A 62,958-nucleotide genomic window follows, 5' to 3' on the forward strand; every position below is an offset into this window, starting at 1 on the left:
AATGCCCTATACAGCCGCAGCAAGACCTCCCTACTTTTATATTCAATCCCCCTCGCTATGAAGGCCAACAACCCATTAGCCTTCCTGACCACCTGCTGCACCTGCAAGCTGGGTTTTTGTGACTCATGCACAAGGACCCCGAGGTCCCTCTGCACCGTCGCCTGCTGCAGTTTTTCGCCCCGTAAGTAATAGTCCTTCCTACCATTCTTCCTACCAAAGTGGACCACCTCACACTTGCCAACATTAAATTCCATTTGCCATTTCCTGGCCCATTCGCCCAGCCTATCTAGATCCTTCTGCAGACTCTCCACACCCTCCGCACAACTTGCCGTTCCCCCAATCTTGGTGTCATCAGCAAATTTTGACACCCTACACTCGGTTCCCTCCTCCAGATCATCTATATAAATGGTAAAAAGCTGAGGCCCCAGCACCGACCCCTGGGGCACTCCACTAGTCACCATCCGCCAATCCGAATAGCACCCGTTGACCCCCACTCTCTGCCTCCTATTTGACAACCAATCCTCTATCCACGCTAACACCCTACCCCCAACTCCATGTCCTTCGACCTTCTGCAATAACCTCTTGTGAGGTACTTTGTCAAACGCCCTCTGAAAATCTAGAAAGACCACATCCACCGGCTGTCCTCTATCCACCGCCCTAGACACATCCTCATAGAACTCCAGTAAATTTGTCAGACACGACTTCCCTTTAACGAAACCGTGCTGCGTCTGCTCTATCAAGCAATTCCCTTCAAGATGCCTCGCAATTTCCTCCTTAATGACAGATTCTAACATTTTACCTACCACAGACATTAAACTAACCGGCCTATAATTCCCTGCCTTTTGGCTGGCACCCTTCTTAAACCACGGCGTAACATTAGCCGTTTTCCAATCATCCGGCACTTCTCAAACCTTTAAATAAAGCTCCCTTGTGTCATTCTCCAACATACAACATATTATGGTGACACAGTGGTTAGTATTGTTGTCTCATAGCGCCAGGGACCCGGGTTTGATTCCCAGCTTGGGTCACTATTTTGCGAAGTCTGCATGTGCTCCCTGTGTCTGCGTGGGTTTCATCCCACAGTCTGAAAGATGTTCTGGTTAGGTGTATTGGCCATGCTAAATTCTCCCTCAGTGCTGGAGTGTGGCAACTAGGGGATTTTCACAGTAACTTAATTGTAGTGTTAATATAAGCCTACTTGTGACTAATAAATAAACTTTAACACTCACAAATTTCTATATTGTCAAGAAGTCTTTTAATCAGGGATGACCTACAAACAATTACAATTGTTTCACTGCTCAGTGGCTCTTTTGAATACTGGGTGGTATGTCTATTCAGAAAGTACTTCAGTCAAAAGTTCATTAGATACAATTTCTCTTTCTGAACCTTTGTCCTTAGGGACTAATAATGACAGTTGAACATCACTGTTGTCATAAAAAATAATAGAGAAAGCTTTTTAAATAATCAGAATGGACTCTATTTGCTTACCAAGTTATCAGCATTCTTCAATCAAGTGAAATAGTCCTCCTTAAGAATTACCAAATATCAAACAAAGGGGGATTTTCCTTCTTCAAAACCTTTGCTGCTGAACTAGTCATCAGCCACGCCCCTGACGTTTTGTGTAGTTTCCTCCATCTTCAGGAAGGGTATAGGGATGCTGAGGGCTGTCCTCTCCCTGCTGATCCTCACTACCTGGTTTTAATTTTACAATATTCCCTGGATTTGGGGAAGGTTCCATTGGATTGGAAGATGGAAAATGTAACTCCTTTATTCAAAAAAGGGAGGGAGACAGAAAAGAGGAAACTACAGGCCAGTTAGTCAAAGTTCTGTCATAGAGAAAATGTTCGAAACTAAATGTTAGGTCTAAAAGAATCAAGTGATATGGGGGAAAGGGTGATCAGGATGTTAAATTCGATGATCGGCCATGATCAAAATGAATGGCGGAGGTGGCTCGAAGGGCTGAATGGCCTACTCCTGCTTCTAGTTTCTATGTTTCTATTACACTTAGTGGTCCCTCAGCAATCGTCAGCCTGTAGGTACATTACCACTAGCTATCACCACTCCCTGGTGGAACTCTCTGCAATGCACAGCGGCTAGCCCCTGAGTGGTCTCTCTCAGGTGTGGGGACAGGATTTCCATCCCCAAGGTTCCTGATCTCAGGGAAAGCCAATTGCTGGCCATTTAAGTGGCCCTTAATACTTTCAGGCCATCCTAAAGGATATTGGTCAGACTTTCACCATCTGTCTGGCCATTGCTTACAGTAAGCACCATCTGCTGAGTAGTTGGATTCATTATTTTCTTCATAATTCAACAAAGTTGTCTTACTGTGCACCTTAAATTTAAATGACCACTCTTAACATGTGAAGAACCATTAAATAAAGGTTGACAGATTTGCCAAAACCAATAGACAGGGCTGGTCCAAATTACATGGTGATGTAAACTTTAATGGTTGCAGAACAACAGGAGCCATCTGATACAATTTACACTTGTTATGGACAAGAAAATAGACAAGTTGGAAAAAAAATTGGATTGGGGGAGAATGGATTTTAGTAAAATAAGACAAGATCTGACCAAGGTAGACTGGAAAGTTACTAATGGGAAAATCTACAGAAGAGCAGTGGGGGCATTCAAGAGGGAAATGGGAAGGGTGCAAGCCCAGCATGTTCCCTCAAGGATGATAGGTAGGAATAACAAGCCCAGGGAATCATGGATGACCAGAGATATTCAGGATGCAATGAGAAGGAAAAGAAAGGCTTTTAAAAAGTACAAGGGGAACAAATCAGTGGAGACATTAATGAGGCTCAGAAAGTGTAAAGTGGAGCTTAAGAAAACAATTAGGAATGCAAACTGAGGATGTGAGAAAGCTCTGGTTAGTAAAAGTAGGGAAATCCAAAATATTCTATATCAATGGGAAGAGGATAACCAGGGAAAGAGTAGGGCCCATAAAGGACCCAAGGGGGCAATCTGTGGGTGGAGCCACAGGACATTGGTAGAGTGTTGAATGAATACTTCACATCTGTCTTCACCCAAGAGGATAAGGGCAATGGAATGGAATTCAGGGAGAAAGATTGTGCAGTTTTTGAGCAAATTGATATAGGGGAGGACAAGGTATCGAAGATGTTGGCTGCCTTAAAAGTGGATAAATCTCCAGGTGCAGATGAGTTGTGCCCCAGGCTGCTGTGGGAGGCAAGGGAAGAGATTGCAAGGGCTCTGACCCAATTTTCAATTCCTCTCTGGCCACAGGGGAGGTGCCAGATGACTGGAGAACAGCTAATGTGGTTCCACTATTTAAGAATGGTTGGAGATAAACCAGGGAACTACAGACCAATAAGTCTCACTCTGTGGTAGGGAAATTATTAGAGAGACTCCTGAAGGACAGCATCTATCTCCACTTAGAGAGGCAAAGCTTAAGCAGGGATAGTCAGCATGGCTTCACCAGAGGGAAGTCACGCCTGATAAATTTGAATTTTTTGAAGTGACCAGGTGTGCAGATGAGGGTAGTCCAGTCGATGTAGTTTAAATGGATTTCAGTAAAGCCTTTGACAAGATCCCACATGGGAGATTTGTGAAGAAGATAAATTCACATGCAATACATTGATAAAGAGGACTCATAATTGGCTCAGTTGTAGGAGACAGAGGGTGATGACAGCAGGCTGCTTTAGTGTCTGGAAGCCAGTGTCCAGTGTTGTACCATAGGGATCTATGTTGGGCCCCTATTATTCGTCATTTATATAAATGACATTGATGATTATTTGGGGAATAGGATTAGTAAGTTTGCAGATGACACAAAGATTGGCTGGGTGGTTAGTATAGGTGGAATGTCTTAGGCTACAAGAAGATATTGATGGAATGGTCAAATGAGCAGATAGATCCAAGCAAAACTGAAATCAATGGGTATCAGGGACAAACACTCCGCTGGTTGGAGTTATACCTGATCCATAGGAAGGTGGTTGTTGGTGTGGAGGGTCAATCATCTTAACTCCAGGAATTCTATGCAGGGGTCCCTCAGGGTAGTGTCCTAAGACCAACAATCTCCAGCTGCTTCATTAATGACCTTCCCTCCACCATAAGCTCAGACATGGGAATGTTGGCTGATGATTACACAATGCTCAGCACTATTTGCAGCTCCTCAGATACTGAAACAGTCCATGTTCAAATGCAATAAGATCTGGTCAATATCCTGGCTTGAGCTGACAAGTGGCAAGTAACATTCACATCACACAAATGCCAGGCAATGACCATCACCAATAAGAGACACTCTAACCACCGCCTCTTAACATTCAATGGTGTTACTATCATTGAATCCCCCGCTGTCAACATCTTTGGGGTTACCATTGACCAGAAAATTGGACTCACCACATTAACACAGGGACTACAAGAGCAGGTCAGAGGCTAGGAATACTGTGGCAAGTAACTGACCTCCTGATTCCCCAAAGCCTATCCATCATTTACAAGGCACAAGTCAGGAATGTGATGGAATACTAGCCACTTGCCTGGAAGGGTGCAGCTTCAACAACACTCAAGAAGCTTGACACCATCCAGGACAAAGCAGCCCGCTTGATTGGCACCACTTCTACAAACATCCATTCTCTCCACCACCGATGCTCAGTAACAGCAGTGTGTACTATCTACGAGCAGCAATTCACCAAAGATCCTTAGGCGGCACCTTCCAAACCCACTACCACTTCTGTCTTGAAGGGCAAGGACAGTAGATACATGGGAACACCACCACCTGCAAGTTCCCCTCCAAGCCACTCACCATCCTGACTTGGAAATATATTGCTGTTCCTTTTCAGTCACTGGGTCACGATCCTGGAATTCCCTCCTTTCCAGCATTTTGGGTCAACCCACAGCACTTGGTCTGCAGTGATTCAAGAAGGCAGCTCACCACCAATTTCTCAAGAGCAACTAGGATGGGCAATAAAATGCTGGCCAGCCAGCGATGTCCATGTCCCACAAATGAATAAAGCGGCAGATGAAATTTAACTCTGAAAAGTGTGAGGTGATACACTTTGGAAGGGGTTATTTGACAAGAAAGTACTCAATGAATGATGAGACACTAGGAAGTTTTGTGAAACAAAGGAACCTTGGCGTGTTTGTCCACAGATCTCTGGAAGTGGAAGGGCATGTTAGTAAGGTGGTGAAAAAGGCCTATGGGACACTTGCCTTTATCAATCGAGGCACAGATTACAAAAGCTGAGAAATCATGTTGAAGTTGTGTAGAACTTTGGTAAGGCCACAGCTAGAGTACTATGTGTAGTTCTGGTCACATCGGAAGGCTGTGATTGCACTGGAAGGGGTACACAGAAGATTCATCATGATGCTTCCATGATGGAAGTTACGAAGCAAGATTGTGTAGGCTTGGGTTGTTTTTGTTGGCGTAGAGAAGACTGAGGGGCGACCTGATGGAGGCATATAAGATTGAGAGACATGGACGCAGTGAATAAGGAACAAGCTGTTCCCCTTAGTTGAAGGGTCAGTCATGAGGGGACATAGGTTCAAGGTGAGGGGCAGAAGGTTTAGGGGGTATGTGAGGAAAAACTTTTTTACCCAGAGGGTGGTTACAGCCTGGAATGCACTGGCTGGGAGGGTGGTAAAGTGGGTAGCCTCACACTTTTCAAAAAGTATCTGGATGAGCACTTGGCACATCATAACGTTCAGGGCTATGGGCCAACTGCTGGCAAATGGGATTAGATGGGAGTTCAGGTGTTTATAAGATGTCAATGCAGATTTGATGGGCCAATGGATCTCTTCTTGCTGCACGATTCTATCATTTTGCCAAAAATTTGATGGTGGATTCTGTAAGCTCTGTTAGTTGGATCAGATATGATGAGACAAGCATTTAATTTATTGTGTAAGCTAAGTTGATGGAGGTTTTCTGAACCGGAAACAATTTTAGAGCCTGAGGAGTTGCAAATCACTTCTCTCTGAAATGGAGGTATTTTACATGTGACTTCAGCAGCATTCCGCAGGTATTTCTCTCCAACTGATTAGACTGAATGTGAATCACTAGCCTGTCACTCTCCTCCTTCCCATTCCAGCATAATTCAATCTCTGGTATTTCTTTGAGGATGCTGATGACCAGGCTGCTTATTAGGAAAGCAAATGCAACGTCCACCCACAAGTCTGCATTTTTCTAAAGACTGAGAATACCTTAGCTCAGTAACAAAGCACATTTACTTAATAGTATTGTAGAACTATAATGTATTAAGAATCTATCATTGCATTAGCTACATGTGTATTTTTTAACAACCAAAAGGTTTCAAGATGGATTTTCTAGGTAGGACTACTTTGTTAGACTGTGGTTAGAAGAAAGAGATTCTGTCTGCATAGACAACAGTGTTGACATGGCAGCAACACAATTGGGGGTTAAAGTTACACATGAGAGAAACTGAACAATTGATCTTTTGCTTGATGCTGGTTTGGCTACTTTTAAATACATGTACAGGTTTGGCTTTAAAATGTGTACCTTCAAAATTCAATTAATAGCCACTCCTAACAAAGATACAGTAACTAGAAATATTAAAAACTAGGATTATGAGGAAAACTAAAGCAGCTAACTATAACACGAAGATTTAGCAAGTGCTAATGTTTTCAAAAAAAAAGTAAATGGATTGTCACAGTTGCTCCAAGGACTCAAATGAAAAATGTTTAAATTACTTCAATCTTTAACTTGAGCTGCAGTCAGTGACGCCAAGTATGTGTCAGTCATGATTACTGTGCCACCTGTTCCTTCTGTGTTGAACAGAGAAATTTCATATCAAAGTATATTTCAACGATTCTCCAGATCTATCCTTAGGTTATTTATTTATCCTGTTTATCCCCCTTTTGCCTTGCAAATGTAACTGAATCTCTCCTACCTTCCATCCTGTCAAACCTTCCACTCTGCTCCCCCTTGCTTTTTATTTGCTTTTATACATCATCAACCTGAAATGGTGGACAGAACTTCTGCCCGAGGCAATATGCATACCTAATTTTCCACTACCAGCTGGTGTGTCAGTCTTCTGCCATGGTCCTGTCTGTGCCTTTCAGACACAATCAGGGAGATGGCGGCTACCTACCTGAAAGTGACAGGTGAAGGCCTTAGCGAAAGTTCAGATAAAGTTCACGAAAATGGCTGCTGGGAGGAGGAACATGAAGGTTGCAAAGAGAACAAGGGGTCTGGACAGATTAGTTTGGACAGAAACCATTCCAATTGGCAGAAGGGTTGACAACCTGAGGACTGATTTAAGATGATTCATGTCAATGTGGGGAAGAACATAGTCTCACAGCAAGTGGAATGCACCATGTGTGGGGTGCAGACAGATTCAATAGTGGTCTTCAAAAGGAAACTGGCTAAAGGAAAAATGCAGAACTACAGGGAAACGGCAGTGGAGTGGGAGCAACCGAGATGCTCTTGTAGAGAGCTACCAGAGACGTGACGGGACAAACGGTCTCTGCTGTAACCATTGTATGCTTGAGAACTATAAGAACATAAGAACATAAGAAATAGGAGCAGGAGTAGGCCATCTAGCCCTTCAAGCCTGCCCCACCATTCAATACCCAACTCCAGCCCCACAAAATTCAAAGAAAATAAACCACTCAACAAGAAATAAAACTAGAAACAAATTTTACCTCATTGAATTGTGCAGATCAAATTGCTAATGCTTGTAAGTCAGATGTAGAATTATTGAATTATACAGCATAAATAAATAATTTGTCACAAGAATGCAATACTGCTTTTCACTTCATCAGCCACATTAGTTTAATCCTATTATAACCAATTATTTGATTCCTTTAAAATAACTTACAAACAGTGCTTTAAACAGCAGTCTGTGGATGATGGGTCTAAATTTTAAACCAACCCTTGTATGATTCCCTCCCAATTTTCTGTTTAATTATTATCTTAAGTTTATGCCCACCAAATGTTCACATTTTTACAAAGTTAGTTATAACTGTCAAAAAAAAGCATATTTATCTAGGTCAATGTACAGCTACAGCAGTTGATTATTCTTTAAAACCTCTGCTCCCTTTGGGCAGCGCAACTAAGAGGGATTTCAGGTTGATTTGATATATTGTCACATAACACTTATATCGGATACAGTGACGTTTCTTGCACATTATACAGTCAAGACATACCATTCATGTAGTAGAGAGGGGGGAAGGAAAGGAGGTGCAGAATATAGTGCTGCAGTCATAGTTGGGGTATAAAGATCAGCTTAAGGGAGGTCCATTCAAAAGTCCAATCACTGCACCAAAGACTTTGGACATGTTCCTTTCTTCTGTACAAATATTAATTCTAAACCTGAGAATTTCACCTGTACTGCCCATACAACGTGTACATTCTTGTGCACATCAAGCCACACAAGGCAATTGGGTCAAACAGTCCAAAACTTGGTCAAAGGGATGGATCTGAAGAGTGCTTTGGGGGAAACAATTTAAAAACTCAGCTAGTGCATTGAGCTTAAAAATGGACAAGTCATGTTGCAGATTTTATAGAACCTTAGTCAGGCCACACCTGGAATAGAGTGTTCTATTTTGGTCACACTACCAGAAAGTTGTGAAGGCTTTGGAGAGGGTACAGAAAAGATTTACCAGGATGTTGGCTGGAATGGAGGGTTTGTTCTCACTGGAGCAATGAAGATTGAGGGGGCGACCCAATAGAAGTCTACAAGATTGGAGGGGCATGGACACAGTGGAGGCAGAAGCTTTTTCCCCCAGGGTGGAAGAGTCAATTTCTTAGAAGCATAGGTTTAAGATGCGAGGGACAAGGTTTAAAGGAGATGTGTGCAAGTTTTTTTTTAGAAACAGAGGGTGCTGGGTGCCAGAACTAGCTGCTAAGAGGTTATGGACGCTGATACAATAGTGTCTTTTAAGGGGTGGTTTGACAAATACGTGAATAGAATAGGCATAGAGGGATATGGTCCCGGGAAGAGCAGGGGGTTTTAGTTCAGCCGAGCAGTATGGTTGGTGCAGACTTGGAGGATTGCAGCGCCTGTTCCTGTACAATAATTTTCTTGGCTCTTTAAAAGTGAGATAGAGATGGGAAGCACAGAAGGAAGAGCATTTAGAGCCTCAGGCCTAGGCAACTGAAGGCACAGACACTGACACCAGTTATGGAGTGATGAAAATTGGGATGCTCAGAGACCAAAATTAGATGAGAGGTTATCTTGGGAGGTTCTGAAGCTGGAGGAGATTGGAGATAGAGGAGAGGAACCATGGTAAATGATTTTAACAGAAGCAGACAAACCTGTATCAACAGAGAGTCACAGGCTCAGCATAAGCCTGAGTGTCTTTCACAGCAGTGAAGGGGAACAGCATCTCAAAGTTACTTCAAATATTGTGAAGCAGATTAGAGATAAAACTTGCATCTGCCAGTACACAGTTAGGCCAGAGCAGAAGAATCTTCCTGATGTCAACACGTTCAAGAACATGAAGACAAGTTTGAGACCAGATCTAGATTTTTCCATCTTTTCCACTGCTCACAGATCTAACAGGATCAGTTAGATCTGGTCTTGGCACCCAGAGAATTAGAAGCCAAATTTAAGAGAAAATCCACATATAGGCCATTTCCAAATCTTTGCCTGATCTCTCAAAGTCAGGGGATGGAGCTTAAATAAGCAAAGGCCATTTAAATTAGCAATTAATTTGAAGTTTGTGCAAAAATGCACCTTCTGTTAGATCAGGAGAATGGAGGAGCAGATAGAGGAGTGGAAGGCAGTGAATGGCCACAAATAGATGTGCACAGTGAACAGCTCCCCCAGAAGCTGACTGCCTAGAAGGCATTTTGGGTTAAGTTCACGTCAAGGGTGCGAAAAGGGGTTTTAGATGAAATTATGACCAGTGGACCAATTTTTAGAAGTTTTATGTACTCTTAGTTTATTCTTTCCTAGAGTTGCAAAGGTGCAGCAACTCAGTACATGGAAATTAATATAAATTTAACATTTAAAAAATTAAGCTGATGACACTTTGTTATATCACTTCCAAGTTAATTTTTAAAAAATTTCCTTTGGTATGAAAAAAGTGACAGCAGAAAGAAAATACCAATTACATATTGGATACTTAATCACCCAGTTATACAGCACCAGTAAATTATGTAGTCTTTTGAAACTAGCCAGTCACATTGTGTATTTGCACTGCAATTATGTGCAGATAGGCAGAATTAGGTGTCAGTGTGGAAACAGATCATTCAGCCCATCAAATTATGTCTGTGCTTTCCCACCCCCAACATGATCCCCACACTGGATCTCCAAAGTAGTAAAAACAGTCAGTACAGGCCTCCAATTGTCAGCAAAATTTCTGAGAAAAATCAGATGTTAATATTTTGGAAGCACTGTCCACTCTGAAAATTAATTTGCAAGAGGGGGCAGTGGGAAGGGCAGATGAAGAAAGGAAGGGATATACTTTAGGTCAGTCAGAGGGAGAAAGAAAACACCACATTCTTCTGGAATGCTTTAATAGCCAATGTTTAATTGTGAGCATTCTAGTGATAGAAAGGGAAATGTACAATTATATCCTGGCATACATGGAACAGAACAACCCCCACTTTTTGTTTGAAAACAGAAGTGGTCAGACAATTATCCATAATGCATCAAAACATTCTAAACTAAAACCCACATTGTGTTTCATTCCATTAAAATCCAACAAAAATTTCACACTTGTATCCCTTATAGCCCACTGGATATAAACCACAGCTTGTAAACCGCTAGTATTTTGGCTTTATTTTTAAAAAGAAAATTCAGCTTGCTTCAGTCACTAACAGGTGTACTAACCATACATATTTAAAGCTGCTGAACATACAACAGAAGCAGAAGTAATCCCTGTCCAAATAAGCACTCTTGAAATGATGTGTGTTGTGGCACATAATCATCCTATACAAGCTTAAATAGTACTGGAAATTCAATCCACTTATATCCCAGAGTTGGCCCATACATATAAAAGTGACATTAAAGCACAAAGTAAGGCGAGTATGATATGAATTGGAGTTAATAGTAGTGTGCCGAGTACTTGCTACTCTTTTGAAACCGAGGTTTTAAGGTCATCAAAGCTAGGTTTTTCAAATAGTGACAACAGCTTTATAAAGATAATTTGACGATCTTTCAAATTTGATAGAAGAATTCTGAAGATCAAAGAATTTTGTTCCAAGTTTTACACATTACAAAATGGTTATCAGATTTCCAGATCAGCAGTAATGTACTTTTCACCAAATGGGCATCAAATAACCATTTGTACATTAACAGGATGGTTGCAACAGCACTAAATTCAATTTGTGTAGATTTGGGATTCAATGAGTCAGGTATGAAGAGAATAGCTTGTGTTCAGAAAGGTGCACTGTCCTGTGGAAGTTTTTCCTCTGCACTTGGACTTGAAGCAGTAGGAGTATGATAGCCAGCTTTGCTGTTGTTTTCATTTCCAATAACCTTAGCCTGAAAAAAAAAGTAGAAAATACAAGTAGTTCCATTATGCCATCAAATAGTATGCTGGCAATATTTTTTAAATAAGCACATTAAAAAAGTGATGAACAAACAACAGATGAGCATTCATGTCTCAAGTGCATCACAACCAATTATTCCTTGGTATATAATACTGTAAATGGGGTTAATACCATAAGGTCTCACAAATGAATGGAAAACATTAAAAAGGAATAATTCTGAATACCCACATGCTCAGAATAAACAAATTTCACCAAATCATTTAACAAACCCAAAGTAGAAAAGAAAAGCAGTTGCTACAAATCCTGAAGAGAGAGAAAGACACAGGGAAATGATTCACTGGGATAAATACAAGAAACTGCAGAAACACTTGAAAAGGGCAATCAGAGGATCCAGGTCCGTATCAGAGGAAATCAAAAATTCTCAGCACACTGAGATCAGAAAAGAGATGAAAATCCTAAAACCTGAAAATGAACTCAAAAGTAAATGAACGCGAGAAGAAAAAATGTCTAATTATTTTCTCCAATTAGTCACATGGATGTTTATCAGCGACGTGCCCCCTGCATTCACAGATAAATGCATTAACTTTCATTTAGCAGCACAAAAATTCTGAAAAGCCTCAAAAAAGTGTGTTAAGGATGGCAAAGATTCCTGGAGTCACAACATTATGCCAGAGTTTCTGCAGACTGTGACAATGCCAGAAAATTAAACGGGCTGCTGAGTGTCCATATTTGAAAAGTGGACAGAATAGGCTCAGGCCCCCTGAGGCAGCATGGGTTTAGATGTCTAACAGCATCTTTGAAAATTCTGAACCACCAACCTAAGTGGACTTACAATGCTACTGAAATAGAACTAAAGTTCCACACCAAGAGTTCTGAGGTCAACAACATTATACATGATTAGGTTAAACATTAAGTATTCTTTTAAAAAAAGATAGGTCAAAACAAGGACATGAGAGGGTTATGACAAGACAATACAGATCTCTAGACTCAAGTGTTGGGACCATAATCATTTGATGCCTACATAAAATAGGATTTCAGAAACTGAGTGAAAATTGTCAAAATTCCAAATAAATCAAACTACAGGAGCAGCTGAGTCACAGGAAGCACACAATTATTGCAGAATGACTTTGAAAAAGTATGCAAAATAAAACAATGAAACTTAATGCAAATAAGTATTGCACATAAAAAATATGCATAACACCATGAACGTTGTTAAAAGTCTTTGCATGCTTTATTTTTGCTGAGGAAATTGAATAAACGTAAGACTGTGTCCAATGTTAGGCAATAGTCAGAATGTTGAAGTACATTGACTAGGTCACAGGAAGTCTGATTGCTCTCATATGAAGTATTACATACAAGTTCTGGCAGCCAAGATACAAGCATTCAAGCCCTACAGACATTGCAGATTTTTAAAAGGAACTTATCCCTCCTGTCAAATGTCTTGAAATACAAGGAAAAAAACTCGAGAAACTTGGTATTTGCAGCCAAGAAAGATGACATTAGGAGACAGTTTTAGAGATATGTACAAGATAATTACAAAAAAATGATATGATGTACAAAATAGAATAAGGGAATGTTGATTAAACTAGTGAAAGGAATTTCAGGCTAATAACTGGAAACATTGCCATATGAGTGGGCAACGATGAATTTGAAAACCCTGAATTTATCAGAAACACAAGTGCAGAAATGTGCTTCTTTTTTGAAAAAAAGGATCATCGTGTGGATGAACGATGGGCTAAATAACTTTCAACCTTGTGGAAAGTGGTTTGCTTGTCAAAAGTAACACCATGAAATGTTTCATCGCCATCTGAAAAGCAGATGGCATCTCATAAAGCAGCAATCATTCAATACTGCCCTGAGTTTCAGTCCAGGTTTCATACAGAAATCGTACAGTGGGTGTGAACTCAGTCAGGCAAAATTTGACTAATAGTACCAAGGTAACAAGGAGGCTAACGTTAAGATATTAAGACTAGATCAGGAAATAAACTTAATCCTATATCGCAGACTACTTAGAATGCTAAAATCATTGTGATGTTAAAGGTACAAGAGTTCAATTTTTAAGGCAATATTTGTGTTGAAGAACAATTCTGTGCAGAACACTTTCAGTACTGTGTCCCATCTTGCCTTCAGATTCCCACCACTACCTCCAGCTGTCTGAGTTCAGGAATACTGAGCTAAATTTAACTGTCCAAGTTAAATTCACAGGAATACGAGGCTAGGAATATAGAGCTTAGCTGGGACATTTAAAGCAGCGTGCTAGAGATGATAATAAAAATATAGTGTTGTATTTTATTGATCATTCACAACTATGACTGTTATTAAAGTCCTTTTGCTTTCAACTCAATGGGACCATTACCATGTTAAGCTATTAAATTCTGCACTGATGGCCAGGAGAGAAAACTGGAAACTGCAGGAAGATGGTTTTGCCCTAGGCTGTAGGCCAGAAAGCAGAATGATTGTTAAAATCAAATAAGACAACTTATTGATGCATACAAGCAATGTGTTCATATTTCATGTTTTTATACAATGGGAATTTGTACTGATTGATATTAGTGAATCTGTGCACAATTGTGGCTCTATATGCTCAAGCTCCAAGAATAGCAGCTTCATGATTCATAAAACTTAATCATAACAAGTATTTGCTTGCTCCACTTTTGAAGACTGCAGAAATACACCTGCACAGGAACATCCTGTTGGGGGGTGTAATACTGTACCATATTTGACCTGGAGCTACAACAAGGAAAAGGGAGTGACTGACAACACTGCATCCAAGAAAGTACCAGTCATTTACAGGACGTGGGCATCAGACTACACCAGCAATAATCATCCATCCCAACTGCCCTTGCAAAGTGGTGGTGAACTGCCTTGAAGCCCATGTACACCCACAGTGCCATTATGGAGGGTGCTCCAGAATTTTGACCCAGTGACAGTGAAGCAATGGCAGTATGTTTTCAAATCAGGAAGGCAAGTGATTTGGAGATGAACATCCAGGTAGTGGTGTTCCCATGTGTCTTCTGTCCTTGTCCTTCTTGATGGCAATGGTCATGGATTTGGAAAGTGCTGTCAAAGCAGCCAGGGTGAGTCCCTGCAGTGCATTTTGTAGATGGTATGGACTCTTGTCACTGGTGGTGGGAATGAATGTCTGGTGATTGGGGTGTCAACCAAGTGAGCTGCTTTGTCTTGATTGGCGTTTTTTCTTAAGGGAGCGGCACTCATACAGCTAAGTGGTGAGTATTCCAGACTCCCAGTTGGTGCCTTGAAAGGCTTTCAGGCATCAAGAATCAAGTTTCGTGCCACAGGATTCCAAACCTCTGACCTGTTCTTGTACAGAAAGTATTTATATGACTAACCCAGTTCATGGTAGCAATACTAATATCATTGAATATCAAAGGGCAATGGTGAGATTATTTCTTGTTGGTGATGGCCAATGCTTGGCACTTGTGGGGTGTGAATGTTAATTTGCCACTTGTCAGCCCAGGCCAGGATGTTGTCCAGGTTTTGTTGCATTTAGACATGGAGTGCTTCAGCATCTGAGTTGTCGCAAATGGTGAACAGCAAATATCCCCACTTCTGACAGAAGGAAGGGCATTGATGAAACAGCTGAAGATGTTTGGGTCAGGAAACTACCTTGAGGAACTCCTGCAGTGATGTCCTGGGATTGAGATCATTGACCTCCACGTTCCTTTTTGCTAGGTGTGACTCCAACCAGTGGAAGGTTTAACCCGGATTCCCATTGACTCCAGTTTTGCTAGGGTTCCTTGATGCCACACTCAGTCAAATGCTATCTTGATGTCAAGGGCAGTTATTCACACTTCTGCAATTAAGCATTTCTGTCCATGTTTGAATCAAGGCTGTCATGAGGACAGAGTTTACTTGGGATATTAATCCTTTTCACTACACCTGAATGACAATCATAATTTATTGGTCTTGTAATTGCAACTTGGAAAAAATTACACCATCTACAGTTACCTTGGTTTGATCAAAACAAATGACGCAGAGGAAGATCAGACAGTCTGAAATACCAACAACCTATAGAAAAATTGTTGCCCAGTCACAGCGAACATTAGCTATTTTTGATGAACAACTCCCTATGTTATCAAATCTTATAATCTAATCATATCAGGACCAGTGTGGAACACTTGACAAGTTCAAGAGGCAGATAAAATCACTCAAATTCCAGTAAAGTGAGGTGCTGTCTGTATAGTTGTAGGTCCTTCAACAAGAGGGAGTTACAAGAATTCCTGAACTATTCTTGACCACAAAATACAATCTGATTCTTTTCTAAAAGAAAACTGGGAAACATAAGGCTTCCATGTCCACATACCATTGGTAATGTCATTCATGATTTTCATAAAGATGCTGACACAAAAAATCCTTCAAGCCTTTTTAACCTACTGACCTACTTGTTTCAACGATCTGAACAGCCTTGCATCTGGTACCAAGATCAGCTCACCTAAAATTCTACTGCTCAAATCCTACCTCATGCCAATCTTGCTTTTTCAACATCCTAGTCTTTGCTGATCAACATCAGTTCCAGGTTCTCCAATGCATCAAATTTGAAATTCTCACCCTTGTATTAACTGCATTATGACATTGCAGTATCTGCTTTTCAACCCCGTGAGCTCTCCAGCCCTCTGACACCAGCTTATTGTGCATCATTCCCTCCTGTCCCACTGGCAGATATGTCCTTAGGTACTTAAGCTCTATGCTCTTGAATTTCTCTTCTTAAACACCAATGCCTCGACATTCTCCATCTCCTCCTTTATAAGATCCTTCTTACGAGCATCTTCTTTGACCAACTTCTAGTTACCCATAATTTGTTTCTTTCGCTTGACATCTCTATATTTCTGCATTGATGAGTTGTTGTAGGCCTTTTCCTACAAGAGTGACATATAAACTCAAGTTTGTTGTTTTCATAGTAAAATTATCAAATGGCAAAATGATAGTGTTATATAGTAAATCAGAGCACAAAAAATCTGTGCAGTGAGAAAGAAACAAACTTCAACAAACAGGCCTTCTGTTTTGGACTTTTAAGCCAGTTTCCAGGAATTAAAACTTCATGGCAAAATCCAAGGAACTAACTATTGTATGGTAATGTTATCAAATAGTAAACTCAGATTGAGCTGAGCTTTACGCAAATTTTACAACTGTCAGGCTCTGCCCCAGTACCCCATCTTTGGATACAACTTCCAAGAACAATTTGGTTCACCAACTGCAAACTTGCTGGTTTCAATAATCCATCCACAATTAACCCCACCCCCATCTTATGTTTTGTCTTAAAACCACTGATTGTATATTAAAATGGTAGATGATTTCAAATTAGTCAACTACTGCACCTTTAAGTGGTACTATAAATGTTAACATTACATGATGGGAAAACAATGAGGCACCACATCATTTTTCATCAACCGCCCAAACAACATCTTTCTGATCAACTGAAAGTTAACATAAAATTCAAGATTACAACTACATGCTTTTGCCAGCTAGTGTCACTGTTGACTAGTTTAGTTTCTGAAACAGGCATCCATGTTGTAAATAAGAATGGCAAGCATCAAGATAAGACAACCATCTAATTATTTTTACACAAACCTAGCTTTTAATGTGCACACGAACTCCAATTCTTACAAAGCACCTGGATTGAAATTTGCCAAATTGATACTCCTAAACAGCATCTGTTGCTGGCTGAGAGACTTTAAAAAAATAACTGTCAGTACAGCAATAAAACCTTAATGAAAGCACTAAACCATGTCACACCAAAACTATAAATGAAATTTTACTCCCATCCTGAAGCTAGTCCAAAACCAGAGATCCTAGGCAGGAAAAACAAACAACTCAACAGTTTAAACTCTGCCATTTTCCTTTGTCCCAGGAGACAAAATAAAAATTGTTCACAATTTTCACCATATTTGAAGGCAGGAAATACTGAGCACTAATTACACCACCACCCACTTAACAACACAAAACTTGCACCGTCTCCTGGCAACAGAGGCAAAGGTTACTGGGTCTCAACTCCTCTGTGCCAGGGTAAAAATTGAAGTCTTTGCTCATGCAAAGGCAACCTTTCTTTCCCCGCTCCTCACAATCTCCATCTTTCCTACCCTTTAATCTACTTCCCCTTCCAACTATTATGGCGGAATTTCATTGTTCTACCCCCTCACACTACTTGAACTGAGAAATGCCATTGGTGTCAACTACTCATGTGATCACAGGAGACAAACGAGTTCAATTTTTCCACTTAGCATTTCTTTTATCTAACCTTAAGCATCCATCCCCATCATACCTAGCACAATGGAAGATAATTGTGGCTGCTTGCATTCCTTCACTGTTGCAAGATCAAAATTCTGGAACTGTCTTCCTAACAGCAATACGTATGTACCTACACCACATGGCCTATATTGCTCACCATCACCTTCAAGGAAAACTAGGGACAGGCGATAAACGAGCAATATCCAGATCCAGACAGTTGATGACAACTATTTTTCATGGGACTTCAAATGGTCTACCTTCCTTCATTTTCATTTAGTACCAGCTCAAATCTAATATTGATCAAACTAGATGTTTTTTTTTAGATAATGTTTCATCTTGCATTGCCTGACCCAGTTTCACTTCCTACTCAGTCTAATTTTGATCATTCTCAGCCACAAACCTGCTTCTTTCTTAATTTGCATTTTTTAAATTAGGTCTATGACGATACACCATACAAAACCAACAATGACTTGGTACTTGAAGGAAAACTCCTGTTGAGCTCTAAGTGCTTGGGTTGGACAGAGTCTAACACAGGCCATGCAGCCCAACAGATCCATGCTACACAAAAGCCTTCTCCCAGCCTTCTGAAAAAAGTGTTCAATCCAGCTTTTAAAAGGGCTGTTGCAATACAGGTTAGGACCCCCTGGACAGGGAGCAATGTATGGAGAAAACAAGGTAACAGATTACTGAAGGGTTCAGTGCTAACGCCACGCTGTTCAACATATTTACAAGTGACCTGCCAGCAGTCTAAAAGATCATCCATGCTGATGACATGTTTTACCCAGACTCCATCCTTCTGCATTCTAGACCAGATCCCGAATTAAAATGTTCCAAGGTTGACAGACTACTGAAGAACATGGTGTCTCATGTTAAATCCCTATAAAATCATATTCAGTATATTCCACCCCCACACCGCCAGTGCCAAAAAATATTTTAATTCCTGGCTTGGATCACTGTCTGCATAGAGTTTGCACATTCTCTCCATGATACGTCGGTTTCCTCCGGAGTCCAAAGAAGTGCAGGTTAGGTTGACTGGCCATGATAAATTGTCACAGGATATGTAGGTTAGAGGGATTAGCAGGGTAAACATGTGGGATTGAGGGGATCGGGCCTGGGGTGGGATTGTCATCAGTGCTGGCTAGATTGGCCTCCTTCTGCACAGCAGGGTTTCTATGATTTCTATGATCTACATGGATGGCCAGATATTAAGATCCCAGACAAACAAAACTTAGGAATTACTCTAGCTAGAACTCTGCCCATTAGGGAATAATTGGGGCAAACAGCAAAGGTGAAAATTAGAAATAACCAAGTAACCAAACTTGGAGCTGTGGGCGGTACTGCTGCCACAACACTCTGGACCTCAGCACTGGCCCTATCATGCAGCAGAATACTGTGCACCTCTGACAAAAGTCAATCTTGTTGACACTCAAGTGAATACAATGTGCATCATAACAGGAACTCTCCACTCAACAACCCTCCTCCTGGCTTCCTATTTTTGCAACCATCATTGCCACACATACCTGCTGACAAAAATCAGCAAGTTAGTTGAAACATCTCTTGCTGCATCTCACTTACCACTCCATGATGACCTGCTCAACACACCTAGTACCTGCTTACTATCTTGACATCAACATGGAGTACTGCCCCTGAGCAAAATTTACCAGCAGACATCCTCTGGATCAAGGAATGGGAAATGCTGCATGTCATGAATAAGTTCTTGTGTCAAACCCCACCTGTTCAATTGCAAGCAGGACAGACTAGCGTACTTAAGCATCCAACCTCCATCAGTGCAGCCTTAAAACAAATCCCTTATATACTTGTGGAAGGACACAAACAATGCTGCACATAATTAGAGACTATGCTCTTAGTAATCTTAAACTCAGCAAATGAGGCAACTGTTCTTAGCTAAGTAAATAATTTCTCAACACAATGGAGGATATCCTAAATGTGAAGACCAACTTAGTCTCCACAAGGGCTCCTTGGTGGTCATTCTTACCGATACGGTCATGGACAGATAGATGCATCTGTGACAGGAGGGAGGTTAGGTACAATTTGTTTTGCTGGGCCTCAGCACTTGGGAAAAACATTCTAAATTTCCTGAAAAGAGCAAGACCTGCAGGGTGTATAAAAGGGTGGTGGCAGAACACCAAGAACAAGAAAGAGACACCACTGGGGAGGTAAAACAGGTTGGGAGTATGCATTTGAAAATAATCAGAGGTGTGGTGTCACAAATTAGTAGGTAAGTGAATGGTTGCTGAGCATTTTTCCTCTCCCCTCTCTAAACACTAAACAGACCTCTCAGGTTTGATGTCTCTGAATTGGTCTGTGCTCGGGACAAGAGGGTGTGAATGAAGTGAGGCAGCCTCTACACTTACACTTGTCCAACAGGTTTGATTCTCTTTAGGGAAAGAGATCTGCCATCCTTACCCAGTCTGGCCCATTTGTTTGCAGACTCTCTGCAGTCTCTCTGCAGTGTGGTTGATTCTTACTGCTCTCTGAAGTGGCCTAATACGCCAATCAGTGCAAGGGCATTTTGGAATAAGCAACAAATGCTGGCTTTTCCAGCAACACCCACATTACATGAAATGAGGAAAATATTCTAATGTTTGATTCTTCAGTGCAACAAAGTAAAGGTGAAGCCAAAATTTGTTGTTTATAAAAATTTCTTCGCAGACATATGATAACGCAAGCTTCTGTTTTTTGTTCCATTCAAACTGCATGAACATAAAGCTAATTGACCTCAACAGGACATCTTCATAGCACAAGTCTTAAAACTGAGCAGCTAAAAGTCCTGCAGAAGGACAAACTAGTAAAGGATACCAATTAGGTTTCAGCAACGAGAAAGGCAGAACTTGGAAGATAAGATTTTGATTCCAAGCCATAGTTGGGACATTGTGCATAGAGAAAGACGTAATCATCCATTCTAACGTAAGGGGATCAGCAAAGCACAATCATATATTCACCCTCCAACTGCAATTCTTAAAGACATCATTCAATAGCACTCAATAACCCTGGCTGATTTCCCCCCCTACTAAGTCAATAGCATTGGGGCAATTGAGAAAGTCTTTGCACGAAGTTAATCCATATAACTCAGCTGTTCACTACTCAACTAGCTGGTTGATGTTGGGGAGGGATGCGTGCATATGGGTGTAGGAAACACAGACTACCAATTACAACTTCTGAAATGTTTGATATTCGTTCAAGTAGAAAATTCTTCATAGATCTTATTTAATGCAAAAGTTAACATTAACATTTGTACCAAACCAGCAGCACGGTGGTACACGGTGATCTCACAGCAACAGGGTTCAATTCTGGCCGTGGGGCCTGTGTGGAGTTTGCATATTCTCCCCGTGGATTTCCTCCGGATTCCTCCCACAGTCCAGAGACGTACAAGTTAAGTGGACTAGCCATGCTAAAATTGTCCCTTAGTATCCCGAGATGTGTTGGTTAGACGGAGTAGTGGTGGGTAATGGGAAGAGGGCCTGGGTAAAATAATCTGTCAGAGTCAGTGCAGACCCAATGGGCCAAATCCTTCTGCACATTAGGGATTCTATTAAAATCTAGTGTGCATAATGAAATATAATAAAGTTTTTTTTACACAATATGGAAGAGTTCAAATTGACCAGCAGATGGCAATACACATGCAAATAACCACTATATTCAGCCTTGTACAGGAGGCTGGTGGCCATTTTGTGTTACAGCAGCCATTCAGGATCCTGCTGAAGGTGGGAAGCTTCTTATTGGATGCCATTTGCTACCGTGAGAAAAAGGGAAGAATTGATAAATACTAACATGCTGCAATTTATGTTGATACACCAATTCTCAAGTTCCCCTCTCTCAATTATACCCATGTCAATTTTGACAAGGAATGCACATTAATTTGTGAAATTCTGAAAATGTGCATATAATGGACTGAGGAATGAACAAGTCTAATTAATAATTTTATTAGTCAGGTCTGAATACGTAATTTAGTTGCCCTGCATTTGGCACTGCAATACCAGACTAAGTTCAATTTCTGGACTGGCCTTTAGTCAGGTTTTTAAACAAAGCTATGTGAAAGACTGGACAGGTGGCACGGTACATCAGCCTTGTAAAACACATGGTGACTGGCTTCTCTCAGTTGGTTTCAGATTTCAATGATATCACAATGTTAAGATCATTATGCCAAAGCAAAATATTGCACAGGTTGTATCTGTAGAGTGAGAAACAGAATGATCATTTTACTTTGATGATCTTAATTCCCGAATATCATAGGTTCATCTTGACTCACTGCTCAGGTGCATTTGCAAGCAATCTGTCATCAAGCTGCACCAGCAGAAGCAGGTCTGTCATTAGTCCTCTTAGATAAGAAAGATTGTAAGAGATGTTGAAAGAGAAATAAAAAAGTGACCAGAAAAAAGACAAAGAAAAGCAAATAGTTGATCAGGAGATTCAGACTCCCAAGCTGGAATCAGCTTAAAACAGTAACAATGTTAAAGCCGGAGAGTTTCCTGAGAATTTTGTTCAGGGTTCAAACTGACATTTTTGATCATAAAGATGTAGTTAGAATTCTCAAATTCTAGACCGCTTGCAAATGTAGGTAATTTGCTCAACTGTACTTTCAGGAACATAACTGATGTGTTGTCTACCCCATGACTGAAACTCATGTGAAAAACATGATAGATACATGGCTGACTTTTTCTTACATTTCTGCTTAGAATTCAACACTACCTGGCAGAAGATACTGGAGTATCAGAATCAATATACTACCTCAACTACTCTTAATCTAGTCAATATGAACGTATGCACCTTTTGTTAACTTACCCTCTGATTTTGCTGTTTTCCTTCAAAGAAATACTGGCTAAGTTTTTCTGTTAAATAACTGCAAACACAGGAAAAACTAAACTGTTACTACTTCATGAAACAAATATTCACAACTCAGATATCCAGGAATGAAAATTATTTCAATATCTATTCAGAAGAATGTATCAATCATATAATATGTGCAATGGGAACTATAGAGCAGCCCTTGAATATAATTATTCAGGAAGAAGTTTGTTTAAAAAGGCAAGCTAGAAAGTAAAGCATTGGCATTTTAACCAAAAGTTCAATTCTTTTATCATGGAACATTCAGTACAAATTATGATCATTGTTGCTCTTGGACTAACATTTAGCCTACATAGAAATTTGCTGAATACCAAACATTATTTCTACTTGTACAAATTAAACATCCTCCTTCAAGTCCAGGCTACCAAGTATCTATTTGATACACTGGTGCTCAGCTGAGTACGCCATCCCCTTCCTTGATGTTCACCAGCTAGAATGTAGCTGAACAACCAGGAGAAGAATTCCAGCTAAGTTAGCATTCAAAATGAGAGAACAAGTGTAAGCCACCATGCCATGAATTTAAAAATTCTACTTGTATTTGCCTTTACAACCATTTCAATTTGATCCCAATCAGGAGTTCACAGATTCAGCTAACCTGTTTCAAATTCAGACACAGCTAAGATCTCCAGACTTCACCACCACTCATTAGATACATGTGGCTCAGCCACTTAAGTATATCAGACAAATCCCTTCCAAAGCTGTTTAGAGGCAGATCTAGAGAAAGTTTAATTAATACCCAATATGGAGTTTTTCTGGTTTGGTTTTTTAAAAAAAATTGTGCGCACACAATTTGATCAAAGCAAAATGCTCTCAGATTACAATCAGCAACATTGCAGATACAAGTATAAACTGAAGACTCTACAGCTTAGAAAATGCGATATACTAATAAAAGGTGTAACACTCTAGGCATGATGACACAATAGGTAATTAATAGGACAAGAAAATAAATGGAGATGCTGCTTAGAGATGGGACAGGATGACAATTTTGAAATAAGTACTGAGAAATGTACAAGTGGCATCAATAAATTATGAACATACATAGTCTTGCAACATCAGGTTAAAGTCCAACAGATTTATTTGGAATCACAAGCTTTCGGAGCATTGTTCCGACCTCAGGTTATGTGAGGAAGGAGCAGTACTCCGAAAGCTCATGATTTCAAACAAACCTGTTGGACTTTGACCTGATGTGAGACTTCTCACTGTGCTCACCCCAGCCTAATGCCAGCATCTTCATGAACATACATGTTTATGCAATATTTTTTGTCAAGGCAGATACAAGTCTCTAACAGGTTATTTCTTGGAGCTTTCTCCGAATATAAAATTAGCACTTGACAAATACAGGTGGGTGCACCATGCAGGGCTATGATGAAATCTACTGATAACGGCATCACTGAAAAACTTGTGCAATGAAATCCCTAAAATACTGATCAAAAATCCTGGAAAAAAAACTTTGTTGCCTTAAATTAACAGCTGTAATTGAAGGAATGTGATGGTTTAAAAAAATTGCAGGATTCCAATTCAATGAAAATGGAATTTGATTTATACAGTCACTAAAAATCCATCGCCCTAGCAAGGGTTTTTTAAGGAAGGATATTCCTGATTATTAAAGCTCAAAACCACTTTTCAATGATCAGTTCTTAGTTGAGAATGAACCTCAAAAATAGTGAAATTGATTTTGTATTTTATTGCATAGAAATATACATCTTGTCACAACTGAAATCTTTTCGAAAGTCAGAGGTGGTCTCTGTATTTAAGCGAAGATGTAAACTGCATTACAAGCAATTTAGAAAAGGTTTGGTAAAATGACATCAGGAATGGACAGGTTATCTTGCAGGGAAAGACTGGACAGGCCAGACTTGTATCAACTAGATTTTAGAAGATTAAGAGGTAACTTGATTGAAACATAGAGGGGTCTTGACAGGATGGATGTGGAGAGGATGTACCCTCTTGTGGGAGGACCTAAACTAGGGATCACTGTTTACAAATAAAAGGGGTCATCCATTTAAGAGGGATGAGAAGAAACTTTCCCTCAAAAGTTTAGTGCGCCTTTGGAACACCCTTCCCCAAAAGGCTGTGAAAGCTTTCATTGTTTGCAAGGCAGAGGTGAATAGATTCTTGATTAACAGCAGGATAAGCATGATCAACCGTGATCATATTGAATGGTGGAGCAGGTTTGAAGGGCCAAGTAGCCTACTCCTGCTCCAGGTTCACATGCAGCTGAAGCTGCTCTACAATTACAAGGCAAAAGTTAAAAATTAGACTGGTAGATCTGCTTTTATTTCATACCTTTAGATTTCCAACACTTTCTTCAAATGACTTAAAGGTAGGCGATTCCCTGAAATCAAAAATATAGACATTTTTGAATGATTAAGTAAACCAATGGTATTTAAACCCCAGTTGTTGATAGTTCAGCAAGTACATGTCAACTACTTAACTGAAAACTAGATTTGATGCAAATCGTAAAACTACTTTAGGGTAACACATGAGGAATACGGCTACAAGATTTGGACATATACATGCAAAAGTGGTAACAAAACAAAATGCTGCACTTTTGGGTAATTAAAGGATTAGCATGACCAACAACGCAGCAACTAAACAAAAAGGAAAAAAGACTCTGATCAAGTTAATGTAGTAATACATTACCTCATAGCAGGCATGCTTATTGAATGACGGATGGAGTAACTGCTACTTGGAAGCATTAAGGAACGAACAAATAACCCAAATTACAAAAATAAATATTGGCCCAATGGGCATGTAAGGTTATAAAACTACAAATGAGCATATATCACTTCCTTATAACAAACATGCCTAACAATAATTCTACAAATGCAAGATCAAAAGCTACAAAAAGAAAAACTTGCAACTCATGAACAAATTAAATCTTCATACTTTGAAGCTTTTTAAACAAAACCTTAAAATTAATTTCCTTTTCAATCTTGAATAGTACTGATGCCTTATCGGCTATGTTCAATGTAACCAATGTTCAAAAAGGCCACAATTTCTCCTCTTCGCTATATCTCCTATGACATTCCCAATTTCAGTCGTGTGGGGAACTAGACTTGTTGTCAGGTCTCCGAACATGAACACTGCAAAGTAAACAGCAGCATGGTGCAGAGTAGTTACAACTGCTGCCTCATTGCCAGGGACCGTGATTTGATTCTGGCCTCGGGTCACCAGGTGTGGAGTTTGCACACATTCTCCCTGCCTCTATGAGTTACCACTGGGTTCTCCCATAGTCCAAAGATTTGCAGGTTATGTGGATTGACCATGAGAAACGTATGAGGTTATGGGAATAGGGGAAGAGCACTTGGGTAAGATACTCTGTCAGAGTTGGTGCAGACTTGATGAGCTTGATGAGCTGCATGACCTCCTTCTGCACTTCAGGGATTTGATGAAACTAGCCTTCTCACTCCCAAATCTGCTCGAATCATCTGGCCTGAACCTGATGCCTATAGATTCAGTACAAATTGTACATGATCATGTTATCTAGGAAAAGAAATAATCAATTATGCATTTTTAACATTAACATAAAACTGTTTTGATTTTGCTAATAGAAAGTGGAGAGAGACTAACTTTGAGGAAATCTTAATCTTCTGCACTCAGCTGGACAAACTTAATAAATAATCCCTTAAGTTTAAATGGTCGAGAGTTAAAGCGAAATTTGAAAAGACAAAAACGACAGGGTGGGTACTGAGGAGCTATTTTCTCACCTGGGAGAATTCAGAACGTGGAAGAGTTTTATTAGAGCTAGAAAATATAAAATTAAACTTGGAGGCACTTGTTACACAGGAAATGGCATGGAAATCTGCAATCCCCTCCAACCACCCTTCCCCCAGCATAAAAGATGTTGCTCCACTCCATTTCCGTGGCTGAAACTAACAAATTCACATTAGTTAAGGATTCGAAATAACGTGGATCGAAGGTAGTTACATACAATTGAGGCACAGATCATGATCTGACTGCTTGGTAGAACAAGCCTGAGGACCTGAAGAGCCCATTTCTATAATCGGGTGTTGGGTCAGGCTCTAAATCAAAGTCAGACTTAATTTAAACTCACAGCAACATCTGTGAAAATAAAACTTCAGATCAAAGCTATAGCTATTGTGTGAATGTATCTTTAAAGCCAAGTTAATTTAGAAAAGCAAGAACCAACAGTGAAGGAAGAACAAAATCACCATTTTATGAATACAAAAGGCTTATGTCAGATTTGAGTCTACGCCCCAGGAAAGGCTATACATTCATCTTACCTAAAGGACTGAGAAAAGGGGTGAGACCTGAAATAAGGCAATGACAAAAAGGAAAGATAGGTCAGCTAGAACAGATAGATTTCAGGCCAATAACATCAACTTGACTACAGAAAACAGCTAAAGCATCATATCACTCACATTGTGATTAATGTTCATAAAGTCTCAAATATCAGTACCATACCTCAATCTCTCAGAAAGCTTTTGGCTGCCATATTGAAAATATACCCAAAAAGAGAATTAGAATCAAAGTTCTCAGTCTAGGGTTTCTGCAACATTGCGACTATATTGCCATTATTTCATGGACACAAAACAAATCCCAACGTAGTTCCAGTTTAAAATAAAAATATAGACAAAAAAATTTGGTATGAGAAGCAACCAGTACTAAGTATCCATACTCAACTCTGAAGTGTGGACACTTAAAGCAATGCTGGCATTGCATTGACCCGATTTGAGAGGAGTGAATACCTGAGTGATTATATGCATATTTCTAAAGTTCTGTTCAGTCAAAACTAAATCGAGCTTTAAGTAACAGTGTTACAAACCTCAAGGGAAACAGATATTATGATCTTCATGAAAATAGAACATTTAGCTGCCATATTGAAGTAAGAATTTGATAACCATCTCCAAGTATTAATGCTCATAATTCCCACTAAACAAAATTGAGAATGCACAGATATGGGAGAACACTTATTCCAAGCCCTTAGTAAAATTGAGAATGATCAATTTTTAAAAATTATATAAAAATAGTCAATTAAACATTGGCGATTTATCATACTTTAGAATTTCAAAAGAATTCCACCATTTGATTAAATTATCCTACAAAGATACAGGACATAATAGTTTCATGAACAAAGCGGGGGAGTACTTTCTGAAATGTGCAAAAACTTTCTTAATCTGCATGCTCAGACCAAGTGGAAAGAAACAATGCTAAATCTATTTCTCAGGAACGTGAGGCAAGGAGCATTTAGGAAACAGTTTAGAGATGTTAGAGAAGGATTAATGGGAGAAAAAATTTGAATGTGAAAATACTCAACTGGAAGAGAACTAATTTCAATAAATTGAAAATGAATCTGGTTCATTCAGAACAGAAGCAAAGAAAGATCAGCAAGAAATCAGAAACATTCCCACAACAGGAAAGGAAGAGTATACAAAACTAGAGCTTAGACTGACAAGGGAAACAGGAGGAATGTGTTTACAAATAAATATTGGGTTTATAGTACAGTTGAGAAACAAACTAAATACAAAAGTAGAGAGGAAAACTGAGCAAAGAACACGTATAAACAGAATTGAGGGGTAACATACAAGGGGACCCAGATGCCTTTCATTGACCTAAATAGTAAAACAGCAGCTGAAGAGTGGGGCTGTGTAAGGACTGTGTAAAACAAGAAATTCCTGTGGAAGTAGGTAGCATGTTTGAGGCACGAAATCAGCATTTTGCATCTCAAACGAAAAGGCTGTCACATCAAAGTAAGATGTGGTACAGAAAGTGGATCAGATAAAAATACAAAAAGGTTGGTAGTGCTCAAAAGCAGAACCACCATCCAGTCCAGGTGGAATGGTTTCAAAATTAAGGGGAGCAAGGGTAGTGATTGCAAAGATTCTGGCCACAATCATTCAATCCTCTTTAGATACTAGAGTGGTATAGAGGATTGGAGGAGCGCAAATTTTATAGCCCCATTCCAAAGTTGAGGGATATACCTTGAAACTTCAAGACAGTCAACCAAAAGCCTTAAGAAAACACTTAAATAAAAGAACCCTAGGTAAAATTGTCTTCTGGAAAAATATGGCTGAAGATGGTACTGGCTTTTGTTTTATCAACAGCAAATAATGTTTGCATAACTTAATTTCTTTGCTAAGAGGGTTGAAGAGGGCAGTAATGGTAATGAAAACAGACTTTGAAAAACCCATTTCATCAGCTACGATATAACAAACCTGTTAATAACTTAAAGACACAGGGGATTTGTGGATACAAAATTAGCTTGGGAGAGAAGACAGGTTGTAGTATTGAAAACTGGAAGGAAATCAGCATTTTTTGTCTACTTATTGGAACTGGGTGTCACTGGCTAGGCCAGTTTTGATTGGCCATTCCTAACTGCTCTCAAGAAGCTGGTTTCCTGAAAAAAAAAGTCTGTAGTGTTGGTACACCTACAGTGCTGTTGCAGGGGTTTGACCCAGCAACAATGCTTCACAAGCATTGGTATTACACCAAGTTAGCAATAGAATACAAAACTAAACTAATGCTGAAGCTTCATGAAACACTGGTTAGCACTGCTTCCTCAGTACCAGGGGCCCAGGTTCAATTCAAGCCTAGATGACTGTGTACTTTGCACGTTGTTCCCGTATCTACACGAATTCTCTCCAGGTGCTCCGGTTTCCTTTCACAGTACAAGGATGTGTAGGTTAGGTGGATTGGCTATACTAAATTGCCCCTTGGTGTCCCAAGATGTGTAGGTTAGATGGATTAGCCAGGTGAGTGTGTGGGGTTATGGAGAGAGGGCAAGATAGAGGGCCTGGTTAAAACACTCCAGAGAATCAGAGAAGACTGCATAGGCCGAATAAGCTCCTACTGCACTGTAGGGATTCTATGATTCTGGGCACAGTTTAGGGAGAATGCAGAGAAAATTGATCAGACTGGCACCAGGGATTAAGGGACTTCAATTATGAGGAGGCACGAGTTATTTTCCTCAGAACGGAAAAAACTGCAGGAGAGATTTGATCAAGGTATTTCATTAGTTTTCATAATAAAGGAGCACAAACTGATTTCAGGGTGTGGGCAGGTGCTAAGTAACCAGCCACTACAGACTTACAGTAATTGCAACAAGAACTGAAGGAGAAATTAGGAGAAAGAGAAATACCGCATTGTCTGTAGAGTGGTGGAAGGGGATAAATACCATGGGGAAAGGGCAGGGAAATGGGATTCACTGGATACTGCTCTGAGTCAGTGCAAAATGCAGATAGGGCTCCTCCAATCCTGTATCATATTCTGCAAATTTCCAAGTCCGTGCTTCTTTGTAGCTTTCTTAATGAACCAAGCAGAGCTTTTAGTAGCACTGTTACCAACCCTATGGGAGACAATTGTGTTTTTCACTGGAAACCAATTTGACAACCAAACCAAGTATTAATCCTTCTAACTCCCACTAAATAAATATTTAACCTAGAGTACACAATGCACTCAAGGCTGTGGCCAATATATTACAACTGTTTGTGGAATAAATTCCTGAATCTCACTCTTTATAGTATAACCATACAATGTTCCTTTAAGAACCAAACTTCATGTTTTATCTGGGAAAAAATTGCAGAAGTATTTGACATATATAGATTTGCTCAAGTGGTTAAACTTATATTCCATTTCAAGCAAATCAAAGGTAATCTGAGCATTCTAAATACACAAAATACATGCAACTGTACATTTCAAACTAAAGTCAGAAAAAATCCAAATTTGATTAACATGCAAAATAGCACACTGTAATCATCATGCAGGGTAGCTGAGAAAACTACAAAACTATAGTCTCTATTCACTTGAATGGATTTTTTCTTTTTAAACAAGATTTTCTTAAAATCTGTACCTGTACGAATTCAGAGACAAACTCAATCAAATTAGCCTTTTTCCACAAAGCTGCAAAAACATTTTGGCCTTCACACTGTTAAGTTATTTTGGTTGGGGTGCAGCAGTGGAAAAAGGAAATTTTAAAAATTGGTTTTAAAAGCAGCTGTATTTTACAAAAAAGTGCCAAGAGGAGGACGCAAATGCTGTATCAAAACAACTGTAGATCAGAACCAACACCCTCGACACATTAGCTCTTAATCTCAACTGTGCCCTCAATGAGAAGATGCTTAATGGTATCGCAGTTGCTTCACCACTGGAAAAAAAAAGAGGGAACAAGGAGCGAAACAAACAAAATTAATAGGAAAATCTCAAGGCTTAGCAAAAGCAGGAAAAATCTGAATTGATATAATTGACTGTTCACCAAGTTACTTCTTACCAATACTGTAGCAATTTGTGCTTTGTCACTGTATTAGTGGTTGCTTAAAACACCTTGGTATACATTTTCCAGTTATGTAATTGAAGTACCTCATTATGGAGATAGATTGTATGTTTAGTTTATACACTAAAAAGGAAAGAGTCTCAAGTAATCTTGGTAAAATGTAGCTTATGAATAGTTACAACCAAATTCTTGGTATATTTAGTCTTAATTGTCATGAAAATTTGTACTTGATCAATGTTGTGTTTACACTTGAACAAAAATATTGTATACCCATGGTTTAAGTGCTTATCAGCATACAAAAAGCCAGTTACAGGATAGTTGTTTAGCTACTTAATAGCAATGAGTTTGTTGTTAAGAGTCAAAAATGCAGAGAATTTGAACACAAAACAGTGCAAAGCTGTATGTTAGACATGCTACATTTAGCAGCTCTGACCATTAAATAATTTCTAAAGCAGCAAAACAATGTTTTGTAATGCAGGGTTTAAAAGGGTCTCATTATTCCTATGTATTGACATTGTGACTTCAAGTTTCATCTTAACCTTGGCTCACCACTGGAGACAAATTATTTCATTCCCCATGGTTGACAAATTATCTTGAGCATTTTATATCGTTGTAATATCTGCTTTGAAAAGACGTTGACAGTTGACTCACGGTATGATCAGGAGAAACTTTTAAGATCAATAACTTTGATTAAAACTGGCTTTCCAGGCAACCACATTTTACACACATTAGCTCAAATTCCAGAATGGACAGTGGGATGACGGTGCTGTTGAAAGATAGGCGAGATTGTTCTCAAGTACTAAGATTTACTTATGTCCTTCAGAGAAGGTGACACTTGTTAACTAGTCTGGTCTACATCTGACTCCAGACTCTCATTCTTATTGTTTACCCTTAAACGTCCTCTGAAATGGCCTAGCAAGCCACTCAATTGTATCAAAGCTCAACAGAAAAGTCGACTAGAACCTGACAGATCACTCTTTCTACGGACGTAGGGCCCTGAAGAGCGTTCTGGAGACATGCTAAAGCTGGAAGATAGGTCAAGCAACAGTTTGACAGTTATGCTCAGTGAATGATAACTTTCAGCTGACATACCCAAAGCCTTGAATTAAGTCCATCTCACCCACAAAATCAGACACACCAGATGCTGGTATACCATTAAGACACTAAGTAGTCTCATAACACCAGGTTAAAGTCCAACAGGTTTATTTGGTAGCAAAAGCCACTAGCTTTCAGAGTGCTGCCCCTTCATCAGGTGAGTGGGAGTTCTATTCACAAACAGGGCATATAAAGACAAACTGAATTTACAAAATAATGGTTGGAATGTAAGTCTTTACAGGTAAAGAAGTCTTAAAAGGTACAGAGAGTGGAGAGAGCATTAAGCACAGGTTAAAGAGGTGTTTCGTCTCCAGACAGGACAATTAGTGAGATTTTGTAAGTCCAGGCAAGCTGTGGGGGTTACAGATGGTGTGACATGAACCCATGATCCCAGTTAAGGCCGTCCTTGTGTGCGGAACTTGGCTATCAATCTCTGCTCAGCAACTCGGCACTGTTGTGTGTGTCGTGAAGGCTGCCTTGGAGAACACTTACCCAAAGACCAGAAGTCGAATGCCCGTGACCGCTGCTGAAGTGTTCCCCAACAGGAAGAGAACACTCTTGACTGGTGATTGTTGAGCAGCGTTCACTCATCCGTTCACTGCATCTCCACATCATGAATACCGTTAAAAAGCAGTGGCTCTGGGAGTCCTCGGATTGATTCCAGTCCCCAAAGTCTGATTTCAGTTCAGGAATGGACAGGGAAATCACATGCTGTTTACCACCTCTGTCCTCCTTGACTGATGTACCAGTACTCCATGTTGAAGCACGTGGAGTAACATGGACAGTAAATCTAGTCAGAGTGAGTATTGATTTACCAAAAGTAGTTCAACAGCACCGGGACTGACTGAGCTGGTCAAGTTCTGAACAACATAGCCGAGTCTTGGCAAGCAGAGACAATGAACACATTAATCATAGGAAGACTGTTAGTTTCTCTAGTTGACGGGTATTTGTTTGGCATGAGTTACTTGCCACTTCTCAACTAGAGTGCAAAATGTTCTCCCAGGCCTGGTTCAGTATCTGAGAAGTTGTGAATGGTACTGAACATTATCTTCACTTCTGACCTTATTATGGAGGGAAGATCGTTGATAAAGTAGCTGAAAATGGTTAGAACTAAGACACTATGCTGAAGAACTCCTGGGGCTGAAATAATTTACTCTGAACAACAGATATATCCCTTTGTTCTCCACTAGTGAAATTCATACCTAGAACTTGCTCCCCAAATCCCACCAATTTAAATTTTGTTTTGATGTCACACTCAAAATGCTAACTTGAATTCGAGGGTCGTTACTCTCAACTCAAGTAAATCTCTTTTTTTCTACATCTAAATTAAGGCAGCAATGATATCAAAGGCAAGTAGCCTTGGTGGAACCCAAACCCATAATTGGCAGGTAGGTTATTGCTGTGTAAATACTGCTTAATTGCACGGTTCACAGTACATTCTATTTCTCAGCTGATCAAGAATACATTTGATAGGGTCGTGGTTGTCAGGTTTGCATCTATCCTGCTTTTTGTGGATAGCACATACTGGGCAATGTTCCAAATTATCCAGTTGATACCAGTGCTATAAGCTGTAAATGGAAAAGCTTAGATAGGAGCATGGCTATGATTTTATCAGCAGGAGGATCATACAATGAGTCAAAATGAATTTTGAATTTTTCAACAAGGTGTTTTTCACCAGGCTACATCTAATTCAAATTCTTTGCACTTTTAGTTTAAGGTTTGGAGATAACATCAGCAGAACTCAAATCTACAATGTGATAATTCAAATTGCATAGCTTTGGATTAGTGGTTGAGCACAAGTATTATTAACACCTCACTTTCAAAGACTTGACAATACATTCTGAAACCATTGTTATAAAAGTACATAGTTTCATGACCTTATGCAGTCTAATTATCTCTGTACTGGAAATGACACAAATGCAACAGTCAAAAAGCAAACTTACTTAATTTCTCCCAGCGTCCTAGAAAGAGCTGAGCCAACACTGGAGAGGGCATTGGAGGTCTTATTCCCAGCAGTCGAGAGTGTTGCTTGTGTCTTCTTGTATCTGTATTAGAACAGTAACAGTTTGGATGTTACTCAATTAAATTTGCATTTAAAAATTAAATACTGCTTATTTTGGAAGAAAATAAAAGAATGCCATAAAGTGGGATCCTACAACAAAGCATCACTTGGATAATAACTAGTGAAAAGGGATAAAGTACAATTAGTTTTGCAGGTGACTTTCTGTACATGGAGCCCATAAGGAGCATGACCAAAATGAAGCAAAATACAACCATTAAGTATGAATACAAATTATTACAGAAAAAGTTTATGTAAAATAGATTGGAGATCAAGCAAATTAAATCAAACCACTGATTAAGTCTGAAGAAAATAAGTAAAATAGTGACATATGGATAGTTGTAGATTTCATGAGCCAACTATTCAACAGTTCAGTGTCAAGCCACAGGCTAAGATGAAGTTGCATTACTTGCACCCCTTAGCTTCACTTCAGTTGCTTGTTCTGATTACTAGTTAAAGACTTTTTTGCATCCACAACTGAAGCAGGTACCTTGCTCCTATGTTTTATTGTTCCACTCCTAGAGGTTGAGATACAAGGGTTCTCACCTAACATTTAGTCCAGATAATACTCCATGCCAGAAAGTACTCACTGACAAACCATTAAGTCAACCAAGTGTCACTACCATTGACAGAAATGAAATGCAAGTATGAAAAATGTGTAGTCCTTCTCGATATAGAGCAGCCTTTAATTTCATCTATTTGTTTTGCTTCCTTTCCCTTTTTCAAAACAGTGTACCCATGATAAGAAAGTCAATCTTGAGGACGAGAATTATTTTAAAACGTCAGCATCAAGCATTCTTGTTTAGCACAAAATTAAATAAATCTTGGATTCTACTGCCCCATTGTGTTTCACTATTTCCAATGCAGCCATCTTGTGGTTTTTCTGAATGAGAAATTGCTAAATTGCTAATTAATGCAGATGAAACAAAGTGCTGCACTACCATGTGCTCACATGACCAGGAACCCAGATGATCAGATCAAACCTCATTTCACCACAGACAAGACTTGTACTTGGACAAAATGACCTTCTCCGCTTCTAAATCTGTTGCAGCAGCTGAGTTCATGGTAAATCTATGACCTTGCTCCAAAAACTCAGCCTTTGCCCCATAATCACTTGATACCTTCTCTTAACCAAATCCATTAATTTTGGATTTTAAATTATGATTTAGCATCAATTGCCTTTTAAATTCTAAAATTCTACCTCACTTAGTGGGGAAATGTTACCGAATTTCACTTCCAGAAGGCTTGATTTTATTTATTAGACAACTCCTCCAAATCATAGACCTTGCAACCGCTGGAAAGAGCTTCCCTTGACCTGCCCTCCCTGTTTTCCTTAATATTTTGAAAAAAAATCACTCATTACTCTTTTAAATTCCTTGGAATGCAGTCTTATTCATAATTTAACCTTGGAGTCCAGATAACATTCTGGTAAATCTATGCTGCACTCCAGTCAAGGTGTCCAGAATTGCTCTCAGTGCTCAAGATGTCGTCTGATCAGGGCTACATACAATTTGAATGCATCTTCTGACCCTTTGTATTCAAATTCTGAGATAAAGTTTGGCATTCTTGACCATTTTTAATACTCTTTATGGAGCCCGACAGCTGAACCCGAAGTTTTTTTTTGGACATCTGCCATTTAAAAACCCTTCTCTACTTTTCAGGGCCAACATGGGTATTACCACATTTGCCATACTTCCATTTTTTTTTTAAATCCATTTATATCTCTGAAATTTTACAATGTGATTGGTCTCAACTGCCTTTGAGCAACTAGGGATGGGAAATAAATGCTGACCGGCCAGCAACACCCATTTCCCATGAATGAATTTGTAAAAAGCTGTTTATAACGCTAGCTCATGTCACTGGCCAATTCAGATACCTGTCTCATTATCCCATCAATGTAGTTAGGTAATCAAGGAAACAGCTGGAGGCCATAAGATAGATCCTTGCAGGACACCCATAAGTCACATTCTGCCAATTGGAGTACCTGCCCATGAAGTCTACTTGGTTTCCTGTTATTCAGCAAATACCCTAGTCAGGTCAATAATTTATCGACAATTCCATGGATTTGAACTTCGGGAAGCACTATGTTATGACAACATTTCATCAAGTGCCTCCTGAAAGTATAAATAAAAAACATCCATAGTGGCCATCATCCACTACTTCAGTCAGCTCTTCAACAAAAAAAAAATTCATACATGTCAAGCACGACTCCCGAATCAGCTCAAAACTTTTCAAGATGTTCAGTCACTCCATTCTTAAATTATAAACGAGTAATTTTCCGACAGATATTAGGATATGTTCACAATTCCCTGCTTTCCCCCTCATTTCTCAAATAACAGAGTGTCCCCAAGGTACTAGGATCCAGAGTGCAGGATTTTCTTCCATTTCTTTCTTTCTCTGCCACAGCTTAGCTTCATCATTAAATGTTGTGACTCAAAGTGTAACACAGGTTGAAGGACAGGTTGTATTGAATTTGAACAACTGTTAGCACACTTGGCCCAGTCATTCATACCAATGCTATCATGCTTAAGGAGATCTCCCGAGTGTCTTGGAAACATTTTTTTTTTGAGTCCTTTTCTTGTACATTGATCATTTGAGTGTTCAGAAGAGGACTTGGTGAGAGTGGCATTTTTCAGCCATTTGCACAGTATCCATTCTATGAAAGTTGGTTTTGCCTGAGTTTTTCTGAATACTCACGGAGCTGGCTTCAGGAAGGACAATGTGGAGATGCTGGCATTGGACTGGGGTAAGCCTAGGAGGCCTCACAACACCAGGTTAAAGTCCAATAGGTTTATTTGGTACTAGCTTTCGGAGTCTAAAGCTCCTTCATCAGGTGAAGGAGCCTGAGACTCCGAAAGCTAGTGCCAAATAAACCCCTTGGACTTTAACCTGGTGTTGTGAGACTTCTTACTGTTCAGGAATGTTTGATGGTCCTCCCACTGAAACTGGAGAAAAGGGTGGAGACATTGAGATGGCATTTCTCTAGCCTTGGGTTTGCTGATACAGAATATAGATCTCACTAGGGTAGAGAGTTTGGAAAGGACTACTGCTCTGTATACTTGTGTTGACTTGCGGAGCCCTTTGTTGTCAAATACTTGCTGCCATACTTAGGTTGTTGAGCTGGCACAGCGTTGAATCTAGTCGATGTGGCTTTTTGAGCGAGATGGCTGCCAAGGCTCAATGACTCAAAAGTCAGAGATGAGAGATGAAAACATTTAACACAGATGTGCTCACTTGGGATGACCTTGCTGTCCACCAACAGCTCCCCCTCAGTCATTGCAATTGCCAACTTTTACTCTCTTTTTACGCTCCATTTATCTACAATCACTGTGTCAGCAGATGCTGTTTACTTTTATACAACTTTTTGAGCTATACCCAAGTTAGAAGTGTTCCCTCACAGTTACAGATCCTGTTTAAGTAATCACATACAGGGGACTGACAGTTAATTGAAGCTATCTAAATTGCAGTTCCCTTTGCAGGTTTTAAAGCTCAAGTTATATCCAAAATGTGAAGTATCGGTTTGAGATTCCACCCCATTTAAGTTGAATTTTAACCAAGGGCCCAGAGGTGAAAGGCAATTACATAACATTTGAAAAAAATGAAGACTGATTAAGTAGAGTAAAATACTGCTTAACAAGAGAAAATACTAATACAAAATTTAAAATAGCCAAAGATTTTAAGCAAAATAATGACCAGTTAAGTAAATCTCACGATTGAATCCAATTTACCCCAGTGTTCCATTTCCACATCTCCATCTTTCGTTGCGCTTACGGTCTGATGCATTGGGGCTTTATTTTTCTAAAAAACACATCTTCACACACCCCATCTCCACAATTGAATGGTGTTAGGAACACTCCTTCCGACACCAACAACTCATGACATTGAACTTCAACCTGGAAGTATGGATTCCTCCCATTAAGAGGTTCAGCTAAGCAACATTTTTACACTGCCTGGCTTCAACACCAAACCTTCTCAGTGTTTATGGAGACCTTTCTGCGAGGGTAGCTGTTGTACCTCAGCATTGGTCAATGCATTTCAAGTAGTAGCTCATTGCATGTGACCTTTCTGAAAACACAAGGTGGTGGAGAAATTAAATTATTTTGTTCCATTTTAAAGTTCAAGGGAACCATGTATTCATACTCATTCTTAAGAGTACATAACAGTTCATACTAAGGCAATTAGCTATGCAACAATGTACTTAAAGTTTAATAACTAACATTTGAATTTGATTTTCCAACAGATGACAAACTAATTGTAAATAGTTGTTTAATGGAGTAACAAAGCTTAAAGAAAGAACTTTATCCAATTGGGAAAAAACTGGTTCCTATCCCCATGAAGTGGTTTGTGTAATATAATGGGACATTTTACTCCTTAAAAGATGCTATATAAATGCAAGTTGTCAAACAACATTAATATAGGGACCATGGAATACTACAGTTTTCACATAAGTCTCTTACCTGGAGTTTGGGTTGCACATCTCATCAGGCTGGATGAGTGATGTATTTCAAATAATGAAAAAAATACTATTTTTAAGCAACAAGTTTCATTTGTTATCTCCCAAGTAAATTTCAGTTGAATAATAATTGTACTAAATTGCTGGTTACTTTCTCCAAGTGTGATAATTTGCATTATCTACAAGGGGAGCAATATAAACTACTGCATATAGACAATACAGACTAAGATTAATAGTATCCTGAGCAAGCAAATTTGGAAATTTGCATTTGGGAAGGAAAAGAGTCCAAAGGGAAAATAAGACTTGATTGACAGCTTTACACTACATTCTGCAGTTCCGATCTGGAACCGATGAAAAATAGCCCTCATTAGGAATCTAATTTGTCACAGATTCCCATACAATCAACACATACAAGCATCTTCCAATTATGTTAAATATTACAATAGCAGCCAACAATGTGAAGCATTTTAAAAGCTATGAGTTATGTTAACACAAAACTGATAGAGGTACTGCAAAGGGTCCCCAGTTCAGGCTTAAAAATGAAAAACATGCCTGCAGCTGGGAAGTTCCAAAAATATATGAACACCTATACACTAAAATGTCGCTAATACCATACACGTCTCATGCTTATTAACTTTAGTCTGCCGCTTTCTTTTAAGTGGAGAACTAAAATCAAAATATGACAAGAGCTGTATATGAACTTTCACTGCCAGCTTTGTTGAACCAAACTAAAATTTATGTCCAAATTCTTGTCCAAGTAAAATTTCTATTGCTCAAAATAAACTTGTACATAAAATCATGGTTTGCACATAAACTAGATTCCATGAAGTAAACTGAATTAGGTGTTTTATAATACTTGAGTTAACTTTGACTTCAATGCATTAATATTTCCAAAGATTTGGGCACATAATTGACATTTTGCCCAGTGTTAATGTATTTAAAAATTGAGGCCAAAGTATGATTTTCCATGATGCACTTGCATTTAAGCTAGTCAAATGAAATATTTTCCTTTGAATCTTCAGTATTCAACTCATGTTCAAAAAATCAGCCAAAAATAAGCTAGAGGAGTTTTGTTGATAGACACGAGCACATCACTAGAAAGAAAGGACACTAATAATAGTGGGAACAGAATAGATAAGTGTTGTAGAACAATAAAGTAGAACTAGACAAAATGTACAACACAGAAGGAGGCCTCATCCAACTGGACTCTCTATGTTGCCATAGAGCTTTAGAGCAAAATCCCACTTGGCAGCTTTTGGTCTGGAGGGCAATAAGTTAAAACATAGAACATTACAGCGCAGTATAGGCCCTTCGGCCCTCGATGTTGCGCCGACCAATGGAACCAAGCTAATGGCCCTCGAACCTAAATTATTCCAATGTTATCCATATGCCTGTCCACTGACCATTTGAACGCCCTTAAAGTTGACGAGTCCACAACTGCTGCAGGCAGGGCATTCCAAGCCCTTACTACCCTCCGAGTAAAGAGCCTACCTCTGACATCCGTCCTATAATTACCACCCCTCAATTTAAAGCTATGTCCCCTTGTGTTAGCCATCACCATCCAAGGAAAAAGGCTCTCACTATCTAACCCTCTGATCATCTTGTATGTCTCAGTTAGGTCACTTCTTAACCTTCTTCTCTCTAACGAAAATAACCTCAAGTCCCTCAGCCTTTCCTCATAAGATCTTCCCACCATACCAGGCAATATCCTGCTAAACCTCCTCTGCACCCTTTCCAATGCCTCCTGCAAGCAATCTCCTCCTGGGCCATTGGTGAATAATATAAACTGTGTCACTGTTGTATGGAAGGAATGCCCAGAGAGAGAACACAACGAAAGAATTTGGATTTCTGTCTTAGTGCAGCAGCCTGATTAAAAATATGGGGCTTGGAAAACATCTGATGCAATAAAATGTGGCAACTACAAAACCACTCAAGGTACAAATAGATCCAATGCAAAGCCCTTCTGGGCCTTTAGATCTGACTCTGAGACACTCTCTGCCCTTGCCTCCACAGAAGAAGCAGTGAGTGCTTAGATGGCACTTGAGCCATCAAGTGCAGTTTGACTGGACAAGCAAAAATGTAAGCATGATCTAAATGCACAGTATTCTGAAAGAGTTGTAGTAATCATTTCCTCAAAAGTTGACCATCTAATAAGGGATAAGAAAAAGCAGAAATGTACTCCCATTAAGCATGGTACAGAGTTTAGTTAAAAAATTTATCCCTACTTGTGGATTTATTCGTACGTTACAAAATATATTTATGTACATACCATGCTGCATAACTTGACATGCTGGGATGGAAGAATACAGCAAATAATAAAGATTACTTTGCACATTGCAAGAAAGAAAACGTCCCAATGCAGCTTGTGGAATGGATGAGAGACAAGAAGGTGAGATGAAAACAATGACACTGGCTTTCAAGAACTTGAGATGGAAAAGATTTTTGTCCCATAGTGTCAAGGTCAGGCAGACTGGCAAAATCCAGGACTGAACGCCACGCAAAGCAAAATAAGTTTACCATTACAGCAACCAGCATGATACACACGGCATGAAAACATGTGGATCACTTCTCTACTTAGTTGTGGTCATAGATAAAATCCAATGGCGAAGAACTCAACTGGAGTTGAGAAAAATCAAGCACGTTTCTTACTTGTACTCCCATCATTCAAAAGATGGTCAGGCCCTTTTGGATTATCTAAAGAGGTTTAATAAGCATTCGCAATGTCAAAATGAATCTGTTATTTGCTTCTCGCCTCCATTGCCTAAATTTGTAAAATCGCCTGAACTATTAGCATTCATCCTGTGCACTAGTGAAAGAAAGTTTTTTTCTGTTAGGTGATGCAGCAACCAGATGCTGTCAAAAGAAGCTGCAAGAAACATTGTTAAATTACATAGATACCACAGGCTTCTGACATGCAGCTCCCAGTAAGCTAGCAGCACCTGAAAGTAACCTCAAGGGATTATACAAGCCTAGCAACAGCAGAGGAAGCCACTTCTACAGGAAGGTCAGGGTACTAAATGCAGCTAACAAGCATCAACATCTCCAGGGACTGACATCATACTAAGTGTCCTGACATCAGCACACTGACACGCAGATGAGCAGAGCAAATATTATATTTGGAGTTTCACTCTCAATCTAGCCATAACAGATTTTATATTCAACACCTTTATAGCATGCCTCGGGATGCTCATTTATGTACACCATTCTCGTCAGAGTTTGCCTCGACTCAATGATAGCTTTCCTGACAGAGGAAAGAGTTTGAGTCGCACACCCAGCAGCCAGATGAGTGAAGACAAGTCCAAACACTGCATCTGCATCCAGCTTGGTAATTGCACTGACAGTGGCGGCCAGCTCCAATGGCATGTGTAAACACACAAGAAGCAACTTTACTGTAATATTAAACAATGTTTTGGGTGTCACAGTGGTTAGCACTGCTGCCTCACAGGGATTCAGGTTCAACGCTGGCCTTAGGTGTTAGTATGTGCAGAGTTTGCACATGCTCCCCATATCTGAGAGTTTCCTCCAGGTAATCCAGTTTCTCCGCCTGTCCAAAGTTGTGCAGGTCAAGTTACTGGCCAAACTAAATTCCCCCTTAGGTGTCAGGGAGATTAGCTAAGATAAATGCATGAAGTTATGAGGATAGGGCCTGGGGTTGGTGCAGACTCAATGGGCCAAATGGCTCCTTATGCACTGTAGGGATTCTATGATAAAAGCCTCTCATGCCAGAGACGTCAAAACAACAAGAGTTTTTACCATACTAAGCTCGATTGTGGTACTTTGCACGAGTGCCAAGGAGGAACAACATTTCATCATCCTGGGTTAGGGTTCAAGCATCCTAATTATATTCATTTAGCATCACAAATACAAATTTCCCACCCAATCAGGTTTCCCAATTCTCCCTGGCACGTTAAATTCCCTCAGTTGTCCATTCTTGAAGTCTATATGCATACACATCCTACCACACAAGCAGGAAAATTGCATTTCAGAGAAACTTATTTGCAACCAAAGTTGGCAACTGGCCTTACAGTCCATAAGCTGAAATCAATTAGAAAATCTTATATGTCTCAAAAATTCCCAAAGTGTTCATAAAGTGAATTAAATTGTGCAGTTATTTCGTGTGTGTAAATATGGTAGCCATGGGTGAATCATCAGTCAATGTGTTCATTGTGATGATGATTGAGGGGAGTGACAACCAGAAGAAATCCCTGATCTTTTCCCAAATAGCGTTAAAAGATTTCAAAGATCTACCTAAAGCATTCAGAGCAAGAGCCTTGATTTAACATCTCACTTAAAGGTTGGGTAGCCTCTCAAAAAGTACAACACTTGCTCAATGCATTCAAGTGCTCAAGTCCTGGATATGGCTTGAACTAAAATCTCTTCACTCAAAGAAGAAGTGAGCCACGTTGAAAGAGGACATCAAATATGGCAAAGTCAACCACCTGCAATAATAGTACATTACAACAAAGAAAACATCACTATTCTTAGTATAGATGGGCTGAAGAAATTTAAACCACGGTGGCACAGTGGTTAGCACCAGGGACCCGGGTTCAATTCCAACCTCTAGTGACTGTGTGAAGTTTGCACTTTCTCCCCGTGGCTGCATGGGTTTCCTCTGGGTGTTCTGGTTTCCTCCCACACTCCAAAGATGTGCAGGTTAGTTTGATTGACCATGCAAAATTGACCCGAGTGTCAGGGGGAATTAGCACGATAACTGAGGGTTACGGGAATAGGGCCTGGATGGGATTGTGGTTACCACAAACTTGATGGGCCAAATGTACTGTAGGGATACTATAATCATCACAATGTGAAGGGAACTGCAATTAACCTCAGCACGGTTAATCTTTGACAACTACAGTGCAACTGGAATAAAAGGGATAAGTCGTCACTATTTAAAATTTAAAAGGTATTATCCTCTAAGTTTAGATTTTGCCCCAGCCCATGGTGAGATATGTCACATCGTAGCAACTGGAGTTTTAGTTTGCAGTCCTTGCAGATGCAACATCACAAACAGTACTGCACTTCAAAAGCAATTCCAAATAAAAACACTTTGGGACATCCTTGGACAAGTGATATAGCTCAACTTGATGGTGGACAATGTGTTTACCCAAAGAAGCCAAGAACCAACTTTAGCAAGGTATCGGATTTGAATGTTCATTTCATGTAGTATTTTGTTAATTAACTAGTAAACAAGGTTCTCTGAACACAAACACCCAAGGTTATATCCCATCTCACTTGCACCAATTTCTTAACCATTGAAAAATCACTCACACTTCAGACTGAGTGATTGTCTTATTCAAATCTTCAACTTTTTCAGATGCGCCTTTATAGCTATAAAGATAAAGAGAATTTATTCAGTCGATCATGAAATTACTTGGAAAGCAGAAAAAGGAAATACTATATAAACTTTTAACAGTACTATTGGGCTCAACACAGTGGAACTTCATTACTTACATCATGAACATCCAGCACCTGGGGTTGCAGTTAACTTCATCTACATCATTTTACTACTTTCCATGTTCAGAATGTGAATCAAGATAGATTCATATTTGGAAAGGGACTCAAGACACATGAACATGTAAATTGAGCTCTCAAACCATTTGGAATGCTGATAAAAGTTCTTCTCTGACATGAAGTACATCTTAGAGAACGATGCTTTGTAAAAGGTCTCCATTAAACTTAATCATGCATTTTTGCCAGATCCCATGTTAGATGCTACTTAAATGGATGACTTTCAATGATCAATATCTGATGGGTTCACCATATATTTTGGAATAGTATTGTTCAATCTTCAGAAAAAGCTGAAAACTGTCCTTTTCTTGCCAATAAAAAGCTTGTGCAAGTGCACTAAATATTTGTTGGAAAACATCAGCTGGCCTGCAGCATTTGCCATAAATGTAATGTCACTATGTACTTCTAAACTTCAAATCGAGCCAAGTTCCACTTCAAACTGGGAAGGCAGATTTCAAACAGAGCAGGGTCTCTTACATCAACAACTCAAAGCAGTGCTTGGGTCATTGAGGAATCACTCCACCCTGAAAATTGGCAGTGAATTCTTTCCCATACAATGTCATATGGACAGATGGGGACAGACGGGAGGAGACCAAACAAGTTTACAAAATCTCTATATTGACAAGAAAATTAGATTAAACAGGAGCGCTTTGAACATAAGAATTTGGTTTCTTGAAATATTTTAACTCATCACATTGCAACATGCAGGCTGCATTTGTACAACTGCAGCCATGAATGCAAAATAAAGTCTGTTACTGCCTTCTCCCGACCCATCAGTGCACTTTCCAACACGTCTAGATTTTCATCTGGTATGTAATAAACCCTAACTCAGGCTTGAAGCATAATTTTTGTTTACATACACTGACCATTTAAGTGCAGTTCATGAAAGGTTCAACAAAAAACTGTTCTTCATCCGCAGGTGTCCCCTTTGACCTTCGTAGTATTTTAGATGGGCCTCTGACCAACATTTCATAACTCTAAGCTCACCTCAGGCTTCTCATGTGCATTATTGTTGAACCTTGATACATGTTCAATCCCTCAGTTTGCCTCACAATAACTACCTTTCCTCTCAAAATCAACCAAAATCGAACATCGTTGATCATGCTGGTCAACTTACATTTTAATTTGTCAATCTGATGAACTCAACTCCTGCTCTTATTTTGCTTGTCACATTTAAAAAATCTTGTTGTTTTAGCTGTAGAACTAAGTTTCCAATTTTAATTTGGAGTCAGATCAGTTTTAATTACATTTCCTGGCCAATATTTTATCCCTCAAATCAATAGCACCTGAACAGCTAATCCAAATCATCTATCTTGTTGTTTGCACTAACTTGCTGCTCGAGGAACTTTTTTTTCCTCTTGTACTTATCTAAGTGATTGTATTTCAAAAATAAATCACTGGCTGTCAAACACTTTTGAGATGTTCCAAGGCCATGAAAAGTCATCAAATAAAAGCACATTATATTTTTCTCCCACAGAATTCAGAGTCATATTTTTGGCACAACAGTCATTACTGCAGGTTACACCCTGAATAGTGTGAATACCATTTCGTAAAAGCTGAACTTAGTGAAAACAAGTTGCCTGGTTCAGTAGATTTATTTCATAATTATCTCGTCAGGAATTGACATTACCAACATTTCAAAATAGGCTCAATATTTTTATTAGATACCTGAAGTGACAAAGTGATCCTACTCTTGTATCAAAGAACATTTTGGCAACCAAACCCAACATATTCCCTAAATGAATATACTGCGCGTTTGCCAGGGACATTTGAGGGAATGGGTGGGAAGTCCTTCACTGTCACTGGGTCAAAACAATCGATCTCCCTTCCTGACAACACTGTGGGTGTTCCGACAACACATGCACTGCAGCAGTTCAAGGCGGCAGCAGACCACCATCTTCTCAAGGGTAATTAGTGATAGGCAAAAAAGCCACCTACGTTCCATGAACAAAGTTACAACTGAAAAATGATCAAATTGTCAGTATGCTCTTCCTCCCTTCCTTTAAGCCAGATCCTCTATTGCTACATCATTTGGTTGCAGCAATTTTTCTTCAAACTCTGAGCAGATCCTACTATTTGTTTGGCTCTTAAGTATTGGGCATCATCCATTGGTTGTTTTTTTTCCACAAATTAATTTCCAATTTCTAATGCACAAAATATCCAGTATAAAACTAGTTCAGATGTTCTGATCTTTGCAAAGTTGGAGACCAGACATACCCCTGAAGATGCACTACGAGACTCCTCAGAAATCCCAACACAAATGCTATGGAAATTGACCGGGAAATTTGAACTTCCAATGGAACATTGCCCATGCTCCTTGGGAGCTCGCATAAAAAACCCACTCCAATTCCAGAATTAGAATTGGAGACTTCAGTTAATTTTGACTTGCTTACTTGATTAGTGTTACCCAAGTAATGTTGGACAGAAAAACACTTGTCTAATCCCTGGATAACTATACAACTGATAACCCAAATATCCCAATTTACTTGTGCCCTGACCATCGCCAACCAGAGCTGGCTAGCTTCCACCACCCAACTATGCCCCTTCTTGATCAGTCCTGACCCACCCAATCTGCCACCCTATCTCTTCATCTTACATACATAGCTTCTCTCCTCAGCTGTTTTTAAAGCTGCTTTGGGACATTTAAGCTCTTGCTTAATGGATTATAGCAAATAGTGCCTTAAAAAGGTGTGGTTTCTACATGGATTCTCTACATTGCTTCCTTTAAGGTTTGTTGCACTGTTGTACGTGGACATTTATCAGAAGGATCAGTCAGAAACTTAGGCTTTTGTCTGTAACTACATATACACCTACATACACACTTGAGGCAGTGTCTCAGAAAGGCAAGATCAAACACTAGCCAACCTCATGTCAACCACTGTCAGTAAGCTGTTCAGTGTTTGGAGCATAACCAAGAAGCCAGAGGAGGAAAAAAGGTACTACTGCTAGTAACGACCAATTAATTTTACATGACTATTTGCAGGAGCTTGCTGTGTACAAATTAGTTGCTGAATATCCTACAACAGTGACTACACTTCAGAAGTACTTCATTAACAAAATGCAGAGGTGCCTAGTGGTCCACAAAGGAACTACTTAAGAGCAATTCTTTTTACAATGAAACCCTGGTGAAGCAAGTCTAGTGAGAACGTACTCACGCTAATGCTTTTGTAGATGTCACTTGCCAGGCTGAACAGGCCCAAATAAATAACACCAACTTCAGTCATACCAACTAGAATATATGGTTGCACGTGGTTGTGTGCTTTGGCTACCTCCAAAACATGGTAGTGAGAGAGATTTGTTGGGGTTGAGACGTCAATATTCACAGGACCCTGGGATATGGCGTTAATTCCAAATGTTACATCACCTTCACCACAGCATTACCTCAACTCTGCACCACCAGGAAATCACAAGGCAGTTGCCAAAGAGTGTTTAAATATGGCAGTCCATGAATGAGATCTTGGAAATGAATTCATACCATAAAAGCACATGAAATTCCTGGTATGTATAACTGAAGTTTATTCGAGTTATAAAGGATCAAAGATACAACTTAACCATCTCACTGACATGGTTAATTTATGGCATAATAATTGATTTTTGGTGGACAGAAGAGGTTAATTTGGCAGAAGACTGCACTCCAGAAACAGCCTGCATTACTACCACATGTGCAACATGTATGAATAAACATTGAAAAATATTTAACAAACATGAAAAGCATGAGGAATCAGTCAGAATTGAGCAAATTGAAAAGTTGGCATTGATGCAATGAATTTAGAGATTCACTTTTGTTTTTTAAAGCCCTATTTTTGTTTCAATCATGTTGGCAAGATTCCATTGTCTTCATTTATACCCATCAAGTAGGTAGCTCATCATAAGTGCTGTTAATATTGCCCAATTTCATCGCATGGGATGGTAAGTCATTCAAATCTTGTGCCGTATTCTGCTGTTAAATGAACCCGTACTCACTAGAACTTTCATTGAATTATATAATTATTGCACAGGAATACCACTGTTAAGTGTGGAAGTGCCTCACCAATAATTTCAAGTTTGCATTAACGGAGTGTTTAGGAAGGCCATTGTGCATAAAACAACACTAACAAAACAAGGACTGTAACATTCGCACCAGAGATAAAGTCAATGGAATGAAAATAGCTACATCAAATACTGATAAATAATGCAGATGTGAAAAAGAACGAGCCATAAAGCGAGGAATTCTTGGGAGCAAGGAGGAAAGGAAATAGTTTATCGACAAGATTACATTTATGCTCCACACAAGAAAGAAGAACAAAGCAGAAAACGTCTTATTTCTACTAATGAGCGCATCATGCACACATAATGCACTTTAGTTTCTCTGGAGATTCAGTGAACCTACTGGGAATACAGCACAATTGGAGTATATTTCCAGAGCAGATGCTACACTCAATTTAGACATCAAGAGAGATTAATCACAAGAACAATTCCAACTATTATACACAAACTAGTGTTTGCTCTATTAAATCTGCCGAATATATCGGTCATTAATTTTATGATGGATATACCAAGGATTTAAAAATACATTTGGCATTTGTTGTCAAATCGAAGAAAAGGACTTGCAAAATCTTTAAGTCAACATCAACAAAACAAAGGAGGCAGTCATCACTTCAGCAAGCGTGGTGGAGGGTATGCCCTGCATACATCAATGGAGACCAAATAGAAATGGTCGAGAGCTTCAAGTTCTTAAGGTGTCAAGATCGCCAACAACCTGTCCTGCTCCCCCCATGGGGGCGCTATCGTTAAGAAAGCCCACCAATTCCTCTACTTTCTCAGAAGACTAAGGAAATTTGGCATGTCTGCTACAAGTCTCACCAACTTCTACAGATGCACCATAGAAAGCATTCTTTCTTGTTGCATCACATCTTGGTATGGCTCCTGCTCTGTCCAAGACTGCAAAAAACTACAAAGACTTGTGAATGAAGCCCAGTCCATCACGCAAACCAGTTTCCCATCCACTGACACTGTTGACACTCATGGCATCGGAAGAGTAGCTAGCATAATCAAGGACCCCACGCACCATGAACATACTCTCTTCCACCTTCTGTTGGGAAAGAGATGCACAAGTCTGAGATCACATACCAACTCCAGAACAGTTTTTTCCCTGCTGCCAGACTTTTGAATGCACGTACCTCATTAAGTTGATCTTTCTCTACACACTAGCCGATAACTCTAACACTACACTCTGCACTCTCTTCTTTCCTTCCCAATGTACAGTAAGATTTGTCTGCAGACTGCACGAGAAACAATACTTTTCACTGTATGCTAATACATGTGACAATAACAAATCAAGAATGGAGAAAAGCAACAGCTAACTATTAACTATTACTCAAGTTCCAAGCAGCAAGCATGCTCTGTTACACGATGGCAGTCCACAACTCTAATAACTAACAAAGCACTATCCAAACTAAGGTCCTATTTATAACCAACTCCTGAATGCTTGATCCTTGATTAGGCCAAGTTCATGACCATTAGACATGGGAACACAATTAGGCCACTCGGCCCACCGAGTTTGCTTGACCATTCAACCATGGCTGATATTTTTCTCATCCCCATAACCCTGATCCCCTTACACAACAACCTATAACAAAAGTTTTTACAAATTCATAACCAAGTCTTAAGTGCAGACTCCAAAGGTTGAATGGCCTCCTTTTGCACTGTAGAGATTTAATGATTCTAATACTTGCTCTTAAATATTAGGCTGATATTCAGAGCCATGAATGAACTGTAGGTAATTTTTGTCATTTGAGTTCCTTTCTATTTCTCATTAATATAAATATAGTTAAAATTCTTATCTTAGTAACATTTAAAGTTAATTGCTCTGACACGAACTGTAAAAATTATTCAGCTTTGTAAGTGGAAATGATGCAAAATTCCAAAGATGAATAATTCAGTTTCTGTGTTGGAAACCATTTTCCCTTTAAGACACTATGCTGCTCATAGAGCTGAATAAAATGCTTAGATTTCATCCAACATTGTGAAAGAATGAACATGAAGGATGAATCAAATCCATGTCTCTCCCCTTTTCTCGCTATTTATTCCTTTGTAGAAGAGTTAACATGCAAAACTTACTGAGCCATTTGATGCAATTTCTTTCATTTGCAATTTCTTTAACTCAATTTTCAAGGAGTTAAAATGATTTTGCACTTCTCAAGCTGCTTGGTTATTTTTCAAGTTTTGAGCTAGATCCATTGGCATAGTTGGCACACTATTGTTACAGACAAAGGTTTGGAACCAATGGCTAAAAGTCTGTTGTCAGGTTATCTAAGAAACTGCAGCAACATATCAAGGTCATGTTTTGGGAATGCTATTCTTGTGAATAAGTACTTCATTTATTCTTTGTTTTGAACTTGAGCATTCCATTCTTTTTGCTATTATCAAACCTTTTTAAAGCTTCAAGGACAAGACCACATTTAAGAAAAAAATCTTGCTACACCTGTTCAGATTTTGCTTTATTGTAGCAAAACCTGTTTTGCAGGCAATGACAACATTGGGCTGACAACTTCATAATCTCACATCAAATTTATTGTTGGATTTGTATGGCTGAACAATTTTCATTTCTGGTTGGCAAAGGATTTGCACAAGATTCAGACTCTTCATAAAGTGAAATGAAATGTATTGCATCATGTTACCATCCTAGGTATTTTATAACCAATTTTGTAACATTGTGTGATATAGCAGCTAGCTAGTTTAATTAAGGGCTGCTTGATTTGCATTCCATATAACTTAGTGAGCACAATTGTAGAATGTGGAGGAAAAGTTGAAAGCAATTTAAATAATTGCAGTGTGATAAGCCACAAGTCTCTTTAGGCTTAGGAATTACGATTAAGGTATTAAATGCTCTGATGTTATTCCATTCAAGTACATAGTCATTTGGATGTGCAACACAAAATAGGTCCTTTGGCTCATCGTATCTGTGCTGATCAAAGATCAAGGATCCAATAAAACTAAAGTCAATGCATAGCTGCACCTTGACCTTAATGGTTTCTTCCAGATACTAAACAGTCAGTTGTGCAACACAGAAAAAGCCCTTCGGCCCACCATGTCCGTACTGGTCTAAGACCAACCGTACACCTATTCTAATCTCATACTGCATTTTTTTGGGTGGTGATTCCAACACTGCAGCCTTGGAATCACCAACATGTCCCCCTGGAATAACTAACACTCACACCCCACCCCTTGTAACCACATCTGTGATAGATTTTCAAGTGCAGCAAAGATTAGGCAAGTGAGTATTGTAAACTGGCTGCATTTATGATCCATTACATTGGGTTACAATCCCACCTAGTCCCTAGTCCCACAACCCCATGTATTTACCCTGCTAATTCCCTGACACTAGGGTCAATTTAGTACAGCCAATCAACCTACATCTTTGGACCGTGGGAGGAAACTGGAGGACCCACACAGACATAGGAGAATGTGCAAACTCCACACAGACACCTGAAGCCGTATCTGAACCCAGGTCCCTGGCGCTGAGAGGAAGCAGTGCGAACCCCTGTGCCACCCCAAAGTATCAAAATTAAAACAAATAGATTAGCCTTATTATTCATCCCCTTAAAATTGGTACTTTTAGCGATTGGCTACACGTTTTAATCTTGTGGATGAAGGGCCAGGATCAAAGCATAAACTTCCAAAAACAGACGACTTTCACAATCTCACTGATTATTACTGTGAGTTTTCCCAAGACATAAAATTCAGCACGGAAGAAGAGGGTGCTCTATAAGGTTGAGGTTAAAGTACACTGATGAGGGACATTAAAAAAAGGTGTTTACTCAGCTCCAAACATGAAATGACAATGTGAAATTGAAATAAGAGGAAATTGGGAAGACAACACTCAAGTTAATGACAAGCAATCTCATCCACACATTTCCCAGAAACTGACCCTTCAAGAGTCACACTGATAACATGGTTTTGTTTAAAAAGGTAAACAATGGAAAAATGTTCCAGTCCCATATTCCAAGTACTCACGCATTGGATGCTTGCACATCTTGCCAGCTCTTGCTAAGATTTTGCTTGAGCTCAGTGAAGGGAGTTAATCCCAACTTTCTTTTGATCTCAGAAGCATGTCTTTCTTTGGCAACTAGCACCTGCCGAAGTGTTGCTATTTCCTCTTCAACCTAGAGCAAGAAAATAGAAAATTTAAATGCAGAAATAATTACTCTTTAACACAAAAGCTCACGTGTAAATATTTCTATAGTCTTCTCCAGTTAGAAAGTGAAGTCAATTTTTTGACTAAGTTTGATTTAAAAAATATTCAGCAGGTACTTAAGGCACGGTGGCACAGTGGTTGGCACTGCTGCCTCACAGCACCAGGGACCCAGGTTCAATTCCCAGCTTGGGTCACAGTCACTATGCAGAGTTTGCTCGTTCTCCATTGCTGCATGGGAATCCTCCGGGTGCTCCAGTTTCCTCCCACAGTCTGAAAGACTTGTTGGTTAGGTACATTGGCCATGCTAAATACTCCCTCAGGTGTTCTTGAACACGAGCTGGAGTGTGGCAACTAGAGGATTTGCACAATTTAATTGCAGTGTTCATGTGAGTGTACTTGTGAATAAATTAAAAATACTCATTATACCCTCAATAAGATTCCACTCCATGACAGAAAGGGAAAGAAAATTGCAAATAATTCACTGTAATCAATCGTATTTGCAGAAGTACATAGAACATTACAGCACAGTACAGGCCCTTCGGCCCTCGATGTTGTGCCGACCAGTGGAACCAATCTAATGGCCCTCTAACCTAAACTATTCCAATATTATCCATATGCCTATCCAATGACCATTTGAATGCCCTTAAAGTTGGTGAGTCCACTACTGCTACAGGCAGGGCATTCCACTCCCTTACTACCCTTTGAGTAAAGAACCTACCTCTGACATCTGTCCTATTTGGTGGTTTTGGTAATCATTCAATGTAGTCCCAACACCACAAGAAGACCAGTGAATATCTACATTTGTGAATTTCTGGAAAAATGTTGTCAACACTTATGATTTTGGCAAAATATGAACTTGAGTCAATGTGAAAGTATACCATACCAACTATATCGATCATTCTACAGAGACATCCACAAGCACAGGCCCTTTCTGAAATAGACCAGTTCAACACGAGGACTGTCACTTACAAATTACAATCATCACCCAGTTCAGTTATTAAAAATATAAACAGCGCACACAATGCAATACTAATTGACAATTGAAAGGGCACTTCCTCTGCCAGAAAAAAAATGCATCTTCGCTAATGGCCACAGCAAATTCCAATTAACCTACCCGACTAAGCAATTTTGAAGCTTCCCATTAGCAAGGAGAAAAAGGCTACTCTCACACACCTCTGCATAATCAAACTAAAGTCACTCAGATTTCCAAGAGCAGTATACTCCCCCACAGTCAGTTAACGAATGACCCAGGGGACCAAAACAGAAAGGGAAAAAAAAAGTACATACTGCTGCAGGTCCATCCTGTTACTAGCTAAGGGAACAGTTTGAGTCTGTCTTCCTTCCTGTCTCCACCCTAAGAAAGTGATTCATATTGGAATAAAACTCAGAAGGTACTAGCAACCATACATTCTCATTCAGCTGACCACTTATTGCGAATGAAACTGGGAAATCAATTTTTGATGACGGAGAACCTATTACAGACGAGCCCAACCTTTTCCTCTCACCTAATGTCTGCAATCACATCCATTTCAGCAGGTATCAATATGCAGCAATAAGGCCTGGAAGGCTGTATTTAATTTTCCTTCCCCCTGGCCTCAAGCCTGCCCAGGATAAGTGGTGTACTACTACCACCAGCCTAGCTGACATCAGGTTAATGCAGAACAAATCAGGGATAAAGCTGGAGATTTCCTTTATCTGTATTATCACACAATGTTGCATGTGCCAACAGATCAACTGCAGGAAAAAAGTTAAATATTTAATTTGGTACATCTCCAAAAGAAGCTTGTGAAGATTTTTTTTTAAAATGGAACAAACGGAAGAACTGAGCTCAGGATTGACATCAGGAAGCAATTCATCACAGTTACCAGTAACAGCACAAGAAGTCCTGTTTCAGCGGAGGAATAAACACTGGGATCAGGAAAGAATACAAAGTTGAAGGCAATGATGGACAAGATCATAGGTTGCTCCAGAGAAATGAAATCAATAGGCTAAACCTCTACCCCAAGCTTCACGGACTTTTGTGAAATTAGAAAATGCATTGCAGCATACTGTTCAGTAGAGTATTTTAGAAAATAAACCTAATGATAATGCCTGGAATTGGGGATGTTCCCACACAAAGTTACTACGAAAGTTCTTATAATTACTAAACTGTGGCACATCCAAATATCTCTTTCCAAATACATGGTTAGCCACGATGACATGGCAATTATCCAAAATGTGAAAGGGACTCATATATACACACACAGAAAGCAAGGCTAAAATCACAAGCAGAATTCATAATAAAATAACAAATCTCAGGAACACCACATGGTCGTGTCCTTGCCTAATCCATCCATTGTACTGAATGGGTCTAAATCCAACATCAGGTGCATTTTCACCCATTTATAAATTTCATTTATTTGTCCTCAAGCTTGTGTATCCAACTGATTGCCATCAGGAGGCCAGTCAGAGACAGAAAAGTCAGCCCCTATTTTTCACATCCTGTGGTGGAAATAGTTGCCTAGGGGTTTGTGGGGTGAAACAAAACTAAAACAACTGAGATGGTTTCCACCTGCCCCTACCCCACTCAAGAAAAAAAAAGTTCTACTTGGACAAAAAAAATACAGATCCAGATTCGCAAGCAATTTGATGACTGAAGCACAAAATACTTCTGGCAACATCTAAATTAAAGCTATCAAGGAAAGCAATAAGTGAAAGTCTGCACTGCTAAACATGATCCAGTAGCAATTGAAAATGCACTTTTTTCTATGTCCAAGTGTAAGGAGCTGACTGGAACAGAATGGATGCCTGTGTAAAAGATTTTTTCTAGAACCTTGACTGATGAATAGTTGTGTTGACTATACAACCAAATTGTTGCCAACCAGAACACTGGAATTTAATGCAATGTTGTTTGGAATACTAGGGGGCACAGCCTCAAGATAAAGGGGAGGCGGTTTAGAACGGAGTTGAGGAGGAACTTCTTCACTCAAAGGGTGGTGAATCTCTGGAATTCTCTGCCCGTTGAAGTGGTGGAGGCTGCCTCGCTAAATATTTTTAAGAAGCGGGTTGATGGGTTCTTGATGAGAGAGGGGATTAAGGGTTATGGGGAGAGGGCGGGAAAGTGGAACTGAGCCACAACAGATCAGCCATGATCTTATTGAATGGCGGGGCAGGCTCGAAGGGCTAGATGGCCTACTCCTGCTCCTATTTCTTATGTTCTTATGTTCTTATGAATATCTAATGTAAATCTTACTTTACATATGGCAACCTGTGTTGAGAAAGTGCCAAAAACAAAGACAGAAATGCATATTGTTTCATAACCAGTGACATTTTCGCAAGGTACTATTTGCCTAAATTTTACAAACAGACTCATCAGCAATTGTACATAGCAGAGTCACAGATCAAGCAGAGTCACTTTAAGCGTGTTCAAAAGTAGATCATTTTGCCTTCAACTGCAGACAGGTAACATGGGGGTGGGAAATGAGTGACTCTTCCTCACAGCACAAAGTGTAGTTGCACCACACCCAACTTTTTCTAATTGACTAATTAACTGGCAAGTGCACCACTGCAGACATCTTCAACTACCCAAAATTCGACAGGAGGAATTACTCACTTGTGATAAACTGGCGCCCTGATATTTGTAAAGTAAACAAAAACATCAAATATAATAGCAGTCTATTTATTCATTCAATAGATGTGTCTCTATCACCCACCACCACCACTCCCAAAAATGAGCTGGTTAGGTCGATCAGCTACGTTCAATTGCTTTGAGTACCAGTGCAGACTCAACAGGTCAAATGGCCTCTTGCTGCGCTGCAGGGATTCTAATCTACCATTTAAAGTGCAATGAACAAAATAAATCTCAGATTATTCCATTGATGAGCATCTCAAATAAATATCTCTACAAGCTGTTTGTGCGGTTGCACATTCAAAACCACAAGCTATAACAGGCTCGAATTCAGCTGCCAACAGTTTAAATAGTACCAGGGTACAGTGAACATCATACTTAATCATAGAATCTACAATGCAGAAGGCAGCCATTTGGCCCATCAAGCCTACACCGACAACAGTCCCATCCAGGTCCTATTCCTGTAACCCCTCCTGATCCTGTTGACACCACGAGGCAATTTATCATGGCCAATCAACCTAGCCTGCCCATCTTCTGAATTGTGGGAGGAAACCAGAGCATCTGGAGGAAACCCACAGACATGGGGAGCATGTACAAACTCCACATAGACAGTCGCCCGAGGCCAGAATTGAACCCAGGTCCTGGCTCTGTAAGGCAGCAGTGAGAACCACTGTGCCACCGTGCTATGTACTGAATGAATAAATAAACTGATTGCTATCATATTTGATTTTTTTTTAAAACTTATTCAAATATATTTTTAAGGACAAAAGTTTAGTGTAAGGCAGAAAATAATTATTCTGCATATGGTATTTTGCCTACTTTTCCAGGAACATTTTTAAACTTGCTAGTTTAATAGCCAAACATTCTCCTTGAGCCCCAAGTGGTCTAAGTCTTAACCAAATTACAGCACAAAAAAAAGCTAAGAAGTTACATTGTGGCATGGTAGCACCACTTAAAAGCGAGCATTGAGTTTTCTTTACACTGTAAAGGTGCTTCCACCATACCTTGGTAAGTTCACTCTTCAGCTCCTCTGTTTCCGCTTCAGATAGCACACTAACTCCATCTCCACTTGCAGGAGTGTCCACAGGCACGTCCGTCATGTTTCCAGGTAGACCTTTGTTAGGAGAGTTAAGGTTGATATCTGTCACAGGTAATCAAACAAACAAACGAGTAAACAGCTAGCAACGGGACTCAAGCTGCAGTGAACCCAAGCATAATTACTGCAAACAGCTGTAGTGTCCCGCTACAAACATGACAAGTGAACCAGGTATAAAATTACTTGTTAATGATTCTCCTCTTCAAAGTCATACAAGCAAAGCTGGTTCACCGGTACAAAACTAAACTCTGGGAAAGGAAGAGGCAAAGAAAACAGTATTATTATACAAAAGAGGAACTTCAAAAAATATTGCTAAAACAGGAAATGTCATAAGAAAGACAGATCCATTTCCAAGATTGAATAAGGTTCAGAAAATTAGATACACGAAGTAACTAAAAGGAACAACAATTGGAAAGCTGTTTCCCCATTAATGACATTCCTATCTTTTGATTTTCAGGAAATGTGCAAGACACAAATATCTTGAGGGTCTAACCAAAGAACATTTGCCCAAATATAAATGCACTCTCATCACTTGCTTCAAAACCATTTTATGGAGATGAAGGGTCAATCAACATCCACAATTTTAATTTTCCACACATCCTTCTATAGAATTTAAGCATCATACTTTATAGCAGTGTTTTCCTTTTCACTTCTCAAACGTCTCCAAGTGAAAGCATTATCCCACCAGATATCACACTAAGTGATACAGTCCGACAGTCCCAAGATTAAACAGTAGGCTAAACTGCATAGGCAATCTCTGCAAGGGCAACAATTGAACCAGTTTAGCTTGCCTCAACAATCTTGCACGAGGAAAAGTAAGGTCATTTCCTACTGCTATACAGTGATCCATGCTGAGAGCAACACATTAGACTGACACTAAAAGCAGATCGGGCTGAGCTTTGCAACCCTCTATGGCCAGACATTTTTCATACATTGGCCAGCCTTAAACTTAAATAACAGCAAGATAAAGGAAGACAACTGGCACATATTCATTTTTATGTCCCAGCACAATTTAACACTGAGTTGGGTATGGTTAAAATTAGAAAAAAAGAATAAAATCATTAAAATCAGCTTTTTAAAAAAATTGACATGGTTTCCATTCACTGATTTCAATTAGAAAGTCATTGTGCTTGGTACTGGGAAACGAAATCACACTTGTAGTCAGGGAATTTCCTTCTCAGTTGAAAAAAAACCTTGTAAATATTATTCAGCGTTGTCACAGCTTTTCTGTAAAATACAATCCTCACTGTTTGAATGTTACAACTGCTCCAGTACAAAACTGTAAAAAGATAGATAAAATACTATTGTCAAGACCTTGAGGTAAACTTTTTGTAACAATCACATTTAGCTTTTGCTCCTTCAACAAATCTCTCTCATGGGCAGTCTTCAGCTCAAATAATAAATAATGCCAACAATCAGAGCTGGCTCTTACTCCACATCTACATTTGCATGTTTCTAGCAGTAGCTGCTCAATTGCAATAGGAAACAACTTAAACTTGGGCCCAACTGCAATATCACAAATATTCTAAAAGACGACAACTGCCAAATGTAGCAATAAATCTAGGAACTTCCTAACATATTCATCTTAGTTAAATCTACACAAAATGGTAGATTTCCAGACAACCATCAGGGTAGCTGTGCTGTTCATTAGGCCTCACAAACTGTAGCAATGCCTGTAATAAGGTAAACTAAAAATCTCCTCTCCGACAGCATTTTCAAAACTTGTGACATTTACCACCCAGTAGTAGAAGGGCAGATGAATGGAAACACAGTTGCCTGCAAGTTCCCCTCCAAGTTGCACATAATGTTGGCTTGGAATTATATTGTCATTCCTTCACTGACACTGGCTTAAAGTCCTGTAATTCTTTTCCTCATAGCACTGTTGGTGTACCTACAGAGGAACTGCAATGGTTCAAGACAGCAGCACAGAATCATCTTTTCAAGAGCAATTACAGATGTGCAATACATGGGCTAAGTGTTATCATTGCATGCAGATTTTTGTGGGTCTAACAATCTGTTGTAAGATTATTCACTGCCTGTTCAGACTTGCCAAGTGCAGAGATTATTATGTGTGGGTATGTTGGCATCAATATGGAAGCAAACCGATACAATGCATCTGCTCTGCCTCGATTCATTTGTACCAACAACCTTTTACATTAATGCATTCACACAAATCCAAACAGAACTCTCAAAAAGTATTACAGGGCACCTGAAACCACATGTTTTCACACCATAATTCTTCTCCCCTTAACTGAATAATATTTGCAGTGGGACGATACCATAACTGTAAAATCCAATGCAAACCTTATGCTATGAAAGATGGAGGACTAATGGTATCAGTTTATGTTAAATCATTTGCTTAAGTCCATAATGACTGAATTTAAAAATCCTTCAAGTGACAGCTCTTTAATTTGTCTTATTTATTACTTGCAGAATCCAATTTAAGTAAAACTTTTTTTTCAAAATTTCTGTTGGTGAGGTTGCAAATCATATTAATTTCACAGAAGTGGAGTGTTCGCATGTTGCCTCACAGGCTCCAAGGACCCAGGTCCAATTCCAGCCTTGGGAGACTATGTAGAGTCTGCACATTCGCCCCATGTGTGCATCAGTTTCTTCCAGGTGCTGCAGTGTCTTCCCATAATCCATACACGTTCAGGTTAGTGGCTAGGCTATGCTATGCTAAATTGCCCCTTAAGTGTCGCAACATGTAAATTATGGGATTAGTGGGATAATTATATGGGGTTATAGGAATTGGGTGGGGATAGGTCCTGAGTGAAATTATTTGTCAGAGGATCAGTGCACACTTAATGGGCCGAATGGGCTCGTTCTGTACTATAAGGATTGTACTTATCTGTGCGAAAGTGTATTTTCAAACCTTTAACTGGTCAGAAAGAACCGCCAGAGATTTTCTCTTCGTCTTGTCGCATGAACTATTAAGCATTTCGCATCGCTACATTGTTATACATAAGCAATACAGTAATGCCACTAGAAACCTGAGCTGAGAAGGGTGTCCCTGGAAGGAGCCCTGAGGTACAGGTATTTTAACTTACACAAGTATAGCTGTACACCAACACGCCTTATACACGTCACATCTTGCTGCCTCAACTCTCAATTTTACGCAACAGCCAAACGAAACTTCAATTTACTTGGGAAGGAGACAGAGAGAGAGAGAAAAAAAGAGACAAACAGGAGAAATACAAACGATCTGAAGAACGATCAAAGTAAAACCTTCCCGCAACCTGCGTTTTATGGCTGTCTGTCCACCGAACTTGGACAAAGAGTGAAATAAAGGAAGGGGTGGCCAACTGATTAGCTGCTGCCAGCCCAAACGACAGCACTCCCAAGTGGCTTGAGTTTTTGAGCCTTGGCCTAACCCACCTCTGCCTACGTTTGATGCCTGAATGCCTGTAACTTCCGGCGGAGCCCAAGCCTAAAAAGCGCGCAGAGGGGGTGAGGGTGGCGGGAGGAAAAACAGGAACAAAACGAAACACGGGTTAAACAGCAATACAAATAAAATAAAACAAGAGCCAACTACCAGTCCGAGTGTCGAGGATTTTGTACCTTGGTTCGGAGCGTCCATGGACAGATTCGCGCTGCACCAACTGTTAAATGACAACTGAAAGGGAACAGGGCCAAACAAGCTTCCCGGCGCCCTCACCACACGTCATCCGTACCACGTCAGCAGCAGGAGCACGTGACCTGCTTCCCAGCCCCGCCCCCAGCGCGCCAGCCCGGCCCCCCCTACCCTGGCGCGCCAGCCCCGCCCCCTGGCGCGCCAGCCTCGCCCCTCCCTCCCGTGACGTACTAGCCCCGCCCCCGTCACCGGCGCGCTCCTGTTGCAAAGTTGCAAAAGAAACAGCAACGTTCTCAATCCCTTGCGGCAGCCGCTGCCCGGGAGAGTTGGCTGCCTTGGGGTTGGATCCCTCCCTCCACATTCCCCCCAAAACATAGGCAAGGGCAGTGTTGATGTAACCCGACTTGGAACATTCATAAATAAACTTTAAATAGTGGAAGGGGGAATGTCAATATGGCATTGCGGTGGAGTGGGCACCTGTATGTCACTAGCTGAATGCAGTAAAAAGTCTGACAACACCAGGTTTTAGTCCAACCTATTTATTTGATAATATACTCACTAGCTTTCAGGGTTACCCCCTTCGTCAGGTCCATTCACCTGACGAAGGGGGTAACCCCGAAAGCTAGTGAGTATATTATCAAATAAATAGGTTGGACTAAAACCTGGTGTTGTCAGACTTTTTACTGTGTTTACGCCAGTCCAACGCCGGCATACCCACATCATGACTAGCTGAATGTGCAGGTGAAGTAAAAAAAACTTCCTCTCTTTAATGGGGAGGCCTTTGTGGTATTATCATTCAACTCTTAATCTCGAAATTAATGGTGGCACAGTGGTTAGCACTGCTGCCTTGCAGTGCCAAGGACCCAGATTCAATTCCTGGCTTGGGTCAACATCTGTGTAGGGTCTGTACCTTCTCCCAATATCTGCGGTTTTTCTATAGGTGCTCTGGTTTCTTCCCACAGTTTGAAAGATGTGCTGGTTAAGTGTACTGGCTATGATAAATTTTCCCTCAGTGAACCCAAACAGATGCCAGAGTATGGCAATAGAGGATTTTCACAGTACCTTCATTGCTGTGTTAATGCAAGTCTATTTGTGGCGCTAATAAATTTTAAACTAATGTTCTGGGGACCCAGGTTCGAATCCTTCTATGGCAGCTGGTGGAATTTGAGTTCAATAAAAACAATCTGGAATTAAGAATCTGCTGATCACCATGAAACCACTGTCAATTGTTGGAAAAACTCATCTCGTTCACTAATGTCCTTTAGTGAAGAAAATCTGTCATCTTTAGCTGGCCTGGCCTACGTTGACTCCAGATCCACAGTAATGTGATTGACTCTCAACTGAACTTGAGCAACTAGGGATGCACAATAAATGCTGGAGAGCCAGCGATGCCCATGTCGTACGAATGAATAAAAAAAATCTAAACTTACAGAAGACTGAAAGGCCTGGATAGAGTAGATGAAGACAAAATATTGTGGAATCAGAAACAAAAACAGGAAGTGCTGGAAAATCAAGAGGGTCTTCTGTGGAATGAAAATAGAGCTGGCATTTTGAGTTTGGATGACCCTTCGTAAGCTCTGACCAAGGGTCTTCCAGACTCGAAATGTGGGCTCTCTTACAATTTTAAATATCACTTCACCCATCATGGTCTTGCTTTGAAAAGATTGTGCACAGAGTCCTCTTAAACCAAGAGAATGGTTCCAGGGTGTTGCCATGACAATCCCAGGTCATTTCTCACTCATGCACAGAAATTTGGCACATACAGTGCAATAGCTAGTGAGGTACAGACTCACCCCCCCCCCCCAACCCAGTGAGGTATAGAATCCCACCCTGAGGACATATCCCTGAGGACATAAGCTTCCAGAAACAAAAACAACCTTTGACCATCACATTCTGCGACTGGTCACTAAGCCCATTTTGGATCCAATTTCCCAATTGCCCTTGATCCCACAAACTTTTACCTTCTTGATCAGTTTCCCATGTGGGACCTTGTCAAAAGCCTAACCAAAGCCCATGTAGACTACATCAACTGTGTTGCCATCATCTACACATCTGGTCATCTTCCTGAAAAATTAAATCAAATATATCAGACATGATCTCCCCTTGACAAAGCCATGCTGACTACCCTTGACTAATCCTTGCCTCTCCAAGTGAAGATTAATTTTGTCCCTTAGAATCTTTGCCAATAATTTCTCTACCGCTGATATCAGTCTCACTGATCTGTAATTACATGGTTTTTCCCTTTTCGAATAAACCATGACATTAATTGTCCTCGCCTGTGACCAGAGTGGATTTGAAAATTAGCATCAGAGCCCCTACAATATCCTCCCTTGTCTCAAACAGCAGCCTTGGATACATGTCCATCAGGCCTGGAGATTTATCCACTTTAAAACCTATTCGAACGGTTAATATGTCTTCCCTCTCAATACAAAGCTGATCAATTGTATCACAAAGCATCCACCTGGCCCCACTACCTCCCGCTTCTATGCCTACATTGTCCTTTTCCAAAATGAACACAAAGGCAAAATACCCATTTAAAACCTCGCCTATGTCTTTTGGCCGCACACGCATTATCACTTTGGTCTCTAATGGACCATACACTTTTCCTGGTTACACCTTTGCCCTTAATATA

The 62,958-nt window shown here is 39.8% G+C and overlaps 1 protein-coding gene across 8 annotated transcripts; it reads right to left on the reverse strand.

The window, feature by feature from the left end:
• Nucleotides 1-10,429: 10,429 nt before the first annotated feature.
• On the reverse strand, nucleotides 10,430-60,441 carry tpd52l2b (tpd52 like 2b). 8 transcript variants are annotated; one of them, XM_080204856.1, is made up of 9 exons: nucleotides 60,314-60,441; nucleotides 56,661-56,770; nucleotides 51,869-52,017; nucleotides 43,634-43,693; nucleotides 33,797-33,898; nucleotides 26,773-26,799; nucleotides 25,169-25,210; nucleotides 24,812-24,860; nucleotides 10,430-11,405 (listed from the first exon to the last, which is right to left on the reverse strand). In XM_080204856.1, the coding sequence occupies exons 1-9, from the start codon at nucleotides 60,330-60,332 to the stop codon at nucleotides 11,298-11,300; spliced, it is 666 nt and encodes a 221-aa protein (XP_080060982.1). In that variant the 5' UTR covers nucleotides 60,333-60,441; the 3' UTR covers nucleotides 10,430-11,297. The 8 variants fall into 8 exon arrangements, with proteins under 8 accessions (XP_080060982.1, XP_080060981.1, XP_080060987.1 ...); XM_080204855.1 differs by having other exon boundaries at nucleotides 56,661-56,797; XM_080204861.1 differs by having other exon boundaries at nucleotides 60,288-60,357.
• Between the last annotated feature and the right edge of the window lie 2,517 nt (nucleotides 60,442-62,958).

Source organism: Carcharhinus amblyrhynchos, chromosome 16 (assembly GCF_965287045.1).
Source record: "Carcharhinus amblyrhynchos chromosome 16, sCarAmb.v2.hapA, whole genome shotgun sequence".
NCBI lineage: Eukaryota > Metazoa > Chordata > Chondrichthyes > Carcharhiniformes > Carcharhinidae > Carcharhinus > Carcharhinus amblyrhynchos.

Excerpts from the sequence above, each read along its gene's own strand:
- tpd52l2b (XM_080204855.1), bottom strand. Across the intron at positions 26,800-33,796 it reads AGGACGCTGGGAGAAATTAA|GTCTCACCCCTTTTCTCAGT; the intron begins GTAAGTTTGCTT and ends GCCTTATTTCAG. Across the intron at positions 24,861-25,168 it reads ATAAGCATGCCTGCTATGAG|GGAATCGCCTACCTTTAAGT; the intron begins GTAATGTATTAC and ends TTTTGATTTCAG.